This window comes from Cupressus sempervirens, chromosome 4 (assembly GCF_028749045.1).
Source record: "Cupressus sempervirens isolate cs-2001-9-10 chromosome 4, ASM2874904v1, whole genome shotgun sequence".
Lineage (NCBI taxonomy): Eukaryota > Viridiplantae > Streptophyta > Pinopsida > Cupressales > Cupressaceae > Cupressus > Cupressus sempervirens.
Genome location: NC_143121.1, coordinates 598,302,300 through 598,374,388, shown reverse-complemented (window position 1 = coordinate 598,374,388; position 72,089 = coordinate 598,302,300). Strand labels below are relative to the sequence as shown.

Here is a 72,089-nt window from a genome sequence, read left to right as displayed (position 1 = left end):
CACTTTTATTGATTGGTTATTTTGAGATTGTATGAGCAAAGCTTGTTCAATTTAATGCAACTGGGATAAATTGTATGTCAATTCACTATTTCTTTTGATTCAATGAATTAAGTTATTGCTTCAATGAATATGATTAGATCACCAAGTAGTAAGAAGGATTTATGTAAGAATCATTTTTAGGGAGAATTGTTGATAATATTGATTGTAATACAATCAATTAGGTCAAGAAATTGGATAGACTCTGAATCAAAATAGATGTGACACTGATCAATTATTTGAATTATTATATGAATATATCATGGATAGACATCAAGAAAAATCTTAAAATCAATATCAATTTTACTTTAAATGTATGAAGAATGTCATAGCTAGTCAATACTTGTTTACATTTAATCTATCTGTTTCAATTAGTTGCTATTACTCAGAATTACTTGTAGATTTGAGAAGAATTATGACCAATTTGTTATAGGGGACTAGTATTGTAATAGAATGTCATTGAATGGTGAAAGTAGTATCAAGTTTTAAATCTTGTATCCCTCAGGTGCACCCACCTTGGTTTTGTAGAGCCTAAAGAGTAGAAAATGTTTTATGATTTTTTTGAAGTTGGATCAAGATCTGAAGACCATCTAGCTGATCATGGGAAATAGCTAATCCTTAGGTTATTTTGATCTTTACCATCTTGATATCAAGTATTTTGTTTCTTGGTAGTGTAAAAACACCAACAGTCACAAGGACTCAAGTCATAATCAAAGGCTGCTAAGTTTCATCTAGTGCAACCTGAGTCTAAATCTGAAGGACTCAAGTCATAGATAGTGGGACCTGAGAATGATGTAGATGATCATGGTGAGGCAAGTGGAACAAGTTTTAAATCCAAAGTGCCTATATTAGCAAGATATTTCAAAAGGCACCATGCACCTGAGAAAATTATTAGAGACAAATCAGATGGTATAATGATAATGATCAATTGAAAAGTACATGTTCTCTTACTGAATTTGAACCTAAAAAAGTTAAAGATGCTTTGGATAATGAAAGTTGGATTGAAGCAATGAATGAAGAGATAGAATAGATAGAATGAAATAAGACCTAGACTCTTGTTCCTAGACCGAAGGATAAGAATTTAATCGGCACAAAGTGGGTCTTCAAAAATAAGTTGAATGAAGATGGAGAAGTTTCAAGAAACAAAACAAGGTTAGTATGCAAAGGTTATTCTCAAGAGGAAGGTATTGATTATGGTGAAACTATTGGTCTTGTTGCAAGATTAGAAAGTGTTAGGACTTTAATTTCTTATGATACATAGAAAGGATTAAAAAGTATATCAAATGGATGTTACATCTACATTCTTGAATGGAATTCTAGAACAAGAAGTTTATATAGACTAGCTTGAAGGTTTTGTAGATCCTAGAAAAATGGATATTGTTTATAAATTGTACAAAGCATTATATGGTCTCAAGAAAAATCTCAGAGCTTGGTATGAAAGAATTCATAATTATTTTATGAAGATTAGTTTTCAAAGGGGAAATGGTAATAATAGCCTATACATCATAGAAGGACCAAACAAGAAGATTGTGTTGGTAGAAATCTTTTTGGATGATACATTGTTTATTGGAAATGATGATTTGTGCAAATTTTTTTGAGAGGAAATGAGTAAGGAATTTGAGATGTCATTATTTGGAGAAATTAAATTCTTTGTTGGTGTAGATTCAAGAGAAGAAAGATTGTATCTACATTACTCAATCTAATTATATCAAGGAGATATTGAAGAAGTTTGGAATGGAGGATTCAAGACCAGTTGGAACACCTATGTCTACTAGACATAAGCTTCCAAAAATGATGATTCCATGGAGGTAGATTAGACCACATACAAATCAATGATTGGTAAACTTTAGTATGGTGTACACACTAGGCCCAATATTGCTCTTGCAGTTGGTATGGTGGCAAGATTTTTAGATAATCCTAAAGACAATCATAAGGTATCTAAAGGGTACTGAAGATTATGGATTATGGTACAAGAAAGGAGGCAACTTAGATATAAAATCCTAAACTGATGTAGATTGGGTAGAAAGTGTTGATGATGGGAAGAGCACCAATGGTGGAGCATTCTTTATTGGTAAAAGACATGTCTTGGACAAGTAAGAAGCAAAATTACATCTCTTAGTCTACAACAAAGGTAGAGTATGCTCAGTAGTAGTTAATTATTCCAATGTTGTTTCGTTCAAACAACTATTGGTAGGCATAAAAGTAAAAATCAAGGATCCAATGGTTATTTTCTGTGATAACACAAGTATAATTAATGTATCAAAAAATCTTGTGATGCATACCAACACCAAGCATATTGCAATAAAATAGGATTTTCTAAGAGAATTGGTGCAAGAAAAAGAGGTGAGATTTGAATATATGAATATTAATAAATGAATTGAAAACATATTCACCAAGTCATTACCTAAGGATGCATTTTTTTTTATCTAAGAGGTAATTTAGAGATTATTCCCCTATCTAAAGCTCACTAAATAAAGATTAGTGATGCATCAACTAGAGCATGTTGAAGATCAATCGAGTTGATGTAATAATGAAAGGTTAGACTGCGTATGAATATATACACCAAGTACATTGATATTCACTATATACTATCTTTTGCATAAGATGTGAAAAAGGGAGAGATTGTTGTGTCATATCATAGAAATTTTCTAAAGAGGGAGAATATACATATCACAAAAAACAAATTGAAGATGTCAAAGAAGGAATACTTGGTCTTATATCAAGGAAGGGGGTTTGTATCAGAAGAAGATGTTGAAGATAGAATAAACTTGGAGAGTTTTTTGATAGAGGGAGAAATTGAAGTTAGAGGGAGTTCACACTTATAGAGGGAGTTCTCATGGATGAGAGTCAAAATGAAACTAAGGATATTATCCTTACTTGATTTTTCTTTAAAAATTTATTGTATTATGACATGGTGTGTTTTCATCAATGCCAAAGAAAGAGATTATTGAAAATAATTGATCAATTGTATAGTATCTTTGATGTTACAAAAAAGTCATAGCTTTACTACTTAGTGTATGCCAAGTTCACTTGGGCATTGAAGACAAGTTCCCAGATGTTGAGTGTTAACTGAGCTCACTCTGTTAACAAAGGAAAGTTGGATGGAACCAGTGCTAACTGAACTCACTTGGTTACCAAAGGAAGTTTATGAAGATGCAATTTTAACTAAGTTCACTTGGTTAACACATGAAAAAAAAAATAGTTTTAGTTTCTACCGAGAAAGGTCAATTAACAAAGGATTTTCTTGTTTTGGCATATTGAGTTTAATGGATTCATTTATTGGTTCTAACCAATTGAGGAGATTAAGTATTATTGTTATAATTTGTATTCAAGCTGACTTGAAAATGTGTATGATATATGTATAAGATCAAGTTGAGGATTTAATATGTGGAAGATAAGAAGATGCTTAGAGGAAGTGAATTGGAAGGATAAAAAGAATATCCTTGTTAGGCTAGAAAGATTAGTTTGATTAGGAAGAATCAATTATTCAAGCCAGAATTGAGATCTAAAATTAGAAAAATAGTTACATTAGCAATCAGGTCATATCATTATTACTCTCTAACCATTGTAGCACTAAACTAAATCTCTTAATAGAGTTATCCTAACAACTATTTTCCAAATCCTCTAACAAAGTGACATTTCTAAATTGAAGTGACTAAAGACCTCTAACAAGGCCACTCCTAATATGGTGATTAAATCCTCTATCAAGTTCACACCTAATAGTTTATTTTTTAACCTTTAAAAGGGTTGGCTCCTAACATGGCTCACTTTAAAAGAGTGAAAAATAGTAACTAAATGTAATTGGTGGTTTTTCCCAAATTAGTTTTCCAAGTTAAATCTTGTTTCACTTGTGTTCATGCTATTTCTTTTATGTGTATGCAACTAAGTTAATTAAGGTTAATCATAGTTGATATCTTAAGATCTATATGTTTTGTATTTGTTGAGTTATAGTTGATATTAAAGTTCTTAATGAGTTACAACATGTTGTTAGTGTTAATCGAGTTCTTGTGTGTTAATCGAGTAACAACAATTTTAGAAAATTTTATGTTTTGTACTGACATCTAACTGATCTAGGATTTATTTTAGTGGTAACTGATTCACCCCTACCCTCTCAGTTACTCCTCTTATATTTCCAACAATAATATCATCAAGATACTGGTGAGAGTGATGGGTTCATTGACTATTATTTTATTAGTGCATGCACGAAAATAAGGGCATACAGATGGAAGTGATATAGTGTGTCTATTGGAGGTTGTATTTTCCACATTTTCTTTTCCTAGCTTTATGTAGATTTCTTAGATCCATTTAAAATTCTAAATGGTAGAATGATGCACTGCTAACCATTCAATATAATAGTATTACTAGTTAGCTCTATCACTTGCATCAACCTGTATGTGGCACAATGGACATCTACCAAAATAACTATGAGGTATTTTGTCTTGGAGGCTTTAAAAAAATTTGAAGTACCAATTCAAATGTGGATTTCGAAAGCAGATATGGGAATATTTTTTTAAGGATGTGAATGTGGGAGGAAACATATATGTATATATATGTATATATAAATGTGTGTATATGTATATATACATGTATATATGTATATATAAATATTTATGTATATATGCACATATATATGTTAGAAACAATAGCCCACCAAGATAACTGGGTGTTGGCATTATGTTATATTTTCCATTAGTGACAACACTTATTCGATTTTGTATGTTCACTGAGTTCATCACTCAGTCTATAATTTATACTGAGCATTCAGTAGTTGCCAAGTAAGTTCATCACTTAAGCAGTTCACACTGACCATTCCTCAAGCTACCAAATGAGTGTGCAGTCCAGCAGTGTTTACCAAGCTTGTAGTGTTCACCAAGAAAGTAGTGGTCATTGAGCTTCTCAGTTTCCACCAAGTCATCAGCTTGTGAAATGAGAAGTCAGTATCTACTGAGTGATGGATGTGTAGTGTTTACTAAGTGATAGCAAGGTAAATGAAGGATTCAGTATCTATCGAGTAACACTATATCTATCGAGTCTCTAATGGTTACCGAGTTCCAATTTGTGTGATTAGTATCGAATGATCTTCTACTTCTACTGAGTGCATGATGATGTCAAGTAATGAAGTGGATGCCAAGTATCATAAGTTCACCAAGTCAGCTTGAAGAACCTAAGTTTTCTACTATTTGGTCAGCTCAGTAATGTTTTTCTTACTTGTGTTTTAGTCGACCTTGTATTTGTAAATATTGGAATAGTATATATGTAATGTATTATATCATTTTTAATGTATGGATGAAATTATCAATGAATGATATGTAATTTTTTGAGAAGAGTGAATGCAAATCAGTAGCAAAACAGAGTATTCAGCAAGGTCTACAAGGAGCAATAAAGATATATTAGTCATAAGAGGTGATCTGTACTTCAAGGATCTAATTAGCAATCAAGTTGTAAGTCAAATCTACTATTTCATCCTAATAGGTAAATTAGTTTTCCAAATTCTTTAACAAGGTAGACTTAACAGTCTTTGTATAAATCTCTTAATAGAGTGCATACTTCATTGTGTGTTTGTAAAACCTCTAACAAGGTGGGTCTAGCAATCCAAATTGCTCTTAACAAGGTAGATCATCAGAAGTGGTCAATGTAAGTCCTAATAGGCCAAATTTATACTGCAGTAGTGAAGTTTTGTGGGTATCATCCCCACCCTAGTTTTACTTTCTATTTGGAAGGTTTCTGGGTCACCAAAATACTATGTTCATGTATTATGAATGTTTATCTTTCACATGCATTTAGTAGAATAGATGAATGAATAGTGAATGATTTATATTTTAAAGTGCTGAATTGATTTAAATTTTTTGAGGTTACTGATTCACCCCTCCCCTCATAGTAACCTAGCTAGTCTTGATTATTTCTAATAATTGGTATCAGAGCTTCGTGGTTCTTAGGATAAAGTTTGACAACTTGAGAAAAGATCAAGGATAATGGACATATTTAGACTTGATAAAGCTATTGAGAATGAAAAGTTGGATCTAGAAATGGCCATAGCTCAACTCAAGGAAGCAAAAGAGCATCTTTCCCAATCCCTGAAAAGAAGGAAGGAACTTGCAAGATAGATGAATGACCACCAGTATGTTGAAGAAAAGATTGAAGACCTTTTCCCCTCAAACATTTTAGATGAAGCAAATGAGGTAATCAAACAACTCCTAGAAAAGAATGGTTCTCTGCAAGAAGAGGTAAGAAAATTGAAGAGAGAACAAGAAATTCAATAAATAAGAATGTGTGAAATTTTGGAACAAAGGAATAAGGCAAGTGAAGACTTGGAGACAAGAAATAATGAAACTCAAAGTCAATCCCTTCAGCAAGAAAGTCTTATCAGTCAGCTCTCAAATGCAAATGAGGAAATCATGAATTTGAGATCTAAAAATGAAAGTTTAAGGAATGATTTAATCACTAAAAGACAGATCAATGAAAGATTGAAAGATGATCTAATTTTTGAAAAGAAACTCAATGAAAGGATGATGAAATCTCAAGCAAACATGAATCAATTGAATTAGCAAAGTGAGCATAATCTTTATAGGCAGAAAGGTAAAGCGGGACTTGGATACCAAGAAGAAGGTGAATCTTCCAAGCAAGGTGCCCAAAGGAATCAAAGACCTACTTGCAATCATTGTGTTAAGTTAGGTCACACATCAAACAATTGTTGGAGCAATGGAAAGGTGAAATTCAATGGAAAATGCTATAATTGTAGTAAACATGGTCATAAAGCTAATGAATGCTTGGAGAAATCAAAATTTGAAGGCAAATGTCACAAATGCAAGAAACAAGGTCACAAGGCATCTAAATGTATATCCAAACCATTCAGTCCAACTGAAAAAATTGTCAAAGAAATATTTGGTGGGGACTAAACTACTTGGTGTAGATGTCACTATTCTAGAGAATATGGACACATTGGCATAGACTATACAAGGCATCACTTGAGAAAGAGAGATTCAATAGTAAGTTGTTATGCATGCATTGAACTTGGTCATATAGCAAAGAACTGTATGAATATAGGAATAGTTGAAGATGAAAAGAAAACTAAAGTTGATAACATAAGGAAGTAGATGAGACAGCAGTGGGTTCCCAAATCTATCAAGAAAAATAGTTCAAATGATGGCCATGTCACTCAAGAAATGTGTGACTCCACCATTTCCAATTAGATTCTTAAAAGGAGGAATTGGGACTGCATCTTCAAGTTATATCTCGTGTAGTTCCAAATGGAAGAAAGTAGAAGATCCAAATCATTATTTCAGATATAAAGGGATCACATGAGATCAGGTCTTACTAAGAAAGGTTAGTCATAGACTCAACTGAGCTAGGTTGAGAGTAATGAAAGTTTTGTTTGATCACCGAGTCATAAGTTTCTACTAAGCTAGTGAGTGGATGATAGTCTATCATGCACTATGTCATCATGGTACCTTGCATTAATGAAGAAATTTTCATCAAAAGGGAAGAATTTGACTTCATTTTTCACAATGACTTCAGTATACACAGAGCTAAGTGATTCCAGGTACATCCAAACAATTTCGAGTGAATTTGCAGTGAAGAATTTATTTGAAAAACTTCTATCATTTACTGAGCAGCCATGGCATCTAGAAGTAGTAGTAGCAGCAAGGTGAAAAGAGGATCTAAAATGTTGGTTAAAGTCGTAGAGTGGGAAGTGCCTAACTTTAAGCTAGTTCCAATAGTTGTAGAGTCACTGGACCCTAATGGAGCTCAATCCCAAATTCCACCCAAGGTACTTCTAATTAACAACATTTGCTCTAATTTTAAGTTTTCTATTTAGGAAATTGGAACTCTAGAGATGGATAGTGCCCTAGAAGAGATGTGTGTCGATGGTTCGTTAAAACTTGAGCATAAGCACCTAGAAACCAAAGGGTTGATTCACATCACACACATGCCAAGGAGCTTTCAGATTAAGTGGATTAGGTAGATTCTTAGTCATGTGCATAATGGAAAATTTTGGTTAGAGTAGCCATTGTTAATCACCAAAAAAATGATTCATAAGATTACGGGTCTCCCCATGCTGAACAAAGCCAAAATGACAAAAACCCTAGTTTGGGATGAACTAGAAAAGAAAACCCTAGCCGAGTGGGATGGTAGAGGTTTAAAGATTAGCACTATTTCTAATGCTGAATTGAGATTTAGTATTCACATCATTGCTCACAAAATTTATAGCCCAGTCATTTAAAAAATGTGCCACGTGAGGTAGTGGATTTAGGATTTAAAGTTGTGAAGAAAAATAAGGAATTTGACTTGTCAGAGTTATTAATGAAATAATTGAACAAGAATATGGACAGTATTATGACATCAAAGAATAACCTTTACAAATTTGGTTCTTTGTTGACATGTCTTTTCTTTTATGTAAAAAAGTTTTTCCCATCTAAAGGTTCTGTAGTATGGAGAAAAGATGTTCCTATTTTGTATCAAATAAATGAATTTATTGCAGAAATGGGTATAAATTTTGATAGCATTATGGATAATTACTTCAAAGATTTCAAGGAAAGGATGAACAATAGGTTCAGGATTCCTCCTAAGCTTGTTGAGGATTACAAAGATGATGTATGTTTTATCATTGACTGTGATAGAGTATATGTTCAAGCAGTCAGGCCCCGAGTTGCATGGGTGAAACCTCTTCCTTATGAGGTAAACATTGATGAAACTAGAGATATTATTAAAGCACTAGTGAATGAGCCAGTAGATCCAAAGTTGTCAACTTTTAGTACATATGATGAGGCCAAAGCAAGAATTGAGCTTGAAATCAAGCTACCCCAAGAAATCAGCAAAGGAAAGAGGAAGATAGCCAAGATGAAAACTACCACTGGCCCTCTTTTGCTTATAGAAGGTAAAGGAGAGGATAAAGAAAATGAATAAGAAGAAGAAGGAAAAGAATAGGAATCTGAGAAGGAGGTAGAGCCAGCAAAGAAGAAAGGAAGGGTAATCATTACCAAACCTCCCAAGGCCTCAATAGTTGTTTTCACAAGAAGATCAAAAGGAAAAGGAAAAAGGTGAAGTTGTGCTTAGCAAGCCTTCACTTACCTTTTAGGAAAGACTAAAATAGATGGAAGAAGGAGCAGGCATCACAAACTTTAAGGCCCTAAAATTTGAGAATAGGACTGATGTTGAAAAGATGCAAATTGATGAGTTGGTACTCAATCAAATGGGAAAATGGAAATATTCCCTAGATCAAATTGCTCCACAAATTTCAAAAGAATTTTTAGCAAGATTGCAGCCAAGGTGGGAATTAGTTGTATAGACAGCTAAAGATATATATGAACAATCCTTGAGGAAGTTATTGCCTAGTCTTACTAATGTAGAAGTCAAGGCAGCCATGAAAGAAAATGAAGGTAAGATGATGATTAGATTCCATACACGTTTGATTTTGATCAAAGATATTAAGCATGTTGTTAGAGATGCAAAAAACATGTGGAAGAACATCTATCATCTGCATAAGCCTAGTGTTGACCCACTGGAAATCAAGGATGATGACAATGATAATGAAGAAGAAGACAACACACCATGTGTTACTTTTGATGTTGAAGATTATGAAGCACTGAAGATTGATGATGAAGAGAAAGAGGAAGAAGATGAAGAAGATGATCCAATGAAATAGCAATACAAGTCATATCTTCCCTTCCTCATTCTCCACCTAAAACTGCTACATCATCAGGGTTGGAGATAGCTTCAGTAGGTATGATTGTAACCACCTCAGATATATCATCTGCACAATCATTATTTGCTACCTCATAGCTTGAGGTATTTGCAATGGAAGTGTTTATCACTTCATCTACTAAGTTGTAGCCCTCTTCATCAGCTCCTGAGCCATCTTCAATTTCAATAGTGTGTGAAGCAGGTAGTTCTTCAATTGTGTCAACTTCTATAGCAGCATGTATAGTAAGTTTACTAGTATGTTCTATAGTTTTGTTTACTATAGCTTTGATACCACCAGCTTTTGTTTTAGTTAGCTCTCCATTTGTAAGTATTCTAGTTTGTGCTCCACCTATTGTTACTTCATTTTTGGATAGCACATCAATTTTGGATACAGTTAGCACTTCTTTTAGTTTTCCTTCAACTCGACCCATTCAAGTTTTTACTGCAAGTCCAGCCATTTCTACTATTTTTTCCATTTCTAAGTCCAAGGAAGTAAGCTCAGAAGTAAAACCAAGGACTCCTTTAAAACTTCTTCTTACTGATAAAGAAATTGATGAAGACATTGATTTGGACAAGGAAATTGTCATTCCCAAGTTGGATCTGGACACTGCCACAACTGATGAAATGATATTGCTTAGTCAACTTTTGGAACAAAATGCAAGATAGAAGCATCTTAGAGATGAAAGAGAAAGAGAGTTTATAATAATTGAGAATGCTAAAAATATAATAACTGAGGCTATAGGTGTTGATGTGGACTCATCACAGCACATTTTTTTTGCAGTTGGAAGAAGCCGTAAATAAGTTCAATGAAGATACTTATAGCCAAGAAAAGCTTATTGATAAGGCAAAGAAGAAGTTTGAAAATAAGGTGATTGAGCACATTGCTATAAACTACGTAGAGCTATCTTCGATTTTGAGCAAACTTAAACAATCTTTCACCAATGTAACATCACTTTTTGGCAAGCTTTGTGATTTTACCGAGTTTACTAAGGAGATAAAAGAAAAATTGAGCAAGATTGATGTAGCTATGAAGGCAAGTGCTCAAAGGCTACAGCTTTAGCCTAGTTCAAGCTCATCACATCACATGAAAATGAGATTTTTTTCAAATTTGTAGGTAGAATTGCTAAGAGAGGAAGCCAGGATCAGGTCCATACTAATTGATTTACAAAATATTATCCTTCTAGTTATGGACTTAATGTAGAAATACATTGAATGTTAAAAAACATTGGTCTAGGATAACAATTTTTTTTATAGCAAATCATATGATTGAACTTTCTGTAGAAGTTCAAGTGGCACTCTCCACTTGCAAAATTTTGCAAGCCAATTGGGATAAGACATTGGCTCTTATTCTCAAGGTACACTCTGAATTTCTCTCACATTTTGGTGTCTCTATTTGAATATTTTGCATATCTCTTTCGCATTATTGTCAAAAAGGGGGAGTAAAAGATAGTAAGAGACATGGGAGTCAGAGATTTGTGGAGAAAAATAAGGGAGAAAATAGATTGATTTTTGTACAGATTAAAAAGGATGAAAAGCTATGTATATATTATGCCATATGTATGGGGGAGATATGTAAGATATGTATATTTAGTAGCTTTACAAAGATCAATTTTGAAAAATCAAAACGTGGTATGTCAATGTACATAAGGCTCATAAGTGTTTTTGTCACTAATGCCAAAGGGGGAGATTGTTGGCATTATGTTATATTTTCCATTAGTGACAACACTTATTTGATTCTATATGTTCACCAAGTTCATCACTTAGTCTATAGTTTATACCAAGCATTCAGTGGTTTCCAAGTAAGTTTATCACTTAAGCAGTTCACATCAAGCATTCTTGAAGCTATCAAATGAGTGTGCAATCTAGTAGTATTTACCAAGCTTACAGTATTTACCAAGTAGGTAGTGTTCATCGAGCTTCTTAGTATCTATCAAGTCATTAGCTTATGAGATGAAAAGTCAGTATCTACTGAGTGATGGATGTGTAGTGTTTATTGAGTGATAGCAAGGTAAATGAAAGATTTAGTATCTACCAAGTAACATTATATCTATTGAGTCTCCAATGGTTACTAAGTTCCAAGCTACATTGTGTGATGAGTATGGATCAAGCTTCTACTTCTACCAAGTGCATGATGATGTCGAGTAATGTAGTGGATGTTGAGTATCAGAAGTTCACCAAGTCAGCTTGAAGAACCCAAGTTTTCTACTATTTGGCCGAGTTATTAATGTTTTGCTTACTTGTGTTTTAGCCGACCTTGTATTTGTAAATATTGGAATGATATATATGTAATGTATTGTATCATTTGAAATGTATGGATGAAAATATCAATGAATGATATGTAATTTTTTTTAGAAGAGTGAATGTAAATCAGTAGAAAAGGAAAGTATTTAGCAAGGTCTACAAGGAGCAATAAAGATATATCAATCACAAGAGGTGATCTGTACTACAAGGATCTAATCAACAATCAAGTTGCAAGTTAGATCTACTATTTCATCCTAATAGGTGAATCATTTTTCCAAATTCTTTAATAGGGTAGACTTAACAGTCTTTGTATAAATCTCTTAATAGAGTGCATACTTCATTGTATGTTTGTAAAACCTCTAACAAGGTGGATCTAGCAATCCAAATTGCTCTTAACATGATAGATCATCAGAAGTGATCAATGTAAGTCCTAACAAGCCAACTTTATACTACAATAGTGAAATTTTGTGGGTACCATCCCCACCCTAATTTTACTTTCTATTTGGAAGGTTTCTAGGTCACCAAAATACTATGTTCATGTGTTATGAATGTTTATCTTTCTCATGCATGCAGTAAAATAGATGAATGAATAGTGAATGATTTATATTGTGAAGTGTTGAATTGATTTAAATTTTTTGAGATTACTGATTCACCCCTCCCCTCTTAGTAACCTAGCTATTCTTGATTATTTCCAACACTAAGGGGGTGAATTAGTTATCCAAAAATTAAAATATTTATCTCCTTTAAAAAAACTTAACCATTCAACCGAATTAAATGGTTACCATAATAAAATGTACATAGACAATTACACTAGATATATTGACTAGGGAAACCTTTGATCAGAGGGAAAATGCTAATGGGAATGATGCCTACAAGATGATGTACTAATATAAATATTTTTTGTTAGAAGATGGACCTTGTTAGGAGTCTATTACAACATTTAGTGCAATGAGTCCCTATTAGGAGACTTTGAATCCCTGTTAGGGGATTCCAACCCTGTTAGGAGTTGTGCAAACCTTGTTATGAGTTGTGGTATAATGTATGCAAGAAGAGCCCACTACCCAAACATGAAATTCCAACTACAAAAAGAGCTCACTACTCAAACAACTAATTTACTGTTATCTTCTTCTTTCTTTTGTTCTTTTTTATGTCTAGTCAACTGGACCAATCTTTGTCAGACCTTATAGACTAGGTCATGAAGCTCAAATCCAAATACCAAACCTCAGATCACTCAACAAAATCTCTACAATGAAGTTTCCTTCACTTCCACTCTACTCTACTCAACTTTGCACTCCACACTCTCTACTTCTTATCATCAATTCACATTTCATTCATTTGATACCATGATAAAGGAAAATTTCCTTTATATCGAGTCCATAAAATAATTCCCTATATTAGTTGTTAGAACTTCTCAGTTAATTATTATTGGACTACATTAAGAACATGCTACACTTAGTGATAACCTTAATCTTTTTCCTTGCAACTTGAATAACTTTCCATACATGCAATATTACAATGAGTGGGCTTAGCCATGTCATCCTAAACATCTCTTCTTCATGTCCTCAACCTCAATTCTTATGATATCAAATTTGCTAAGAGATATAACAAGTTTACCAAAATATGCCTCTATAAACTCTATCTTAGAATAGACATCACCAAAACTTACATAAGTTCTTCTAGACTTATCCTTTCTACTTGTGACATTAGCCTCATATACCAAATACTTAGAATTATCTTCCATAACCTTGGGTGGTTATAATTCTCAACTAGCCATCCATACTAGTTTGATCATTCTATTGCTCTTCTGTGAGATGCCATAGAAAATTTTATATCTTGACATCAAACTTGCTATGTTGACATCAATGACAAACTCAGTCATGAATGTAACATATCATCATATTAGTACTCCCCCATAGGAATATCATTAGCATTCATGCTTCCAACCAATCTTCCAACAATATCCCCCTTTGGCATTGATGGAAACATAGATGAAAAACATATAGTTTCAATAATACCAACAAAATATTGTTCATCTTCAAATCCTCTTCATCAATCTTTCTCCCCCATTGATATACCTCAATGTGCTCTATACTAAACTAATATTCTACATACGTTGCTTCTCCCCTTTAGCATAATGTTATCCATGCCAAACTTCTCCCCCATTGACATCAATTTCAAATGTTTCTAGAGCCAACATCTTTGCATCAATCTCTACAACAACTGATACTTATTTAGCTAGAGTGTCAAAAGAGACTATTCAAAATAATATCCAACAAGAGTCCTAGATGACTCTATCCAACACAGATACTCCCCCATAGAGGAAGCATTAGCATCTAGTCTAGTCAAACATGGTGCTCTATTACCCTAGACTGATGCATTGTTGCATCTTCTTACTCTGATGTGCGACGGGGCATAACCCCAATAATACCTTGCAAATACTCAAAAGTCTCTTTGGGAAGATGCTTAGTGAATATATCTACAATTTCCTCTTTAGTGCTCACATAATCCAATCTAATTTCATTTTCTACAAATTTTTCTCTCAACATGTGATACTTAATAGAAATGTTCTTAGTACTCGAATGAAACACTAGATTCTTAGACATGTTTACCATGCTTGTGTTGTCACAATGTATTAAAAAATGTTCACTGATTTCTGTTGGGTGATGTGATGCACTCACCTACCCATAGGTGGTTAATTATGTGGTGTTCCATGTTCACTAACAGTCATGGCTTTTGGTGCAATGGAAAATGGGCCCTACAATTGGTATCAAAGCTTGGTTTTGGCCTAGTCATGGGTTCAAATCTCCTCGGTGCCTTCCCAACCAGCGTAAGCACCTGGTATGCACATCGAGGGGAAGATTTTTGGGTGATGTGACGTGCTCCCCTACCCACCGGTGGTTAGTTATGTGGTGTTCCATGTTCACTAACAGTCATGGCTTTTGGTGCAATGGCAAATGGGCCCTACAATTTCTATTCTAATATCCTTCAGCAACTGCTTCATCCAAATGACTTGATTGCAATTATTTGCTATTGTAACATACTCTATTTATGTCATACTTTGAGATGTACAATCATTCTTCTTTCTTAACCAAGAAACCAATCTTCCTCTAAGAAAGAAAGCTCCTCCACTAATGCTTTTCCTATCATGCATACTACCTTCCCAATCTACATCAGTATAAGCACATAGAGTAAAACAATTAGATCTATCATACCATAATCCAAACTTAGATGTTCCCTTTAGGTATCTAAATATCCTTTTCACTACTATATAATGTGTTTCTTTGGGATCAACTTGGAATCTTGCAATAATTCCAACTAAATTTGTTGTATTTGACCTTGTATGAGTTAGATATTACAAACCTCTAATCATAGATCTATACTTCTTCTGCTCAACAATAGTTATTTCATCCTTTGTAGATAACTTTTTTCCAGTTACCATAGGTGTTCCAATGGTTTACATGTTTCCAAACCAAAACTTTTAAATAAATCCTTTAAGTATGTAGTCTGAGAAATAAAAATTCCTCCTTTATTCTGTATAGTCTGCAATCTTAGGAAATATTTCATCTCTTCTATCATACTCATATCGAATTCTTTCTTCATATCTTTTGCAAACTTTTTACTTTCTTCATCATTTCCTCCAAATATAATGTCATTAACAAATATTACCAAAATCATCAAACCATCATCAGTTTCTTTCCAATATAGATTACTATCTACCATACTTTTTCTATATCCAAGCTTTGTTAAATACTTGTCCAACCTTACATACTAGGTTCTAGGTGCTTGCTTTAATCCATGCAATGCTTTCCTTAGTCTACATACTATGTTCTTATCATCTATTAAAGGACATCCTTTAGGCTTCTCAATGTATACCTCTTCTTCAAGTTCTCTATTCAAAAATGCTCACTTGACATCCATTTGATATACTTCAAATTTCTTCTATATTGCATAGGCTAAGAATAATCTTACTACTTCTATTCTAGCCACTGGAGCATAGTATCCTCATAATCTATTCCTTCTTGTTGTAAGTAACCTTTAAATACCAATCTTACTTTATTTCTTACAACTTCACCTTGCCCATTAATCTTAAATCTGAATACCCATTTAGTTTCTATCACATTCTTGTTTGCTAGTCTAGGGACTAATTCCCATGTCACATTCTTTCCTATTTGACCCAATTCCTCTTTCTTAGCTTGTTTCTAGTAATAATCTTTACATGCTTCATCTAGATTCTTAGGCTCAACTTTAGATATTAAGCATAGTTCTTCATTTACTCTACTTCTTGTCATCACACCTTTGTCTTTGCTTTCGACGATATGTTCAGATGGGTGATTCTTTATCATGCTCTTTCTTGAAGTAGGATTTTCTATTTCAACTCTTGGCTCTACAGAAGCTTTTGAGCTTTGTTCTTGCCTTGGCTCTCCTTCATTTTGCAAATTATTGTTAGTCTTTAGAAATACCTCATCATTCCTTGGCTTAGTAACAACATCATGATCATCTAAATTGTAATCAACTATTCTCTCTTGTATTCTGAATTTCTCATCAATTCTCACATTTGTATGTTCCATAATAGTCTCAGTTCTTTGATTAAAACATCTATAAGCCTGTCTTTTTAATGAATAACCAAGAGACATACCTTCATCACTTCTAGCATTAAACTTACCAATGTCATCATCTCTCTTTATGTAACACTTCCTCCCAAATATTCTGAAATACTTAACTATAGGTAAGTGACCAAACCATAGTTCATAAGGTGTCTTGTTTGTGTCCTTCCTAACTTGCACTCTGTTCATAGTGTAGACTATTGTATTCACAGCTTCTCTCCAAAATGTCTTGGCTACATCATTCTCTACTAACATAGCTCTTTTAGCTTTTGTAAATGACTTGTTTCTTCTCTCTACAATGTCATTTTGTTCAAGGGTTCTCAGAGCTAATAATTGTCTTTTAATTCCATTTTCTTCACAAAACATGTTAAACTCATTCGAAGTAAATTCTCCTCCTCTATCCAATCTTAAAAATTGAATCATTACAATAGATTCATTCTCAATTATATTCTTAAATATCTTGAACTTGTCAAATGCCTCAGATTTCTCTTTAAGAAATGCAACCCACATCATTCTAGAAAAATCATCAACTAGAATCATAAAATACCTCTCACCATAGAATCCTTTAGTCTTTATAGGACTGCTGAGATCTGTGTGTACAATATCCAACTTTGTTGTAGTAAAAAACTTCTTGTTGGGAAAAGAATTTATGTTATTCTTTTCCAAGACACACTCCTTGCAAATTGTGTTAGTAAGCTTTACTATCTTTAGCAAATTGCTAACTACAAACATTCTACTAGTCCTCAAAATATTGTCAAAGTTTATATGAAAAAATCTCTTATGTGATAACCAACTATCATCTACCTTTACAACCAGACATGTCATTTTAGTAGGATTCAACTGAAATAAATTACCTCTAGATCTGGTTGCTATTCCAATTATCTTTCCATATTTGTCTTTGATCATACATGTTTTTTCTATGAATTGCAACTAATAACCTTTTTCTACTAGTTGTCCAAAACTCAAAAGATTTTCCTTTAAAACATCAACAAGGTATACATCCTTAGTATTTTTGAGCTATCATTTTGTACTATGCTTAACAACAGGGATCCTTTTGAACTCATCTCTTGAAAAGTCAATATGGGATCAACTCCAAGGTTCTGGGTCATCTTGTGACCTACTAGAATCCACTCAATTAAAGATAAATGTGAGTGTTCGTGAGGAGCCCTTTGCTAGTTCATCTAACAATTTAGATAAGATGCAGAATCTATTTGCTATTTCAAAAGGGTAAAACACACAAAAAGAAATATATTTTTGTATTCTATGATGAATGCAATCTAACAATGCAACTATATGAATTCATAATTTAACCAAGGGGTTAGTAAAGAAAATAATAAAGATAGGGTAACAAGAAGTTTAAGAAAATAACATGAAAGTAAAATCCTAATGGACATAAACTATAGAAACAACACGTTTGTGAGATAATCTTTCAAAAATATCAGTGGGTAACCAATGAAAATAGGAGCAATGCTTCCTTAATTCTATTGATGCAATTGTTGATGGGAATTTAGTAATCATAAGTTGTTTCAATTTTCATCAAATCACAAGGCCATGGAAAGTGTGCTCATGTGAGATGAAAAGATATGTAGAAACACTATGGTGATCTCTTCTCAAACTAAGTACATTAGCAGAATTTGTAGACCCATAGCAAATACTAGAACTAAACTATTACACAACTAGAACAATGCAATAAAACAATTGTCTCAATTATACCTCATGAACGTACATCCACAAAATATAACATAATTAGGCAAGAATCACTAGACTCCAAATATGAGCACCAACAACATACATTATTGCATCCAAATAATGGTAGCCTAGAATACATATTACATTCCTAAATTTATAAGAAATATTCTCCTCAATTTATGTTGAGAGGGAGAGATTTTTTTATGCAATCATATGCTTCTAAACTAATAAAACAAATCTATTTATGTAAAAACTAACTCTCTAACTAGTGCTTAGTATGAATCCATCCATATTTATATCATTAATTGGAGGAATGAGACTTTGCATGTCTTAAAAAAAAGAAAATATAAGAAAATAAGAAAGAGAGAGCCTTCAATTGATGTAGGAATGTTTGGAAGTGCCAAAAATAGAAGTTCCATCTTCACTAGGCATCTATCAGAGTTAAACTCTTGTGAGAATGCATTTCTGATGAATGGAAAGCTCTAATTTTAGAGCTAGAATTTAACTATTGGTGCACCTCTAACTTCTTCAAAATCTTCTAGAACACTACTAAAAAAGCGCACCTATGCACTTGGTACACCTATATACTTGTTGCAGCAATGCACTAGCACACCTCGGAGGCAGGTTCCAAAATATGCAAAATTTCACTAAGTGTCAAAATTGAAATTGCTTCGTTCCCCTTTATACCAGAGCTATATCTAGGTATTTTCCCCTGAATTTCTCAATTATCTCAATGACTTGAGCCACATGTGGAAAATCTAAGGCCTCATATTTGTCTTTTACTTTCTACTTGTAGTTGCCAACCTCAATACGAGTCTTAGCAAAATCTCCTATTTTTACATCCAAGTCTAATAAAGCCTCTTCTGTCCTAAATGCTATCCTGATATCGTCATCATTAGTAGCCTTAAAAAAATTTCAAATTGTTCTACTACTACCTCTACCTTTGTTAATTTCTCCTGCACATCATCATCAAAAATGTCTAAGCACACATCACTATAATGCTTCTCAGCTTCCAAAATTTTCTCTTGGGTTTGATCCTTAAGCCTGTGAATCTCTGCATGTAATTTCTCCATTACTTTATTACCATCCATAATATTTTCAATCCAATCATCAATCTTGTCTAACTCCTTAGCAGTATATATCTCCATTAGCATTTGATACCTTTGGCCTTTGATTTCCTATAATGCCTGCAAATCATTGTTGGAGGTACGTACTTTATCCATTAGACCAAAATCTTGATTCAAAATGGCTATAGCCTATCCAATTCTCCTGCATAATGTGTAATAGTTTTAGATTTTCCTGAATGATCTATACACCCTTTTCCTCAAAATTTTCTCTCCACTACAGACAAGCTCTCAAAAATGGATCCAATTGGCTCATACCCCTATCTCTTCTCTTGATTGTCGCATTCAACATTTCCTTAGGGTTTGTGGGATCTAGGGGACCAACACATTTTCTTAGATATCCTTTTAGGATTCTCATTTTATCACTAAAGTGTTATTAATTCCACCCCATTCTATTCCAAGCTCTTGAATACTTCTTTAATCCCTGTTGTAACCATTAGTTTAGCAATATCCAAGGTTGGTTTCCCAAGCATAACCTTCCTGATCTGATAATCCCTTGGAGTCAGTTGTTTAATGTTTGAATGTAAAGGAGGGATAGCTACATGAAAAAACAAACCCTAGTTCTGATCTCTCATGATGAAGGCTAATGCTTGTGCATCTTTTGGGGGTGAATAAGGCTTCCTTAGGACTTCAATTAATTTCATACCATCTTCCTCCTTTGTAGTGAATTGTCATTTCTTATTTTGTATTACTTCTTTCCTCAACCACCTTGGGATTAGCTCCAATAGATATTTTCCTTTTAAGGATGAAGGAGTTTTTTCTACTACGCCTTTTCCCTTATCCCCCCTTGCTAGAGTCCTCCCTTTTTGCATGAGATTTGTATTGGGATTCTCTATGTTTGTAGAGTCCATAGTCCTTACCTCAGTGTCTTGGGAAGTTTCCTAAGGTCATTCACTTATTTTCCCTTCCTCTAACAATTCCTTGATAGATTCTTCTTGTGGCTCTTCCTCTTTCTCTACGTGAACCTATTCTACTTTGGTGCTTGGAGGAAGAGGGGTAGCCAATCCATTGTCTACATAGAATGTGACTTGTATTGGGGATTATCAAGCTACCTTAAGTCCTTGTGGTTCAGGTGCTAGCTAACTCCAATCCTCCTATTAAGGTTGATTGGTTGAAGTGTCTCTTATCTTATCTCCAACCAATTCAGTACCCATGGACATAAAATCAAAATCTCACATCTAAAAGACATCAGTGCCCTCCACATCCTTCTCATCTATCCATTGTTGTATTTCATCTTCTAATGTTGTAGTTCGAATTGGTTGTTCAAGGATATATAGAAGTGTAACTGTGGAGCTTCTTCTCCTTTTTGACTATGTAGCTCTTGTGAGACAAGTCCTCCTATTCAAAGGTAGATTTTCCTCTTCGTCCTCCTCATCTTCTTCTTTCACCTCTTTAGGGATTGGTTCAGGGATTGATGGGAAAGGAATCACTCTCCTAATGACCTTTTTCCTCCTCTTTACTAGAGTCTTGATATTTCTTCTTTTAGGCATGGAAGCAGAGGCTTCTTCTTCTTGTTGAGGTGGAGATACCTCTTGTACTTCAATTTTTTCTTCTCCTTGGCCTTGCTCAGCTGGCAACACTTGGGGATCCTCTTGGGCCTGTGTAGCTTCCACATTCCCTGACCATTTTACATTTTCTTCTCCCTATTGTGGAGGCTCTTGAGTCTCTTCCCCTTCTAGCTCCGTCCATTAAGGAGAAGTTCTCTTCCTCTTTCCTCTATCATTTTGTGCCTTGTAATATCCAACTAGTCTATCTATTTGGTGTACCATCTCAGGTATTAGTGGTGACTAGTCTATAAATGTAGGCATTGTGACCTTAGCTCCTTGACCTTTAGCTAGGCAGGTTTGAGCATGGAAGATTACTATTTGAGGAATTGGATCAAGTTTGAAAGGTCTCTTGATCCAAGATCCTTAATCAATTTGATGATGTGCCTTGCGCTATGATTTATGTATGAGTTCTCTTCTTTGTCAATATCACCAATCATAATAGGCTTGTCACCAATCTTGTCCCTATTGAACAATGGATCGAGAAGATCCTCCATATCTTGTTGCACAATCTTCAATGTAATCTTTATCTTCAAAGAACTTTCTGCCAGATACAGAGTCATCCTACAATAATCCCTTATGTGGACATCATAGTCATCTATTTCTTTCATCCAATGATCTTTAATTGCATCCTCATGCTAGAATGTCTTGCCAGCTAGATGTTGCACTCTTTTGATATAATCAAAGTAGGGTCATGGAGAATTATATTCTTCTAAGGGATATTGGTCCCATTCACACTCAAAAGATGGAATGTCTTGTCTTTGCACCACACTGAAAGGTCCTATAGTGATAGGCCATACCCAACATATTTTGTGTTGTTTTCTAACTTTGTCATATGCAGACAAGAGTTGCTGAGCAATCTCTAGTAGAATAAGTCTATCACTGGGATATCTAGGGAGATTTGTAGGGTTGATAGTTGCACCCACTAGCCTAAAATATGAGAATGTGTGGAACTGGATGTAGTAGGCTCCAACCTCTAATATATTAGCAACTGCCTCTTCTAACATCTTTTTTGCATATTCCCCTTCTATGAACTAGATTATTGAGAATATGAAAGCATCATTCACAATGCTATATTCCTTCCTTTTCTCTGAAATCTTATTCCTTACTAGCTTGGATATACTATGTAGGGTCATGTTTTTGCATCCTACATGCTACCCTTCTTGTAAAGCCTAGGATAATCTCTCGCTCTCGTGTTAGCAAGTATACCAAATATGATGTCATATAAAATTCATGGTTATTCCTAGCCACGACCATCTTCTCACCCAAGTTCTTGGTAAGAATAGAAACCCAGTCAATTGGAATCTTTTTCATCTTAATAGTCTCAATGAAGTTGACCATCCATATGTTCAAATGTCTAGAAGTAGGCAAACCTACATGACTCTACTCAAGAGTATGATTGAATCCAATATTTTCCTTCATATATCCTCTTGCCATGTTGACGTTGCCTACTTTTTGCCCTATAGGATTCTTCTCTATGAGGTGTGATGATTGGATTATTTCAAAAGCTTCATCGATATGTTCCCTATACCATCTCTTAACTTGGTGATAGGTCAATCTAATAAATTGATCTACCTTTGGAAGATGGAACACCTTCTCTATATTGTTGGGTCTAAGATCTAGGATGATCTCTCCAGTTATGCTCTTTATGACTCTTTCTTTGGGAACATATCTCTCCACTAGTGTCGTGACCAATTCTGAGGACTACACTAAAATTGTATGTAATGCTACATTAACTAACTGAAAGTGAATCAGAGTAGATATCATTTGTGATCTTTTTGTTGGTTTTTTGCATAGTGTTAGGAATGTTCCCAAATATATGTGACCCAATTTAGTGTCCTAGATTTTTGAATAGTCATTGTGAAACTGTGACTTGGTCAAAACACCTTGAAACTTGAATAAAATGGGCTTTGGTACCATCTTTGTAGCTAGGGAGGATGGTGAAGATGCCATTGAATCTACATAATAATGATGCTCATTAGTACAAAATTGAAATAAATGATTAAATCAAACCCTAGAACTAACACAAACAAAACTTAAAAACCAAGTTGCTTAAAAACCTAATTTATACCCCTTGAATGCAAAAAATGGTGCACCAGCATACCTGATAGGTGCAACTGGTGCACTCTTTTTTGAGAAAATTTCATTATATGGGGTGTGTTGATGCACACCTCATATTTGTACTTGGGCCAATGTTTTATGCTTAAAGTGTGCATAGTAGCACACCTCTTTAGGTGCACTAGTGCACACCTTAATTATAAGCTTTTGCACTATTTTAAGGTTTTAAGGTTTCGAGAGGAAAAATAAGGTGCAAAGTAGCACACCTAATTAGGTGTGTTACTATGCACCTTAATTTGAAGTCCAACATTGTTGTGTCTAAGTGTAGTTGTAGGTGTAGGAAGCGGAGGAGGTACACCTAATTAGGTGTTGTGGTGTGCTCTATGCTCTGTTGAGATGGAAAATAAAAAAAAGCAAAGAGTTTGGGGGGAGGGGTCCCTTGGTTGTATAGCCTGGGGTCCCTATGGTGTGCATTTTCTTTTTGAATTTGGCATATGAGTGCACCTAATTAGGTGTGCTAGTGTGCCTTTTTTCCTTTGTAAAGAAAACTTAATCTCTCAAAAATTTGATTTTCGAGATCTGGGTTTTCAAGTTGGGATCCAGTCTCAACCAAAAATAATACATAAAACCCTAAAAAGATCCAAACCCAGGACTATGGTTCTAGCAAATCAAAAAAATTAACTAGGGGGTCTCCATTTCTAATCGAAATGGGGTGTGCATTGTAAAAGACAAAAGTATTAGTTGTACCATCAAGAGTTATAGATTCGATACCTTTTACTTGATATGTTGCATTGTTTCCAATTCTAACAATTCCTTCACCCTGACTTTTGAAGTCAACAAACTTATTCATGTCACCATTCATATAATGTCAACAACCACTATCAATTATCCAATTAGATTTCTTCTCAACCTGTGATACCAAAGCTACCTTCTTTGGACTTTCTTCTTTAATTGCCACAAATCCAATTTCATCATCACTAGTCTTTAATGTTTGTTCATCAAAATCATCATCTTCATTTGCACACAAACATTCTCTATCTTTTCTAGGCTTATGACTTCGCTTATAGTGTTTCTATCTTTTAAGACACTTAGATGTATAATGACCATATTCATCACAAGCCCAACATTTAAATATTTTATTACCTCCTTTTTCTCTTCTTAGCAGAAGGACTACTCCTTCTTCAATCTTTCTATATTCCTTAGATTTTCTAATACTAGTAAAATTTCCTCTAGCACTTGTGCTTCTTGAAAATTTAGGTTGAATATTCAAGGCACTAAAGGCTATCTCTATTCTAGTCAAGTCTTCGGACTGTCTAAGTTCATTCTCAACTACTTCAAATCTTCCAAGCAATGTATCCTTTGTGAAATATTTGGTACATGATATCAAAAACTATATCATCTAAACTAATGACTTGAATAGTGGTATTAGAGTTTTTAATATCTTCCATATAACCTCATCATCTTCTTTGGTTCCTCCCTGAGCTTTAATACCTATGTAATTTCTACTATCCTACCTATATATGTTCTTGTAGATTCATCTTCCATCATTTTAGCATCTTGAAATACACAAATCCAACTTTATAGCCTCAACTTCTTAGAATATCCATCACTTTCAAAACTATTTTCAAAACCTTTCCAAATCAAATGCGAAGTACCAAGTGATTTTACTTGATTCTACTTAATTTCAAGAAGTACACTCAATAGTGCTTCTCTAGCTCTCATGTCACACATGAACATATCTCTTTCTACCTTAGTGAAAATTTCCAAATCCTTTTCTTCAATGATTGTCTTCACTAATTTTGTCAAGATCCAATATCCTAGACCCATACATAACAAATGTGTCTTCATATTTTCCTTCCAGTTATCATAATTTGTTCAATCAAACTTTGAACTATCTTTTTTGAACATGTTCGCCATGGATCTCCCAAATTTGTTAAACTTTTTCTTCAAGGACCTGATGCTCTGATATCAATTATTAGAAATATTAGTCCACCAAGATAACTTTAGGGGGGGGGGGGGGGGGGGGGGGGGGGTTGTGGGCGGTAATTAGTTATCTAGCAATTAAAACATTTATCTCCTTTAAAAAAACTTAACCATTTAACCAAACTTAACCATTTAACCAAATTAAACAACAAGTATAATAAAATGCACATAGACAATTACACTAGATATGTTGACTAGGAAAACCCTAGTGGTAATGATGCCCACAAGATGATGTACTAATATAAATATTCCTTGTTAGAGGATGGACCCTGTTAGGAGTCTATTGCAACATTTAGTACAATAAGTCCCTATTAGGATACTTTGAATCCTTGTTAGGAGATTCCAACCCTATTAGGAGTTGTCCCAACCCTCTTAGGAGTTGTTGTATAATATATGCAAGAAGAGCCCATTATCCAAGCATGCAATTTCTGTTGGGCCCACTTGTCGTTGCATCAAAAGCCATGATTGTTAGTGAACATGGAACACCACATAATTAACCACCTGTGGGCAGGGCTAAACCAAGGAATATGCCCAATATAAAACCATCTGCCAAACTCAACCAGCATAACAACATATGCACATGGAGATAACCAATGCTTAACCATCTCTCAAATGAACCCTCCAGAACTAACTCATGTACCATAGCTCAAGATCCATATCCATGAAAGACAAGCATAAATATAATGCAACTGAGAGAAAATAATGGGCTATACCTCTCAAGTAGCAAACCGCTGAGTAGACCAAGAGTGGGGAATGAGAATGCTCATCAAGATACCCAAGTCTCCAACCAAGACTCATCTAAGAACAATCTCCTCTCAAGTCCATATCAGGTGACTGCCCCTCAGACTTCCTGCTAAAACCATCAACCGTCCCAACAAATACTTCTCTAATCCAAGAGAAATCAGCGTCACCACCGTCTCTAAGTATCCATAAGAACCTATAACCAATCAATCCATGCCAAATCCAAATGCAACATAGCAATATCATAAAGTATCCAACTTATGATCAATGTACTCAATACCAAGAAACTAAACCAAGATCAATGTCAAAGTTCCAACCATGGCCTCAGGAACATAAACATGACAACATGATCTTACCATCTCAACTAAAGAGATAACATGCTCCACATGAACACACCATAACATGTCACAACTCTAAACGTGTATCAAGAGTATACCATGACATAATAATGAAACCATCCTCACACCAAGGATAACATGCCAAATAGAAGCATAAACCACACCTTTGCCAAGAACCCTGTGAGTCCTCAAGATGCAACCATCTCCATACACCATGAAGAAAACCATCTCCACATACCATGAAGATAACCAAGAACTCCATGAATCCTCAAGATCTAACCATCTTCAAACACCATGAAGATAACAAGTGCACCATGCAAATGTCAAAGACGCTTCTACAGCAACAGGATCTAAGACAAACCTCCAACATCTGCAAACACTCAATAAATATATCAATGCCAACAACCCCCACTCAACCGTGGTACCAAGTCACCTATGGCATCATAAAATGCATCATCTCCAAACCAAGAAGATATAAACCAAACTAGGAACTAATCCTGCACTATCACCCCATCATTGTCACAAGCTCCCACTAAACCGTGTATCCAAGCTATCCATGACATCATGATGAAAACCCATCCTCTAACCATGAGAATCAACCAAGGCATCAAACCATCAAAGAACTGAAAGTGCACATCATGAGCTCCTCAAAAGAAAACCAAATAACGATGATCCTCAACCAAGAAGATATACCACCATAACCAAATCAGAAAATCCAAGCTAATGAATATCAAGGATGTACCTGTATAACCAATTATGTCATGCCAAAATCCATGGCACCATGATCACATCCATGAACCGAGCATCTGGCTCTCAAAGTGTCCAACCTGTCAGCATAGTCAACTACAATCCTCCACCATGACTGTACCTGGTAACAACATCGCATCCCTTCTACATGAAGAAAATAATAAATCATGTGACTTAGGGCATAGACAACTCAAATCCAAGCCACCAATCTGAATATGCATCAATAATGAAAGATCAATGGGCAAAGACAACCCATAACCTAGCTATAAATGCAACCTGTAAGTATAGACCGCTTACAACACTGCACAACTTGTAGACCCAACAAGTCATCATGCATATCCAAACTAAACACTAATAACCATATCATCATGAGACCAATCTGAAATATGAACTGAGTATACAATGACATCAAATCTTAAATTTCCAATGCCATAAACTCACAAGTTACCATAGTCAAAATATACCTATAAACTGTTCAGATAAATATATCACCAAATAAATCATGCCAAACCTACACCAAATCTGAACCATTGTGTAGAGCTCTCCAAGAGCTTTCCGTTGACTACTCGAAGTCCAAAATTCAACTCTGTATGCCCAAGTTATGCCCTAATCTGTGCTCAAAATAAATAACATCTAACTTTAGGGCTCTTAAAACTTGAAAAAATATCAAAATCATAGAACCAAACCTATACCATCTTGTCGTGCTCTGAATTAGCTTTCCAACGCCTATAAGAACTCTGAAATCCGATATTCTGAGAGAAAGTTATGGTCATTTTACTACGACAGTCTTTTTACCATTTTCAGTACGATTTTTCATTTTTAATTTTTTCAATGACAAAAATTCCGACGGGATTAAATTTGACGGCCATCATGGGCTGAAACCAAAAAACTCTTTCATTTCCTCTAAACATGGCCAAACTAGGGCATATTATATATCAAAATTTATGGAAATGTCGACCCGGATCCAATGGTGAGGTCTATTTTTACCCAAGAGCTCATTTCTGCAAGCTACCCCCCAAAACCCTCATTTAAATGAAACATCCGAAAAACTCTTTTGTCCAACAATTTCACATGCCCAAATATTTTAACATCCCATCATAATAGCAAACCCAAAACCTTTAGATCTGCAATAAATCATTCATATATCTTGCCCTTTCTTTTATCCTCTCATGCATTCCCACGGATTCAATCTAGGGTTACAATAATGAAACCATAGCTCTGATACCAATTGTAGGGCCCATTTTCCGTTGCACCAAAAGCCATGACTGTTAGTGAACATGGAACACCACATAATTAACCACCTGTGGGTAGGGGAGCGCGTCGCATCACCCAAAAATCTCCCCCTCGACGTGCATACCAGGTGCTTACGTGGGTCGGGATGGCACCGGGGAGATTTGAACCCATGACCAGGCCAAAACTAGGCTCTGATACCAATTGTTGGGCCCACTTGCCGTTGCACCAAAAGCCATGACTGTTAGTGAACATGGAACACCACATAATTAACCACCTGTGGGCAGGGGAGCACGTCGCATCACCCAACAATTTCAACTACAAGAAGAGCTCACTTCTCAAACAAGTAATTTATTGTTATCTTCTTCTTTCCTTTGTTCTTTCCTCTAGCCTATCAACTGGACAAATCACTTTCAAAACTTTTAGACCAGACCATGAACCTCAGATCCAAATACAAAACCTTAGATCACTTAGCAAAACATCAGCAATGAAGTTTCCTTCACTTCTACATTGCTCTACTCGACTTTGGTTTCTACACTCTCTACTACTTATCATCAATTCACATTTCATTCATTTGATACCATGATAAAGGAAAATGTTCTTTATACCAAGTCCATAAAACAATTCCCTAAGTTGGTCGTTAGACCTTATCAATTAATTATTATAGGAATACATTAAGAACATGCTACACTTAGCGATAACATGAATCTTCCACCTTCCAATTTGAAAAACTTTCCATACACACAATATTATGATGAGTGAGTTTAGCTATATCATCCTCAACATGTCTTCTTCATCTCCTCAACCTTGATCCTTAAGATATCAACTCTGCTAAGAGATATAACAAGTTTACCAAAACATGCCTCTATAAACTCTATCTTAGAATAAACATCACCAAAAATTACATAAGTTCTTCTAGACTTATCCTTTATGCTTCTGATGTTAACTGCATATACCAGATACTTAGAAGTATCTTCAATAGCCTCAGGTGGTTATAATGCTCAATTAGTCATCTATACCAACTATATCTTTCCACTATTCTTCTATCAGATACCACAAAAATCCTGCTATGTTGACATCAATGACAAACTCAGTCATGAATGTAATATATCATCATATTATTATTCTCCCATAGGAATATCATCAGCATTTATGCTTCCAACCAAAATTACAACAACACACACACACACACACACACACACACACACACACACACACACACACACACACACACACACACACACTTAAATGCAAGAAATATACAAATACAAATCATTTAATAGTATGACTATGATACTTCGCCCTTTATCAAAATTCAAGATATTTTAAAGTCCATATGATATGTCAATATGTGCTTTTCCAACATTCGAGTTTATTCTTAGACAATAAGTTCCAATAGGCCATGATAAAGATTCCAACAAAATAAAAACTTAGTTAATGATTGAAGATTCAATCAACTAATATGCAACAAAGTATTAATCATAAGGATCTACAAGAAAATCCACATTCTCATCATCATCTCTCCAACTGTTGAAAGATCATTTGAACCAAACATGATTACATTTATGCATGATACACCATGTGCCATGCTATCATCATCACCATCTCTAACAATAGTAAGATCATGAAGTGTTGCATCCAAATATGCACACTTAGGGGGTACATCCCAAATCTTTGTTGTACCTTTCTTGTAATGATCATTCTTACATGACAAAAGATGCAAGTTGGTGTAGAAAAAGACCAAGTCCTCATCTTTCTTGGATCCTAGCTTCACTAAATGGATAAAGGAGTATGTACTCCAATTCCTTTCAGCAACAAAAGAACTAGCAACCTAGATAGTGGTCACAAAACATACAAATGAAAAGTAAATTAATTTTAAAGGATGTGTGAAACACTATAATGAAAGTGTAAACATAAAATAAAAAAAAATAAAAAACCCTACTTGTGATAGGACCTTGATTTTCAGAGGTTGAAGATTCTTGAAAGGTTGATCATACATGTACTGCCCTCTACTAGCTCCCATTCTATTTTGGTCCTTTACTGCAAATGGAGAATACTTTAATCTCGAAGCAAACAACCCAAATTCTAGCCTCACTTTTTCATGCATTTCTTCTAATGGGAAGAGCCTTGTAAGAGCTTTGTGGCACCCCTAAGCAACCTCCTCATTCACAAATAAAGAAACTATACCTAGCATACCAAGTACCTCCTCAATATAGTAGCTAGGAGATCAAGCATATGCAAGGAGGTGCAATGGGGTAGTCATCTTAGTAGATAATGATGGTGGATGAATGATTCAACTTGATTACACAAGACTTCTCCTTGTGTGGGGTCACTCTCATGTGCTTCTATAGAATGTTTTACCTTCTCAAGAATGGTGTCCATGCCATCATACACTTCCCTCAAGAAAGGTGTATTTGTATCACAAAAGTGGAGCATAGTCATGATGGGTTTAGTGAAATCCAATACATATGCCACACGAGCCCACTAACTCTCATTTAAGACCAAATCCTAGACTCTTTGTGCTCTTTTTAAATTTGAGGCCTTCCATATGCCCCATTGATTACCAATGACCATTTGGCTCAATGCATATTTTACCTTGAGGAGCTATCTCATAGAAATTGTATGAGATGCATAATGGGTCTGAACAACCTAAGAAAGTTAACAAGATTTCAATTGAAAATAAAATTATAATTTTTAATTTTTAACTAAATTAAAAATCCATGGGACTTAGAAATTTCAAAAAAATAGCTTGCCTTCAGCAAATCCAATTTGGAGTATGTTCTAAAACTGGATTTTGACATGTGGTGGTTAGTCACAAACATTTGTTTGTCCTCCCCATCCTAGTATATTTTCCTCACCCAATCTATTTGAGTGCCAAAATTTTTCATAACCAAGATAAAGGTGTGTATGGTGCATGGGTCCAAAAAATATGGTCAAACTAGTTGTCAACCGAAGCACTCGTACCTTGCAATTTTTGGCATTATCTATGACCACCTGTACCAAATTATCACTGCCCCACCATCTTGATGGCCTCGATGAGAATTCTAGAAATTAATTTGGAATCCTTCACTTGCCCCTCACAATAAACATCCTTCAAAAAAATTGCCCCTTTCAGGGACACTGCAATCACATTAATCAGTTGTTGGTTTATTTTGTCCTTCCAACCATTTGATGCAATATTTAGACCTAAAGTTTTCCAATATTTTTTGATTGGTTGAGGGTCTTTCTCTATATGTGTCTTATCTTGTTGCAATAGAGTCATACACACCTTTTCATACCCTAGTCTTATGTAATCAACTAGTGATTCTTTGATTTCAACCACCATTTCCTTCCAATATGGTGATCTCACCAAGTTGAAAGGAAGCCTATTAGCATAGAGACAACATGCAATAGCTTCATCAACACAGTCTCTTGCCAATATTTTAAATATGATGTGCAATGGGCCTCTTTTGCGGGTTGAAATTCTCACTTCTTCCCCATCCTCTACTAGCACAAGTACTTGCAGGAATGGGTGTTCAGAGGATACAATTAGTTTAGTGGGTGCATGCATCTTGCTATTTAAGGATGGACCTTGATACTAGATTTTTTTGTATCTATCGACCAATGCATCAGAAACTTTTTGTTCTCTTACAAATGAAACTATTTTTACACTAGTCATCCTAGTACCATTTTTTCCTTTGCACATTCCAAATCCTTTGCCAATAGGGCCCATAAAATGAAGCTTCACCTAGGACTATGAGAAATTGAAAGGTTTTCCTTTTTATTTTGATAATAATTGCACTTCCAATAGTATGAGCCACCTCCTACAACCTGTGATATTTGCATTGTATGTCTCCACAAAGGAGAACCTATATCAATTTTGAAATTATCACTCCTTTTCCCTCCTTGGCCCCTCACTGAACTTTGACTAGCACTACCATTTTCATCCTTTCTTGCCTAGTTCTTTGCAACCTATTCTAAAAGAAAATAACTAAATTTTGACTAGGTTCTAAAAACTATGAAAAATCATGCATACAAGTCGAAAGAAATGAATAAAAACTATTAAAATACCCAAACTTACCTCTTTATATCTTTTAAACAGTTTTTAAAAAAAAAATCATGAACATTTTCATCAAGAACTTGAAAAAATCATCAAAAACTCAAAAAAAATCATCAAAATAATCAAGAATTGGATTGATCACTTACCTTGAATGCTTTAAAATCCTTTGAGAAAGCTATCTCTCACCCTTCAATCGATCCTCTTAGGAAATGTTGAATTTGGCTTCAGAATGGCAATGCAAACTAGAGACCAAATGAGAAGTGGTTGTAGGTGCAAAAAAAAGTTCCAAAATGAGTTGTGAATGCTTCAACATTCACCTTTAGGGAAATTTTAGGGTTTCATGGTGAAAAAGACCTTACAAAAAGAAATTACCACCATGCATATTAAGCAGCTTAAGTGTTTTTTTGGATTTGTTAATTGTTTATGCTAGTTGTGCCCACAAATGCCTCTAGAAGCCCTGTGGAGGCTTCTCAAAAGCTAGCCATAGGCTTCTAGATGCATTTGGAAGCTATTGGTTGGCTTCCAGGAAGCTTCCCTAAGGCTTCCGGATGCATTTGACATCTATCCAAATCAAAATCTGCATATGGAGCCCCTACAGAAGAATTAGTAAATTAGAAAAAAAAAAATGAATTCTTTGACTAAATTTTGTTTGTGTTGTTTACTAGAGTAATTGCCTTGTTTTTAGTCAAATTGCTACAATATATTTGGTAGAAATTTAATTATTGTTTCTTTTTTGAAATCTCAATATGAATCTTGTTGAACTTGGGAATGTTTACACCTTTTAATCATTTCATGAAAAAGGGTATGAACATCTTCCAAATGATAGAAATATACATCAAAAAATGTACTTGCATGATATACATCAAAAAAATGTACTTGCATATATGACTTTATAGACTATTTCTCAATCAATGTTTAGTTATATGTTTTGCCTACCTATTTTTGTTTTTTGGCATATATTTTTTGTTCAAAATTGTTGCTTCTAGTGTAACTAGTTTGCAACTACAAACTAGGACAATAATACCTTTTTAATAAAAATGATACCTAAAAAAATGTTTTCCCAATGCCATTTTTATCTCAAAAATATATAAATGAAACATGAATATAGTAGGTTAGACCTATGATTCCCTGCAATCTAGAAGAATTGTGCCAAAGGATGTCAAGAACAAGTAAATGTAGTAGTCTCAAGGACTTGCTACAAGGTCAAGGAAAGTTTGTTGAGAAGTGAAGCATAAGCCTTGTTGCCATGCACATTGTTTAGTTGTTCAATTTTTTACCATGTGCATCTACATTTTCAAATAGTCAATCTTCATTAATTAAAATTATTTTGTCAAATTGTTGATATGATATTGTTTAGTAGTGAAGAAACTGTAATGGAACAATCATTATTTTATCAATGATGTCAACATGCTACCTACTAGTGAGACAATTTCTTTTTGGTCTAAAAGCTCTCATTTAGTCGATTGATGAAGAGGATTTGAAAAGAGGAGATAACAATAGTACCTAGAGAAAGGTTGAGTTATTTGGTATGTAAGAGAAGCACTAAGACCACATAAGACATTGATACTATAGTGTATTATTTATCTACTTAAAGTATGAAATGAACAATTACTCAAGTTAAGGATGGAAGGAGATTAAGTAAGAAAAAGTATCTACCAAACCTTGCCAAGTAGTAAGTGTAAGCCAAGCAGAAATCAGTAGAAGCCAAGTGAAAAAAAAAGAGATGTCAAACAAAGATGAAAATTAGTGCAAGCCAAATGATTGTTAATATATGCTGAGTAAAGTTTAGTTGGTTCTGAACATCAGTAAACTTTAGTGTTTGATGAGTGAACTAGTGTTGGCCAAGTGACATAATAGTATAGATGTCGAGTGATAGAAAATAGTGTTAAATTAGAGATTTAACAAATCTAAGCTGGCTATTTTTTTTTTCTTCAATTATGTGAAGTGTGTGAAAAATAACTATTATGAGTTAGAGGCACAAAATTCAAAGTATACCATTTTGTGGTGAATACAAGGAAGATTCTAGAGGAACCAAATAAAAAAGTGAGTAGATTCATTGAATCCTACCTAATCCTACCTAACCCTAAAATGGATGATTGTGATTAAGTGGCAAAATATCTAAATTCTCTATTTATAGAGATAGTTGGTCAGAAGCAAAGGTTATCATGTGTGAGAACCTAAGGAAGACAAGGAGTCCAGGGTATTGCATCATTCAGTGGCCAAATGGAGGTGACTATAGTTGGCATGCAAAGCAAGAAGGCTTAAGAGTATGAATTTTTGAAGGGTGAACAAGCTATCAGAGATGAAGAATATGAATGCCAAGGAAAATGGAGGACTGAAACAAAGATCTCTAATCTACAAGTGAATTGTGAATTTTTATCAGATCAAGCTTTATTGTTACTTTCTAGTCTTTGTATTAGTCTAGGGTAAATCCTTTGGATTAAGGTTGACCTAACATTCATTTGTAAATCCTTTAACTAGATGGCATTCTAATGGAATGGTCTAGAGTCCTCTAACAAGGCTCACTCCTAAAGGGGTTATTGAAATCCTTTAACTGAGTCACATTTAATAGTGTGTATTGTAACCTTTAACAGGGTTGGTCTTTCACAAGGTATCAGTTCAGAAGAGTGAGAATTGGTAGCATCTTACTAGTGGTTTTTCCTAAAGTGGATTTCCACATAAAATCATCGTGCCAAATTGTGTGAATGTTCTTATGTTGTTTCAGGCTTACATTTCTGCAAAGTTATTTTGACCTAGGATAGTAGCCTACAAAGTTTAAGTATTGTATGATCTAATGGATTTATGCATATTAAATTTTTATTGATATGGGTCTATAAGCATTGAAATGTTTTATTTTTATATCCAGACCTTAGATAATTGATTCACCCCCCTTCTCAGTTATTCTAAAGAACTCCAAAAGTTTATCTGTCATTTTTCATGCTACAAGAATAATCAATGCATGTAATACACACATTTTTTTTCTTTTAGATGCTAAGATCCATTTCAAAGATGTCGACCTCTATAAAATACTACCTATGTTATTGGTTGAAACATTCTCTACAAAAGGTAATTGATCTATTATGAGAAGTTGAATGAAAAATTTCTATTTCCTTTTATGTGTTTGTGTTTATGTTAAAAGATTGTCGTCATAGTTTTTTGTTTATTCTCTACATTTTCAAAATTTATTATTGTTGTTGTAGTAGGTCAATTAGATTTACAGAGTTGAAGAAAGGTTGTGTGCGTATAGTTGAATAAGTTATATAGCTTATTGGAGTACACCATGAGCCACACATCCAATAGAAGATTGATTTCTAGCTGCTTCTGAAGATATAAGTATTGTTACTTAAAGAACAAACCATATCACAATGTGTTGTAGCAGCTGGTAGGAAAACACCTCAAATAAATATGGTTCATGGGTTGTAATGGTTCTAAGATTTAGAACAGGGTATGAACACCCATTAAAGCATAAAGAATAGAGGAATGCCATGAAATGTTGTAGTGGTAATTTCCCTAAGCAGACATGTATACAAAACATAGAGATACAGTAAGATGTACACAAAAATATTTGACATTTGTCAGCATACAATCTAAATAGGAATTTGAAATAGGAGGAGAATTGGGTGCACATAAAGAGTTATTTGGGTTTGGAAGACCCATAATAGACTAGTAGATTGTCAAGCTGCAAAAAATGTTTTCTTCCCAAAAGAAAGTCAAGCCACAATCCTGTTATCGATTACAAGTGATTACATATCTGTGTCTTCTGTATACAAAATTCAAATTCTGAACTCTAGGTTATATTATTGAAATATATAATGTTTTAAAATTAAAATGCTATGTGAGGAGGAAAACATCAGGTGTATTATGAGATGCAGAGTTTTGGTTTTTTTTTTGTCTATTTTGTAGGTTTGATATCAGTAATGTAAAATTAGAGCATTTTGCTGAGGCAAAACTAGTTGAATAAATGGTAGGATTCTATGTGAATCCTAAAGAACACATTTCCTTGAATTCTTCGGATGTGGGTATCCTCAATTCAAATTGTACAATTCGCCAATTTTTAAAAAATTGAAAATATCATAAATTTTTCTAAAAACTTCAGCGTTTTGATCTTCATGATCTGTATAGTTTGTAGTCCAAAACAACAATCACTATGTTTTCATGAATCTGAAAAAAAAAATTACTTTTTTTTGTCTTTAGTGCATTTTGGATGGAGATTAGCCTACTATAGTTCAGTTCACTGCCTTGTCATGCATCCACATTTTGCGTACATGTCTACTCAACTATTTCCAACTATAATAGGTAACAAAAACCCTTATTCTTTTGTACTTGACTGATGTCCATATCCTATTCCAATGCATCCATTTTGGCATAAAAATAGAGAATTTTGTAAAAAGTTACTAAAAAAAACTTTGTCAATAGATCCATTTTGTGCTAGTCCCCCTACCCAAACTTAAGTCTCAAATGATTAAATTGGTATTCATCTTCATCCCAAATTGTTCAACTCAATCAGCCTTTACAGTGTGTACTACACATTGGTTGTATAAACTTTGTGGGTAAAAACTTTAATGGTAGAAGATATTGTTAGATTCTTCTCTAAGATCTTGATTAGTTGAACTCAAATTGGTGTAAACAAACTCTCATTTTCTTCCACACTATTTTTTAGAAACCATGGACATTTAGTGATCTAGTAACTATTTTAGTATACACATATATTTTAGTTGATAGGCTTATTTGTATGAGACTTACCACTAGGTTAATATGACAATCCAATAGTGTTAGATGCTATAAAAATAGGAAAGAGATAAAATTCTCAATTTTTTAGTGAATGTCTTATGTCGTAAAAAGTTGAAACCATGGTGCAAACTTTAAAAAAATTGGATGTCACAGGTAAAACACAAAGGTGAATGCATTGTATTTAATTTAGTCACTCCAAAATTCTATGGTGAATGCACAACAATGCCTTTTGTTAGATCATCATTGCTTGCGCACATACCACTTGGCTTTGATGCCCTTCTTTCCCAATGTTTGATTTTTTTCTTATATAATTTAGATAAAATTGTATATTTGATGTAGGAATTTTTAAACAAATGTATGGTAGGACATTGAGTGACACTTTGGTTGTAGGAATACAGAGGTATGTCCTAAAAAATATCCACTAAAGTGTATGCTTAGATGAGTAAGGTCGCCCTCCTAAGTTCTATTTTTATATTTATTTTTTCAACCTACATTGTAGTAGTTGGAGCTGCCATTTTGGTAATTAGTTGCGCAGTTAGCCCTAATTTTGATGAGGGAAAATGATATGCTCACTGAAATATTGAGATGATCATAGTTCAATATGCTTGAGTGCTACAATATAACCCTTTTTCTTTACAATTCAGTTTTTTTTGGTTTCTCATTTTAAAAGTACCATTGATGGAAAAAAAAAATTTAAAATGAAAATATCATGAATTTTTCTAAATTTTTAGCATTTGATCTTCATGATCTGCATAGTATGTAGTCCAAAAAAAAAAAACAAAATTGAAAAAAATCTCTGTGTTTTAATACGTTTTGTTTTGAGATTAGGCAATGCCATTATCATGCATGTGTTTTGCAGTGAAAATTATTTTTCAGTGTCAAGGAGGAGATTTAGAAACCTTCTACTAGAAGAGCTTAATTAATTGTGTGCAAACTACAAAATCATCAATCTAGATTAAGATTAACATGAATACATCTTGTTGATCTTGATTGACAATCATGTATTAAAATAATTGAATGAGGCAAGTAACTTAAATTTACAATATAACTATTGTATATGGTTGCTTGTAATATGTGAAATTTACAATGAAATGGAAGTTCAAAATATCTTTTAAAAAAAATAAAAATTAATACTTAAATTCTTTTAATCCAATACTCTTTTTTTTTTTTTTTTGAGGAAATGCAATTTTTTCCTCTAGATTTCATAATTTCATATTTACTTTGCATTAAAAACTAGTCATAAAATAACTATGATGATCATATATTCAAGTTGGTATGGAATGGTTTTGGGATGCCAATGAAGGTTAGATTTCATGGAGGACTTATACCAAAATGTTGGTTAGGTGATAGATTAGTTGAAGATTTTATGTAGATTTACCTCATTACTAGTGAATTTTGTGTTTGAAAAATAAAAAATAAATCTAAAAGGTTTCCCTTGAATCTTCATTTCACTCATGCCAAAATACCAAGAGAAATCATAGATTATTTGTTGTCGATAGCCCAAGTTTTTTGCTTGTATGATTGAAATAGATATAGGAATTGAGAAAATAATGTGTGCATGTGTGTGTGTGTGTGTGTGTGTGTGTGTGTGTGTGTGTGTGTGTGCATGCATGCATGTGTGTGTGTGTGCGTGCATGCATGTGTGTGTGAGAGAGAGTTATAAAAAGTATAGAGGTAGATAGGAAGAATGTGTGAATTAGAGAGAGACATTAATATAAAAGCATAGATATATAAATATAGAGTAAGATGGAGAGGAGCAGATAAACATGTTGAGATAGAGAAAATTTTAAATTATTGATTTTAAATATCTAGGTTGTCCATTTCATATAGTTATATGGATAAATAATTATAATGAGAGATAATGAGAGAGTGGGGTTTGAGGGCAGAGTGGGAAAGATTAATAATATAAAGAAAAAAGATGGGTAGAGAGGGGAAAAGATTGATAATGATAAAAATAGATAGGAAAACATAGGTGGTCACAGTATATAGATAGGTGGATTAGATCCAATATCAGGGTAGAAGCAAGAAGTTGAGTCTAAATTCCATGAAAGTCCATTGAGATTGTGGTCTTTTAGAAACGATATTGTGGTCTTTTAGAAACGAGTACCCATTTTTTAAAAATGGGTGCCCATTTTAGGCTTGAGTACCTGATCCAAAATTTAAAAAATGGGCACCCATTATTTTAAAAAATCGGGTACCCATTTTTGAAAGAAAAAATTTATATTTTTAGAAACAAATACCCATTTTTGAAAAAAAAAATTAAAATGGGTATCTATTTCTAAAAATTCATTTTATTTTTTTTTGGGGGGGAGGGGGGAGATTTTAAATGTATATTTTACTTTTCCAAAATGGGTACCCATTTTTTGAATTTCAAATAATGGGTGCCCATTTCTTACAACATTGTTACAAGCTAGAGTTGTCATTGCACCAAAAGATCAACCTATTAATGCCTTATACAACCACTAGACTTATAGAACACAGGAGGTGGTTAAGATATGTCATGAATTCCGAAGGGGAACGTTGGCTGCTAGTCCAACAATCCTCCCCTTAGTATTACCCAAGGAGATTTGAACCTGTGACCAAGCTCTAATACCACTTGTTATAAGCTAGAGTTGTTGTTACACCAAAAGATCGACCTGTCAATGCCCGATACAACCATTATACATATAGAACACAAGAGATGGTTAAGACATGTCACGAATCCTGAAGGGGAACATTGGCAGTTAGTCCAACAAACATGGGGTAGGATTTTTTTCTCCTACCTTAGATTTTTGGTTCAAGATAGGCTTGGTGAGACCAAGCATATGCCTTGACCTCTCAAGATTTGGCTAAGGCATTGAACTAACAAATTCACACCTTGCTATAATTTTTAGAGGGTCTTTCTGATCAATTTTTTTACGAAATAAAAACCCATTAGAGCTCTCATTGTCCTAATTTTAGAAATATAAATTTTATAGTGCTATGATTTTATTTACTATTTTTCATTATTTTTTAATCAAAGGTGGTACCTAAATGTAAAATAGCAAAGTCCACTAAAATTTTAATTTTTTTATTTTATAATTTTTCTTAAATTAATTTATATTTTATCAATCTACATACAATTCTTTGGAGGTTAAAAAAAGAATTTTTGAAAAAAGTGAAATTTTGATCAACTTACGATGTTCATACAAGAGAGTTTTTAAAATTTACCTTTATAGCCAATTAATAATTAATAAAAAATAATTCAATAAAAAATTTTAAAAAAATATTATCATCAATCTTTGGTGTATTACATAACTCTCTTATAAAGGATTTATGAAAATTCATTTATTTGTGTCAAATTATGGTGTCTGTACACGAGTGTGGTATGGTCCTACAACAAACATTTTGAAACAATGGTTTTTAAAGATCCATACGAAAAGAAAAATCTATCATATAGATACACAAATAAATTACATATTCAAAAAGTAGATTTTGAACAGTAGAATTTTTATTTCTAAAGTTTTCTTATATTCAATCTCTTAATGCCCCAAACTTTAACATTAATTGACAAGAAATTTCAAAAATGGGAAAAACACTTCCCCTTTTTGCCCAAAACTGAGACCCAACTTCTTGCACTTACCCATCAAAGTGGATGATAGTTATGAAGGGAGAGACACAAAGGAGATAATGTATAGATAGATGGATCATATTGAATATAAAAGTGAAGGATAATTGTGAAGGGAGAGAAATATGCAAGGCAAGTTGCAGGGAGAGAAATAAGAATAGAATAAAGAGAAAAAATGGTAACGATATATAAAGTGATAGATGGATAGTGGATGGAGATACACACACACACACACATAAATGTATATGTGTACACACACACACACACACACACAATAGAAATAAGAGTGAAGAAATGAGTGTCTATGTTTGTGAATAAAAGAGACATAAAGATTCAAGAATATCATCAAAAGTATAGAAGACTATTGGCTTAACCCTTGTGCCCTTTAAAGGTGCAAGTGCTAGCAAATAATACTAAGTTTAGGTCTAAAGAATACATTTTCTAGTAAACTAATTCTTTTGGAAAATGTCACTTATACCATAATCTAGCCTTAACATAGTTGTATTGTTATTTTGACAACTTCTCAAGATATCTAATACACATATATTAAATAATACTAAGTTCAAGTCTAAAGAATACATTTTCTAGTAATCTAATTCTTTTGGAAAATGTCACTTACAACATAATCTAGTCTTAACACAGCTATAATGTTATTTTGACAACTTCTTAAGATATTTGATACACATATATTAAATCATACCAAGTTCAAGTCTAAATAATACATTTTCTAACTTAATCTAATTCTTTTGGAAAATGTTAGTGATACCATAATCTAGCCTTAATATAGTTGTAATGCTATTTTGACAATTTCTCAAGATATATGATAACTAAGATACTTAGAAGATGAGCGAGCACAAATATACACAAAAGATCTATTATATATCCATAAAACTCAAGAATAACACAATACTTTTACACGTACTAAGAATAACACATAGGACAAATTCATCCAATGTTGCATTATGGATTTTAACACAACCACTATTGAGCGATAACAAAACACATTTGTGTCTTTATGATGGTATACATTTGAAAATAATTGACACTTAAAGCCATTATTACCTTACGACATAGAAGACCTAAAACATGTCACAATCTTATACCAAAAAGTAATTAGATCCACCTAGTGTTGGGCCTAATTGGACATATCGTGCAATGATATCATCGAATGTTGCAAAATTATACTTTTGTGGATGCTCTTCATTTATGAGCTCTTTAGGAGCCTTAATTTCTGCCCTCCCTTGAAAGGTATAAAAGAAAGCCATGGACAACCGATCCTCCTTTTGTTTCAACCCTCCATACACCACACGATGTTCCGCACTACGGTATATACAATTACTCCACATCTATCATAGAAGAAATTGAACTTCAATTTATAAGTTAGACTAAAAAGACAAATTAATGAGGATGATATATGTTTTGCAAATAAAGTTTACCATAATAAAAACCTTTATACTTCCCCATATTTGAAAACAAAAATGTTCTTTGAAAAAAAACTCATACAAGGCACTTCATTACAAGAAAAATGAAATTTTTAATAAGAGTAGAAATTTCTCTACAAATACAACAAAATGAGTCATTTTATGCTAATTTAAGGCAATATATTGCACATGAAAAATGAAGTTTTAAGCATGATTAATTTTTTTCCTAGAAGCATAAAGTATGGAATGACTTGATATAAACAAGATTTAAAAAAATGTTATTTGAAAGAGGCTATATAATGCAACCCATTACTTGAAATTAACGTTTAATATAATTAGAATTTTGTCTAGAGACATAAAGCAAGAAGTAACTTACTCATAACAACCTATGAAAGCTACACATGATTAGAAACAAATAATAAACATTTGAACTAAAACAGATTTTTGCTCACTTTTACCTGTAAACAATCACCAAGGTTAACAACAAATGATCCCTTCAAAGGTTTAACATCAATCCAACTTTCTTCTTTTGTTCGGATTTGAAGGCCACCAACTTCATCCTGCCACAAAATTGTAAGAAAGCCAAGATCTGTATGACCTATAGTGGTCTTGTGAGAGCTTTGAGGCTCTTCTTCACTCTTCTTACCAAGATAGAAGTTCATACGAAGATATCCTTCTATAAAACTTGTAAAAAGGTCTGAGTTATGGTGTTTGTACATATCCAACCCCAAGCTAAGCATGATGAGTTGTGTGATCCTCTGAGCAAGTCTCAACATATTAGAATTATATGCATGAGTTATCTCTCTGCATAGTATACCAACAATTATCAATAAGGGTTCAAGAAATAATAAAAATAACAATGGTAAAAAGAATGATAAAATGAATTGTAATAATAAGCTTATTTCATTGTAATAACAAGTTCATTTTGCAACTTCTTGAATTCTCTAGCCCAGGAACACCTGAGCAAACTGGTGATCTGTACCACCCAACAAAAGAAAAATTATTTTCTGTTTCATTTTTGGTTTGTCTTTGTTTGTTTAGCATCTCTTGGATCAACTTGCAGAAGCTCAACTAACACTATAGGGGTCAAAGGGAGAGTCTAGAATACAGATTTGTCTCCTTCAGACAAATTAAATTGACAGGTAAAAAGACCAAATTCCAAAATCATTGTCAGCTTACTTCCAACATGTACAAATATACATTGAATCATAAAGGAGAAGCAGTAAGAATACAATGTAGTAGCTTGTAGAAATGAAAGGCTTTAGAAACCTTAAGTCAAATGGAAGTGATAGGTGTTCTGCATGTTAATCAATTAGGTAAGACCCAAGAAAAATGCTGCAGAAATTAGAAGGGCAGTTATAGAAAGAAAAAGTTAAAAAAGACAAAAGCCAATGCTGATGGCAAGAAAAGAAGAAGAAAAGGGATCGATAGGGCAGCTACACAAAAAGCCAGCAGAGTATGAGGCAAGGAGAGGAATCAATCAAGGAAGAGATTATTTTATAAAGGAATTGTCTTTTCAGCTTTCCCCACAAGGCATGTAGAACAGAATGAAGGGGTATGACAATATAAAAGAGGAAGAGGAAGCAGTGCCGGTATCAAATCGGACAGTTTAAACATCACATAATAAGTTTCATTTCTAGCCTAAAAGTATTAAATAGTCAAAATTGACTTATTTTTTACAATCTTAATTTCTTTCTTAGTGTGTGATGTTTAAGGGTGGCCATAGGAAACATTAGATTAGAGGTGACCCAACAAGGACTGGGACTGTGTGGGGAAGATAGTTATGGCTGTCTAGTGAGAAGTGAGGCTGCGTGGCGAGAGAGACAGCCAGGTTAGTGTGTGAAGACCTGCCTTGAAGAACTGAAGCAAAGTTTCTATGTTGGGATTGCACAAAAGTCAGTCTGGCCAGCATTAAAAGAAGTTACAGAGGATTGTGTGGACATGAGAAAGAAAGCAATCTCAACTGGCTGGTTGGCATTGGAAGACTAGAGGAAAATTTAGAGATAGGAATTTTAGTTTGGACTAAAATTTTATTTCATATTTTCTTAAATTGTGAGTTCTTGTAGCTGCAATTTATTCTGATAAGGAACTGTTGATGTGTGTTGAAAAGAAGAGGGAATGCAGTTGAGAATAATCAGAGAGGCCTTTGCTTGACCATTACTATTTGAATCTAGTGTTTCATTGCAACATTCTTTGCACAATTCTGAAAACATACTCTGATAATAACCAGCTATTTCGTTGCAATGTTCTTTGTGCTCAAAGTAGCAGTATTGAAAGGTGGTGAACGAAAATGCACATACCTGAAATGGGGGTTTCCATGAGGCCATAGCTTGGTGGAAACCTGATCAATTGAATTGGGAAGAACACTGTCGCCAGGGAAATGCATGCTCTCAGGCATTGAATCTTTTCCATCTGGTCCTAAAGTGGGTGGGTAATAACCAGTAACAGGTATGGAATACATTGCACTTCTTTTCACCTCCTCTGGCAAAGAAAACATATCTCTGGAAGCACACTCCATTTTCTCAATAAGATCTTTGTCCACTCCATGATTTACTACATGGAAGAAACCAAATTCCTCACAAGCCTCTCTCAGCTTTTTCAACTCATTACTTCCTTCCAGATCAGAGATATTTTCTTTATCTGCAAAGAGAGAAAGATCAATGACTGGAAGATCAGAAGCCATGATCACTGTTTTCTGATCTGAATACTACAATTTTCACAAGGAATGATGAATTTGCATGTTCAGCAGCAGGATAGATGTGTTGTTATATAGCAAAAACAATAATTCATGTCTGCCTGTCTTCTCAATTATTTAATGTTCTTCTACTCTTTACTTAATTGTCAACTTGTATATTGTTTATTTATTTCATATTAGTGTTGACAACTGAGCCAATTTTTTCAGTGGGGGTGGTATAAGTGATTATTTTTCTGCTTGTAGTTTTAATAATGTTTTGTTTTTATTAAGACAATTTGTGAGATATATTATTTTGATATTAAATGGGCTCTAATATTGACTTTTGAGAGAATCGAATCTTATGGGTAAGTGACCTGCTAATGACTAAGTCAAAACGAATAAGTGAACATTGGGAGGTTGTTGCTAAACAATGCAATGATTGAATGAAATTTTACATCGGATTCACGTGGTGTTAGAATAAAAGAAATTAGTGAGATGTATTAATAGTAATAATTTAAATGTGCTTTGATGAGAAATTTAGATTGATGAAATATGCTTTAATATTGTAAATTTTAAATATTTTTAGTTCTTACCTACAGCAGCAGGAATACTTATGCATCGGGTTCAGATGCAACTAATTTGCTTAAAGATTTGATGAATCAACCAGCGAATCAGAGAATTTTATTAAATTTAATTAAACATAAATATTTTAATGCTCATGGGGCCTTGACCTTGTCTATACTACCACATTTTCATACATAATATGGGGCTTAAATTTCTATAAAAAAAGTTTTTTTGGGCCAATGTATTTTGGGACATTATTTTTCTGCAGTCAGTGTATTCCTCTGTCAAAGATTCTCTGTGCCCTGTCACTGCTTCCATGTTTTGCAGAAATTGCATAGTGCAAAGAGAGTATTGACACCTTTACCTTAAGTTTGCTTCCTATGTATTGATTATAATATTTAATTAGCCATCCCACATTAAAATTGTTTGAGAACAAAAAACATACTGCCCTTCCAGTAAGACCAACAAAATTCAGAGTTGTCTTACCAATTGTTTATCCTTTTCATGATTCAAGTAGTAGCTGTCATGTAATGGTGTTTGGTGAAATTACAACTAAGTCCGATGATCCAGCTTCCACTTGAATCCATCATGGAGGTTTGTACTTGGAGAAGACATTTTGAATAAAACTAAGGAATATGCCTCTGGTTGGTATATATCAATTAAATATACAAAAAGGTTTGGGTGTGGTACAAGGAAGTTATTTTTCATTTCTACATCTAGGTCTATTGTCGGGTACTTGTTTCAGCATCAACATTCTGGAATGTTTAAAGGGTCAAGTTAGACTTAATGTACAGGGAGACTTTATATGGATGTTTTATAAAGTTTTATTAGTGTTCCAATATATGGTTAGAGTTTGAATATCTAGAAGATATAAGAGGAGCTTTTAATTTGAGGATCGCATTTTGTACATTTTGTATATAAGGAGTGATGAATGAGAGTTTTCTTTTTCATATTTTCCCTTCAGGAACTCTTTTAAACCCATTTATTTATTAATATATATAGTGGTATTCCACTTTTGCCAAAAAAAAAAAATGATCACAAATAAATTAACAATAAATATTTTAATAAAAATGTGTAAAGTTTACATGCACAGCTTTCTATATAGACACATTTATAACCTTCATGTGGTAAACCATAAAATCATGAGGTGTTGCGTAAAATAATAATAATAATAAACAATCAAACTTCTCAATAATAATAAAATGTCATTATTTTAGTTAGATTTTAATAATATTTTTTCAAATATTAATGAATTTCTTTTGTGTTCAGCCCAAGCACTTGGGTTGTTGTATTTGCCTCCATATTTAAGCAAGTTTACAAACTTTAGCTTTGTGGAAGTTTTGTTATCTACCTCTACAATTAAGCAATTTCACAAGCTTTAGCTATGTGGAAATTTTATTGATGTCGAAGCTATACCTTTGCATATCTCATTCTTTGCAAAGAAAAAAAACAATTGTGTTCTCAAACAAAAGGTCTGAGAGAATTTTGCAACATTAATATAGTGAAATAAATATCATTAGTGGAGTATGTGTTAGTGTAGGTTTTTTTCCTTATGTTAGGGGGTATTTATTTTCCTACACATTATTTAAGCTTGTTTAGGTTTATTTTATGTGGTTACTATGAGGACACATGGTGAAATACATAAGCCACATGTGTAACTCTTTCCCACACATGGGTAGTTGAGTTACACATCCTCTTTTGGCTTTTTGTGCAACATCTCATAACCACTTTTTTGACCTTACCTAGGTAGGTCATGGGGTAGTTAGATTTCTCACATGTTTTGATATTTTACCGAGTAGGTACAACCTCCCACCTTTTATGGGATATGAGAGTTAATGCACCTCTTGGATGTATATGCCCCTTTTTTCTATATAAACAACCCTCTCCTCTCACCTTCATCAGTTGAGTGATAGCTCGGTGAGAGTATTGAGAGTCTTCTCAAAATTCTCTTTCTTTGTCTCTATTTTTCTCTCATTTCAAATATCTCTTCATTCTTCTATTTTGATCTTCGATCATCTGTTGAGTGGAGGTGCATATGATCTACAACCGACATCAGATCTTGGCTTGGTTCTCGCTTCTTGCAGAATCTAACATGTTATCAGAGCAAGGTTGTTTGGTATAGCTCATTGTTTTTCTGATTTATTTTAGAAATTTGAGATTATTAGATAGCTAATATTTTTTTTTAAAAACCAAGTATGCTCATCTTCTGCATCCTTGAATGAACTGGAGAATCAGAACAATTTAAAGGAAAATAGTCATCTGGTTAATCTAGTTTACATATATGTGTTCCTGTGAGATCTGGGTGATTGCAGCATTGTGGTAATATTGGGGGCATCTTTAAGTACTTCCAGAGTGTCCAGAAGGCTTGAGAAAGTTAAAAGTGACTTTTACTTCACCAAAATCAGAGATTGGAGGAGACGGTAACAAATCAAAATTATTTTTTAAAAAAAATTTACTGGAGCCGTTTTCAAATGTGCTTTGAATTTCCAGCTTTGGCTCATTTTTAGGAAAAAACATTTCTACGTTTTGTTCCCAAGGTCGAAAAACTATTTGGGTATCTGTCACTTTTTTCAATTAGTTGATCAATTTTGTGAAAATCGTGTCTGAATCAGGCATATGCCATTTTTGACGGGCAGATTCAACAACTTTTCTTAAAATTTTAATAACTTTTTCCTTGGGTGTCGATTTTTCGCAAACAAATACTTGACGGAAAGCTGGAAATGAGACCTTTCCATCCATGTAGGTCTTATTAAAAAAGTATGTCATTTTTCATCAGATATTGCAGGTCGAATCTGTTGTATATGTTTATTTTCAATATGCCATAACTTTCATCTCAAATCTTCATTTTTCAAAAAGGAATAGTTGTTGGAAAGGCATTGAAGTTTAATACATAGCTACAAGATTATTTTTTTCAGATTTTCTATCAGATTTAAATTGTACCAAAAATTATAATTTTGGCCATTATCGGCCTAGAAAGCATTGTAAGATGGTAAAAGCCTTGTAAACGCACTAATTATAAAGTGCCAACATTGTAATATCTAGAGGGAGGTGATTTTTTATTAGTGAAAAGGGGGGGTGTCTCGTGTGTCTTCTTTCTTGCACTTTTCTTATTCCTTGCAATCTACTTTTTTGCACTCATGGATGCATCTATAGTTCCTATTTTAACACCATATAACTATTTTGAATGGAAATCAAAGATGATAATCTATCTCAAAAGACGTGGATATCATAGGGTTACAATGGGACTCGAGATAGAACCTCAAGATGCTATAGAAAAGATAAAATGGTTTAATAAATGTGATGAAGCCTTTGGTACTCTGTGTATGTCAGTCTCTCCTAACCTTTTTCACATTGAATTTGCCACTACACCAAATGAAGTATGGACCAAATTGGAAATACTCTTTGGTAAGCAGGATGAGTTAAGAGGTCATCAATTGGAGAATGAACTCATAGGGTTGAGTCCTACCACTTTTGACACCATACAAGACTTCTTCACAAAGTTGAAATACATCAAATTGCAGTTGAAACAATGTGGAATAGAAAAAGAGGACAAACAACTAATCTTAAGCATTCTTTCTAAACTTGGTCCAAATTATTTAGTCTTTGTTTCTACCTTTTATGCTACAAAAAGTTCCCTAGGTTCGAACTATAAAATGCCTTCTCTGGATGAGTTTTCTATAGAACTCACCCAGGAGCAGGATAAACTAGCTCACATGGGTACAATTAAACCCTCAAAGTCACATGCCTTGGTTGCAAATCAAGGCACAAAAGAACAGAAAGGGTCTGCCAAACAGGAAAAGAAACAAAAGAATCAAGGAGAAAAGAAGAAAGATCAGAAGCATGTTGCTCCAAATGCAGATAATCAGACTTCTTCATCAAAAGGTGATCAACCTAAGAAGGAGAAGGTCAAGTGTTCTTATTGTAAAAGACTAGGACATGATGAGCACAAGTGTTTGAAGAAGCAGATTGATCACCTATCACATCTGCTTGAGAAAAACAACATCAAAGTGCTTGACTCTATCAAGCAAAGTTCATTAGAAGGGTCTTCAAAGGACACATAAAAGAATAAGGGGAAAGGAAAGGGCAAGGCCCTAGTTGTAGTTGCTTCACAACATAATACCTGGATAATTGACTTAGGTGCCTCGCACCACATGGCTTCTTCATAGGAAATTTTTGCTTCCTTAGAGCCATGTACTATGCCTGCCATACTAATGGGTGATGACACTCCTATTGAAGTGCATGGGAGAGGGTCTGTTGATGTGGAAAAAGGAACATTTCAAGATGTTCTTTGTGTTCCATCTTTGTCAACTAATCTCTTATATGTTTATCAGATCACTCACACTGGCTCTGGCAAGTGAGTTGAGTTCACACCAAATAATGTGGCAATCAGTGAATTGCATGATGGGTCTACAGTTGCTGTGGGAAAAGTAGATCATCAATCCAGATTGTATCAGTTTTCTCACTTTGTTCCAGACTCTCCTTCAACAGTTTTACTCACTCATTCAGATGAGGTGAGTCATTTGTGGCATCAGCAGTTTGGTCACTTGAATATTTGCAGCAACTCAGTCAACAGGACATGGTTGCAGGGTTGCCTTCAATTCACTTTTCTGATGGAGTATGCCAAGGATGCATTCTTGGTAAGCATCCAGAAGAGAAGTATGACAAAGGCAAAGCATGGAGGGCTACACAGCTTCTAGAGTTGGTACATAGTGACTTGGCAGGCCCATTTCCACATCCATCTTTTAGTAGGGCTAGATATGTTTTGACATTCATTGATGATCTTTCTAAATATACTTGGGTATATTTTCTCAAACATAAGTCTAAGGTCTTTGATTCTTTTTAGGACTTCAAAGATTTTGTAGAGAAACAATCTGGGAAGGCCATCAAAATTTTGCGTACAGATAATGGGGGGGAATATGTCAACCATAGGTTTGAACATTTTTGTGCCTCTGAGGGCATTGATCTTCAGCACACTATTCCCTATAGTCCATAGCATAATGGTGTTGCAGAACGCAAAACTAGGTCCTTGAAAGAGATGGCCAATTGTATGATTCACTCCAGGTCTATGGCACCTCAATACTAGGCAGAGGCCATCAATTGTGCGTGTTACATTCAGAATCATGTTCCTCATAAAGCTATAAAGGGGGTAACTCCCTTTCCAAGCCTGGACTGGTCAGAAACCCACAGTTAAGCACTTTCGAGTGGTTGGTTCTCCTGCATGGGCCCACATTCCAGCAGAGAAACGCAAGGCTATGGATCCACAGAGCAAGCCTTGCATATTTGTTGGGTACCCAGATGGTGTCAAGGGCTAGAGGCTTCTCCACCCTACAACTCATGAACTGTTCATTGAGAGGAGTGTTCGTTTTGAGGAGGAATCTCCAGTTCTTCTCCTATCACTTCTCCATCCACTAGTACATTGGAGACATTGCGGCATGATGATAGTTCTTCAGAGAATCTTAATCTTCCTTATCTACATGAGGAGACTTCTTCCTCCACTTCAAATGATGAAAGTGATGATGAGGATCTATCTTCTTCTCCAAGTCATCATTCGAGGTTGATGATTCTCCTCTAGATTCTTCTACCACAAGGCCTCTTTGGGCTCACCAGACTTTACAGTCAGCAAGTGATTGGGATGGTGATCCTTTAGATGCAAGAAGAATAAGGTCACAATTTTAGCCGGCTCCACACCTCTATGTTTCTTTAGCTTCTGATCCACAAACTTTTTGAGAAGCTTCTGGTGTCCTTGAGTGGGATACAGCAATGAAGGAAGAGATCGATTCCTTAGAAAGGAATCATACCTGGGATTTAGTCCCTCTTCCTAAGGGAAGAAAACTTGTTCGATGCAAATGGATCTATCAAACAAAATTTGTAGCAGATGGGTCAATTGACAAGCATAAGGCTTGCTTGGTCATCAAAGGATTCTCCCAAGTGCCTGGGATTGACTACTCTGAGACTTTTGCACTAGTAGCCAAGATGAATTCCATCCGACTTGTACTTGCTATAGCTGTAGCCCATCATTGGGAAGTTCATCAAATGGATGTGAAGAGTGCTTTTCTTCATGGTGACCTTTAGGAGGAAATCTACATGGAGCAACTACAGGGGTTCATCCAGGATCCTTCATTGTATTGTCATCTTTGAAAGTCTCTTTATGGCCTTAAACAGGCTCCTCAAGCTTGGTATGCCAAGATGGACACCTTCCTTCTCTCAGTTGGGTTCACTAGATGCTATTCTAATCTGAACGTTTACTTTCTATAACAAAATGATACTCTGACATTTTTGGTTCTCTATTTCGATGACTTGTTGATCAGAGGGAGTCACTCATCCACCATCAAAGCAATGAAAGCTCCTCTTCATGATCAATTTCTGATGTCAGACTTGGGTCTTTTGCACTATTTTTTGGGGATTGAGATCACTCAGTCTTTGTCAGGTATCTTCATGGCACAACCCAAGTATGCACTTAATATGCTCTCTAGATTTCGCATGGCTGATTGTAAGCCTACACCGACTCCATTTCTATTAGGGGTCAAACTTGAGGCTAAGTGTTCTTCACCCTTGGTTGATGGCACTTTATATCGACAACTTGTTGGGAGTCTCATCTATTTGACTCACACGAGGCCTGACATTTCATATGTCATGGGCATAATCTCTTGATTTATGCAGGAGCCACATGAGTTGCATTGGAAAGCATTTAAGCGAATTCTCCACTATGTTCAGGGAACTCACAGTTATGGCATTCACTATGCAGTGGGTGTGGATTTTGACTTGGTGAGATACACAGATTCAGATTGGGCAGGCGATTCTTAGGATCACAAATCTACTTCAGGGTATTGCTTTTCACTTGGTTCTGGTCTAGTTTCTTGGTCAAGCAAGAAGCAATCTACAATTTCTCTTTCATCTACTAAGGCTGAGTATTGAGGGGTAGTTAATGCCACCACTGCGGCCATCTAGCTTCATAATATTCTCACTGAGTTTGACATTTCATTCAGAAAGCCCACAGTCATCTTTTGTGATAATTAGAGTGCAATACAGATCTCAAAGAATTCAGTCCATCACCAGAGGACCAAACACATTGAGATACATATGCACTACATTCGGGAGCTGATTCATGCCAACATCATTGATCTCAAGTACATCCCAACATCGAAGCAGATTGCAAACATCTTCACCAAATCCTTCACTGAGAGCAAGTTCCTTCATCTGCGAGCTTTGCTAGGGGTGCGACCAGTGTCTACTTTTGAAGGCACTTCTTAGTCCTTCATCTCACTCTCTCAACTTTGGGGTGGTGTTTTCTTTTCTCTCTTTTGGGGTGGAGTTTTTCCCACTAGGTTTTCTCCTTTTCTCTATTTGTGAGAGATTTTTTGTACATGGGTACCTCACCAGGCTTCACTTGCTAGGACCCATATCTTTTCACCCACCTAAGCTACACTTAAGGGGGGGGTGTTAGTGTAGGTTTTTTTCCTTATGTTAGGGGGTATTTATTTTCCTAAACATATTATTTAAGCTTTCTTAGGTTTATTTTATGTGGTTACTATGAGAACACATGGTGAAATACATAAGCCACATGTGTAACTCTTTCCCACACATGGGTAGTTGAGTTACACATCCTCTTTTGGCTTTTTGTGCCACCTCTCATAACCACTTTTTTTTACCATACCTAGGTAGGTCATGGGGTAGTTAGATTTCTCACATGTTTTGACATTTTAACAAGTAGGTACAACCTCTCACCTTTTATGGGATATGGGAGTTAATGCACCTCTTGGATGTATATGCCCCTTTTTTCTATATAAACGACCCTTTCCTCTCACCTTCATCAGTTGAGTGATAGCTCGGTGAGACTATTGAGAGTCTTCTCAAAATTCCCTTTCTTTGTCTCTATTTTTCTCTCATTTCAAATATCTCTTCATTCTTCTATTTTGATCTTCGATCATCTGTTGAGTGGAGGTGCATATGATCTATGACCGACATCAGATCTTGGTTGGGTTCTCGCTTCTTACAGAATCTAACAGTATGAAAATAATTATTTTAAAATGAATTATTTATGGTACTATGATGCTATGTTGGTCTAAGCATAATTTAAAACAAGTTTCTGAAACTTCTACATTTCTAATTAAGGTTCCAATGCTATACCTAACATTGACAACTATGGCATGAACAAAACTAGTGCAAACTAGCTAGATGACATGAATGACACTAGACCAAAGTGTCCTTAAGGGTCACTAAGAAACATTGGGTTGTCATCTTTCTTTGGACATATCTTAGATATTCTATGAGATATCAATGAATATCAAGTACAACAAGATTGTGTTATGGAGGCATAAATTAACATATCTTAGTTTTGTGATATTTCACTTTGTTTAAATTTGGTATCCCTATCTCGTTTAAAGTGTCAAAAGTTGCAATGTTACTCAGTTGAGATTATCAACATTAGATGTCTTTCAAACCATTTTTGTGTGCTCGAATCATCTTCTCCATTAGTTCTGATTGATTTAGTAAATCCTAGTTCCAACTTTATTTCGCCCACATAGTCTCTCAAACATTTAAGGGCATACTGGATTGATGTGTCCCTAAGTGTCATTAAGGAACATTGGGTTCTAAAAAATCTATGGGCATATCTCTGATTTTGTGTGACACATTGATAGATTATCGGAGCTATAGGATCATGTTATGGAGGCCTACAAAAACCTATCTTAGTTTTGTGAGATTCTCATTAATCTTAATTTAGCATCCCTATATCAATTAATGCCAAAAGATGAAATGTTGCTCAATTAAAATGAGCAAGATTAGATATATTTAAAATTGTTAATCATAGGATTAAATCATCTTCATTAGCTTTGATGGTTTAGTAAATGCTAGTTCCAACCTGTTTTCACCCATGGAGTCTCATGAATGCTCACAAGCACATAGGATTAGAGTGTTCCTAAGGGTCACTAAGCAACAATGAGTTTTGATCTTTCTTTAGACATATCTCAAAGCTTGTGTGAGATATCGATGAATAGTCATATGCTATAGAAGTGTAGTATGAAGGCCTATAATTATATATCTCAATTTTGTGAGATTCGTCTTCATTTTAATCTGGCATCCATATCTTGGTTAATGTTAAAATTTGTAATATTGCTCAATTAAAATAAGAAACATTTGATATCTTTCAAACTATTCAATGTGTGATCAAATAATCTTCTCTGTTAGCTCTAATTAGTTTGGTAAATGGTAGTGCCAACAACATTTCGCCCATGGAGTCCTTCGAAGGGTCACTAAGGAACACTAGGCTATGATCTCTCTTGGGGCATATCTCTAAGCTCGTATGAGGTATTGACAAATGGTCAAGTGTTAAAGGATCATGTTATGCAGGCCTATAATAACATATCTCAGTTTTGTAAGGTTCTCAAGCCTCATTTTGATTTCGCATCCATATTTTGATTGATGTCAAAAGTTGTAATGTTTCTCAATTGAAATGAGCAACATTGGATATCTTTCAAACCATTTGTTGTGGGATTAAATCATCTTTTCCATTTTATCTACTTGGATGGTTAAATACTATTGTGAACCTCATTTCACCCACAAAGTTCCTTGAACATTCTTGAGCACACCAAATTAAAGTGTCTCTAAGGGTCAATTTGGTCATTTTGTTCAATCTTTACAATTTTGTGTCTTGTTACTTCAAAATAAGTGACATGTGACTTTGATTACATTATCCATGCCACAATGACTTTGATAAACTAGTTACAATTTTATTATATTAAATAAGAAACAATCATGTTTGATTTATTGCAAAAAATTAAGTTGTAAAGGACATCTTGGTATGCACACAATGAATAAATTAGATTGAATTTCAAGTTTATAATTACCAAAATGAAAAATATCATATACATTTAATAAAAAACATCATGACAAATTAATAATAGAGTTACAAAACGATGGTATCTCATAGCTTAACATTGATATATATGATAAAAATGTTGAATATACACAAATATCATTTAATTAGCACAACTATGTCTACATATCTCATTAATAGTTATGACTATATTGGATCATAAAAATAGAGCATCTTTGAAGGAGTACATGGCTCATTGGGTGTTTGCATAACAATAATTCAAATGCTAAATCAAATATCTCATCTAAACTTTATATCAAAATAGATAAATATTGGATTGTAATTTTTTGGTAATTAAATTGTTGATTACCTAACCTTTCTTCTATATTTTGGTTGTATGGTAAAGGCAATGGGCTTTGTCATGGGCAAGAAGGACTCCCAAAAAAATAGAGAGGTGGAGGAACAATGGGCAGTCATGAAGGTGTGTATTAGAGGAAATACAAAAGATGTAATAGTAAACATATACTAATACAAGCCACACAAAAAAACATATACTAATAAATAAAAAATGCATCGACTAAAAATTGAATGCATACTAAAGCCTCGACTAGATGTCTTGTGCTATTAGAAGGCACAACTACTGATGAATCAATTATTTTATTTTCTTGTATGCTGAAATGCAAAATATGTTATAATAAATATTAGTATTAGACAAAAAATGCATGGACCAAAAATTGAATGTGTACCAAAGCCTCAACTAGATATCTTTTACTACTAAAAGGCACAACTACTAGCAAAACAATTATGTTCTTTTTCAGTTTGGTAATATGCAAAAGATATTGTAATCGAGATTTATATTAGACATAAAAAATGCAGGCACTAAAAAATAAATGGCTATTGGAGCCTTACCTAGATCTCTTGTTCTAGTAGGAGGCACAACCAATGATGAATCAATCCTGATACTTATTTTTGCATCGTAAGTGATGTAAAATACTAGCATTGTAGATATAGGTATTAGGGATTTCTAACAAACACAGAATCAATCCAAAATAAGAATAGAAGAGGATTTCAACTGAGAAAACATGTATACCTTTGGCTTTTTTTGTGTTTGACCATATATTTGATGATTAGGACTCCAAATAAAATAGAACGGTAGTTATGATCTATAGGAAGTCGCAAAGGGAGATAAAATACAGAAATAATAATTGAAACACAAGTCAAAAATATAATTGAAACACAAGTCAATACCCAAAGTTCTTGGCAATCACCAAAACATTGAAAATTGCATGTACTCATTTCTAAATGTGTATGGTTAACATGTATATAGAAAAAATGCATACCATAACCTCAAATGGCTCTCCTATACTCTTAGGAGGCATCATCATTAATGAGGCATCTATGACCCTTTCTTGTAAGAAAAATCATAACATGTTATGGCATAGTGATAGAATGCAACTAAAAGTAAATATGAAGATACTACCTCTTCTCACTCCTTGACATCAATGGCATTAGGCATATTATTCAATTCTATAAAATTTAATTATTTCTTCTTGTATACAATGAATAAGTTGGGTATATTCATCAATATTGAATAAATGTATTTGTTAATTCATAATGCATTTCAAAATATAAACCTTACTTGTACTCAATACATATTTACATTTGGGTGTGCTTGTTGATTTATTTATCTTTTCCAGTACCATTGAGCTAGATCCAGTACCCTTATAGTAACAAAATTAACATAAGAGAAATGAAAATGATACACCATGAGTTAAATTAAAATTGTAAACAAGAGGTGTGTGAAATATGATACCACAAAGCTCTCAAAGCCAAAGTCAATGGAAAAAAGTATGATATCGCCAATTTGGGAAATCTAAGCCCCTAAAAATTCCTATAAAATAGTTAAGGTCATTATTATATTTTTTTATGCAATGCAAGTCATTTCTATGGATGTATGACATGTCTTATACTTTCCACTATTATGATTACTGCAGGAAACAAGCTCTAAGATGTTGGTGATGGCCATAGATGAAGTCAACTACAAATTGAAGGGTTAAAGTGCACGACACAACTACTGGATCTAGGGTTTTTACTTAATGCAAGTGATATTTCTTGTATAACATGTTTATGTGTGTTTGTTACATGGTGAAACAACTTGGGTTAAGCCATGTGTAAAGAGAGCCAAAAAGGATAATATCCCTCATGTATCTATCCTACTAGCATGAAAGCATCAAACAAAGAGAGAGAAAGGGAGGGAGGGAGGCAGAGAGAGAGAGAGAGAGAGAGAGAGAGAGAGAGAGAGAGAGAGAGAGAGAGAGAGAGAGAGAGAGAGAGATGTGCCCAATAAGGTTTGTGCACTTTACTATGATTCACAAATTTAAAGAATAACAAAGGAAGAATCACATAGTATAGCAATTTTTTTGTTCTTGATAGTCAATCTTATGCACCCATCAACAAATTTTACATGTATATATGTATATGTGTATGTGTGTGTACCCATGGATCAATTCTTTAGTATCACCACAGAGTGTGAATATGTTTGTTTTCTATGTGTATGGACAAGGGTCCATTATCCATAAAAAATAAATTTTGTAGATACAATTCCCTTAGATGGAGAAGTATCAGTAATACACATCAGGGAGTGGCATGTTGTAATGTAAAATTAAAAGTGCATAAAAATAAGTGTAAATGGTCCTAGAAAGTTGTGTTATGATAGTTTAAAAATATGGAAATAAGGGGACCATATTGTATGTCCCCCTTATGATAGGAAAATAAGTACTTATTCTAGAATCCTAAGGAAGTGATGAAGAAGGATAAAGTCATTTCAATTTCAAGATAGTATCAATAGGAAACACCCAAGCCAAACCAAAGATGTCAAAGTGTCTATGAGAAAATGGAGAAAAAGAAAATCCTTGTAAAGGATAAAATACTATTATGAGGCTCCAAGGTAAGTGATTTATCTACCATGGAGATTCAATTGCAAATAATGTAGGATCAGGTGTCATGTGATAAATAATTAACATACAACCAAAGGGATAGTGAATCATTGAGAGAATGAGAAAGATGTGTATGAATTTTTTTATCCCCCAAGAGTAGGAAATGGGGAAAAGAGGACTGATTATGCTGCTCACAAATCACACAGTACATGAAAATGAGCTTCAAGAGATTGGCTAACAATATTACACATCATGGAGCAACACAATAGGGACTTAGATGTTATTTAAAGAATTCAATGTTGAAATAGAGCTCATTATGACAAGATATGTGAATAATCTCATTATTGATGAGTTATTGAATCTTGTAATGTAAAGCTTGACAATGATTCATAAAGTGATCATGATAGTAGTGATATATGCAAATGGAAGATTCATAAACTTTATTTTTATGTTTATTTTTACCTTTAGGTCTAGAAATTACCTTAGCTTGAACAAGTTTAGATAAAATGGCTTCTTGATTGAGAAGAGAATGTATGTTAGGTTATGGAGGGGATGTGGAAAAATCTAATGATATTGAAAGCTTTGTTGCACAGATCCTAAATTATGATTGATAACAATGTTGATATCTTGTGGCTTATAAGAATAATCAAGCCCACATTACCAAAGAGAACTTGGTTTCTTTTTTCTTGTTTACCACATCCATTTCTTATTGAATCCATGTTGTTCTAATAAATAATAACTAAGACCATAACAAAAGGCCATAATAGAAGGAAATAGCAAAGATTCCTTGGTCACTACATCATCACAACTAGGTTTTTTACATTCATCATGAGTAGAGGTGAAAATAATGTTAGTAGAAGATGATTTGTTTTAGATTTCGTGAGTGAAATATCATAAACTCTATACTCTCGAATAAAAGTTTGTGTGAATCATAGGGATCCCCCATCATCTTCTAAAAGGAAAGTTGTAGAAGGGGAATCATTGTGATCTTGTTTTCCCCCAGCATTCAAATAACTATTTGACTTAGTATCCACATAAAGAGTGTACATAGATTTTTTGTAAACAAACTTGACTTGTTTATGAAGATTTGAAAGAATAGCATGCATAGTTGATGCAAGAGCATCCTAGTGTAGTTTTCGATCCACATGGTGAAGTAGTTGGACCTTGGAATTGGAGAGCTTGACTACAGAACTAATAGTGCATAGTCATTATTAGGAAGTTCTTGGGTGTAGTGTTGGTCAAGGAGCTCAGTCGCTAAATATTTTTTTGGAATTTACACTATTTCAAGACATATGCTCTATTTCTCGGCACTCAAATGAGCTAAACAATACTTGGCTGGTGGTTATTGACACTCGATAGTTTGGGCTTGTCAAACAAATTTCTTGTGGATTTAATCAATTGCCTTGGAGAATTTAATGCATGTGGCTTGAGATTGTGATGTGGAGTGACCATCAAAGTTTGTGTGGACATATATGGGTCTTCACAATTTGTCTTAGATGTACTCAATGGGTGGTGTAAGCCTATAAGGAATTTGGTATTTAATATCTATTGCAAGACAACTTGTCACTTAAATATACATTTAATGTAAGGTTTATTTAATTTGTAACTTTCTAGGATGACTTGTGGCTTATATAGGTATAAGTAGAGGGTCGTGTTGAGTCTAGAGTCATAATTCATTCAGCAAGGAGTAGCTAAGAGGAGTGAAATTGAGCAAAGCTAGTAGCTCAGTGTGGGCTTGCAAAACAAGATGATGGCTTAGTGGCTTGTGTATATAAGTTTAAATTCTTCTTGAATTTTCTATCAAATTGCGGTTCTCGACTAGCTAGGAGTTGGATTTTATGAGATCTTGTAGAATTAGTATTGTAATTATTATTATTTTGTAACTTGAAAGGCCTTATAGTCAGGAATGTTGGATGAAAATCGTATGATTCTATTATGAGAATTGGCATTGTTGTGAATATTTATCTATGTTATTCTTTATATTACATTGTGTGGTTTATTTTTTGGGGGCTAGGACATCTCCTTTGGGGATTCTCCTACCTTGTACTGCATCAAAGCTAGTTTTCCTAAGTGTGTAAATAGATCAAATGTCAAAGTTGAGGCAGATTACACTAGGACCTAGCATGAATATTATTAGAGTGAAGATCAGATCTGGTTGATCTTTTGGAATTATTGTAGAGTGTTTGCAAATATCTTGGAAGATTCCTTTGAGAAGATTGGACCCTAGGGTGATTCAAGATCAATGTGATGTTGTGGAAGCAAGGATCTCAAAGAAGGTTAAAAAAAATTTTAGATTTGAGATGGAGTTGATGAAGAATGAGATCATGAGGGTCATAGATGGTGTACCTCAATGGGTGGGTATTGAAGATGGTTATGAGGAATTCATTGATGACTTTGAGGTTTCTAAATTGAGTGGTGAGGATATAACTTATTGTGTAGAGAGATCTATGGAAGACATATTTGGTAAGCTAGATAGACTTGACACTTGGTTGAAGCTAAAGCACAAAAGGGATATTTCTAATTTCTCAAGTACTTTGAATCCTAAAGACTTGATTGATTGGATTGGTGAATTAGAAGACTACTTTGAGTTAGAGGATATTATAGATCCACTCAGAGTGAGGTTGGCACAAACCAAGCTAAAAGGACATTCTTTGTGGTAGAAAGAATAACAAAGAGATAGAGAAGAGGAATGTGAAATGAAGATCACTAGATGGAGATAGATGGTGAATAAGGTGAAGGCTATGTTCATTCCTTTGCATTATGAAATTGAATTGTTTAAGAGGTTGCATAATCAGAAATAGCAGTATTTATTTGTGAAGGATTATACCAAGGAAACATAGAGAACTTTCTAAGGAAAAGGTAGCTCAGTACATTATTGACTTAAGATTCAAAATTTAGGATGAGATTGGTATGTTGAATATGTTGGAAATCTTAATTAAAAACCAAGATACTAAGAGGTGGGAGTGAATTAGGATTTGTAATACTTTTAACCTTTTAACAATTTGTAATTCAGTCACCACATTTACCATCTCATATTTAATGCATGCATAACTTGTAAAATAAAATTGTAATAACATATAGATCTACTCTTTCAATCACATGCATAAAAAGTAATCACATGACACAAAAAAATTTGTTATCTAGAAACCCTCCAAGGTGAAGGTAAAACTAGGATGGGGATGACATCCACAAATCTTCACTATTGTAGTAATAGAGTCAACCTATTAGAGTTACAATGTGTGACCATATCTAATGATCTACCCTATGAGGGGTCTTCCTTGTTAAAGGTATTTGAGACTGTTAAGTCTCACCCTATGAAAGGATTTTACACTTACAACAAATAAGGAATTGGTTAAGAGATTTACAAAGATTTGTTAAGACTACACTCTTAAGAGAATATCATTGGCTCAATCTATTAAAACTAATTTAGTACCTGATTCTCAATTTGATTTGATAAGATGTTTTTGGATCTTCTCTCTTCAGTCTGATCTAGTCTTTTATCTTATAAAACATTATTGTCCTTCACTTCTTGATTACATAATTTCTCTTACTTTGCAATAACTGGGCCTCTTTGTCTCTTCTACAATGCTCACACTAATACAAAACAAACAATGATAACTAGTACCATAAAGAAGCCAATATGTATCATTTAGGGACAAAACTACCACATCATGAAAATCAAACACATAAAGGGCTTAGTGTAAATCTTGTTAAAGGTAGAATGAAATAGATTTTTGCTATGATGAAAGCATAGGGGTTTGATAAAGTAACCCACAAATTTATACAACTTTTCAAAAATAAGAGAAATAATATTTCATGCTATCATTTTAAACTAGGTTTCTACAAAATCATACCAAATATAAATAGTTGGAACTGAAGCAAATGACAATTTTTTTATTTATTTTTACAAAGAAAAAGGTCATTATGGAGGAGATGATAAAAGATATTTCTCATTAGGGTAAGGATCGATTGAATTATACATAATTGGTTTGTCCTATTTCTTTTTTTGCCCCATCTAATTTGACCCAAATTTACTATGATGTAAAATAGTACTCAAATATATTTTCATCATACTCGTCTCTCAATAGGTCTTGATATGTTATCATTTGCACAATATTTTTTTCCTCTTTAGATTTTATTTTTGGGCTTGATGAGATCAATGGATTTTTTGGAGGTTCTCTATGAGTTAAAGGTACAATACATACAACTAGCATAGATTCATCAATCCGCACAAAGTTGTAACATGCCAAGGATAATGTGTGTAATTATTATTCTTTAACACAATTAACTAGCTAGTGATATGATCGCGGATAATTTTTTTTAATAAGTTGACTCATGCTTCTTTAAAGAAGACTTACTTCACAAAAATGGCATTTATCTTAAATTTGGTTCTTCTAGTTAAAGGGATGACTTAGACAATATCTACATTTGCATACCAAACGCTCAAGAAACTTCTTTTACTATCCTCCTTCAAATACATTCATATGTTAAGATAAAATCTCATAAAATGCATTAATAGGTAAATAGAAGTGTAAAGGAAAGATGAAAGTGCATAATCTTGGAAATGGCAATATTTTCAACCTTATCAAACCCAATACTAAAAGATAGATGTTTATGTTGGCAAGTGTATACCAGGCGACCAGAAAGGTGTTCATATTGATAGAAACAAATCCTTCAAGTATGGCCCCTAGTGTTGATGAGAAGTTTTGGATGGTCAATTAAGTGAAAAATGTCTAGGTTCAAGAAGGGTACATAGAGTATAGTTGGACAATTTTGGATGGCAATGATAGAGGATATATTAGATAGGTACAAAAATTTAGGAATATATTATATGGGCTGGAAATAATTCTTCAATTGTATGTTTTCATTATTGTTATACAAAGTTTTGTATTAACCGAGTGGTCAAGAAATGAAGGATATCTAGCTTCTAGTATTAATTTAGTGGTTAGGTATCAAAGGACTTCTAGTGTTAACCAAGTGATCAATCATAGTATTGATTGAGTGTCAGAAGATTACACTTTTCTATTAGTTAACTAATTGAGGCCGGCTATTTGGATGTTTAATTGTTATTTGAAAAGGTATTCAAGCCAACTTGACAAATCTTATGATATATAAGAAAGGTCAAGTATTAAGGAGAAAAAAAGTGGATAATGTGGAATAAGATGGAGATGTGATTGAAAGGAAAGGAAGAGAAGGAAAGTGTGGAAGATAAGAGTAGCAGAGAATATTATAATTAGTAAGGATCCAGAGGTCAAGCTAGAATAGAGATATGAATCTAGAAAACAAGTTTCTTCATAAATTAGGTCAAACTATTGTTACCTTCTAACCATTGTAGGAGTGCAAAAATCTCTTACTAGAGTTGACTTAATAGTCAGATAGCAAATCCTTTAACAAGATGACATTTCAAGATTGAAGTGCTTGAAGAACTCTAACCAAGCCACTCCTATTGGAAATATAAGAAGAGTAACTAAGAGGGGAGGGGTGAATCAGTTACCACTAAAATAAATCCCAAATCCCTTAGATGTCATCCCAAAACATAAACACTACTGAAAATACTGATACTCGGTAAACACATAGGCACTTGGTTTATGTTGTAACTCGGTAAGCACTAAAAAAACAACTATAACTTAGCAAATGCTTAACATGAAAATCTTAATATGTTTTCTTTGATTAAGCAGAATAAACTTAGTTTCATACAAATTAAAGAAATAGCATGAACACAAGTGACACCAAGATTTAACGTGGAAACCCAATTTAGGAAAAACTACTAATTACAACTAGTTACTATTTTTCACTCTTCTAAAGTGAGCCCTATTAGGAGCCAACCCTATTAAAGGCTACAAAAAAATTGTTAGGTATGACCCTGTTAGGAGTGGCCCTATTAGAGGTCTTTAGACACTTCAATCTAGAAATGCCACCTTATTAGAAGATTTAAAAATAGTTGTTCAACTAGCTATGTTAAGAGATTTAGATCACTGCTACAATGGTTAGAGAGTAATAATGAGATGACCTGATTTGTGATGCAACTTAATTGTTGATTACAGGTCTAAATTTTGGCTTGTATACTTGATCCTTTTTTATTGAATGTATCTTTGTAGCTCCATAAGGATATTCTATTTATCCTTCTAATTCGCTTCATCTAAGCATCTGCTATTCTTCCATTCAATTCCACACATTCAATCCTCAACTTGACCTTATATTTATACCATATACATTATCAAGTCATCTTGAATACAACTTAGAATAATTAATATTCATCTCCTCAGTCAACTAGAACCAACAAACAAATCTATTGAACTCAATATGTCAAAACAAAAATATCCTCTATTAGTCGACCTTTCTCGATGGACACTAACTTAGAAATGATTTTTCTATGTTAGCCAAGTGAGCTCAGTTAACACTACATCTTCACAAAGATCCTTTAGTAACCGAGTGAGTTCAGTTAACATTGGTTCCAACCCACTTTTTCTTCATTAATCGAGTGAGCTCGGTTAACACTCAACTTTTGCTAACTTTTCTTTGTCACTTAAGTGAACTAGGTAGACACTATCTTTTAAACTTGGAAAACTCTAGAATGCTTGATAGACATAGGAAACTATCTTCATGACATGAATGAGCTAGGTATACACTGACTAGAACAAATATGACATTTTGTGTAACATCAAAGACAATATGCAATTAACAAATTGTTTTCAACAAATCTCCCTCTTTAGCTTTGATGGAAATACATGTCATAATACAATGGAATTTTAGAGAAAAATAAAGTAAGGAACATATCCTTAGTTTCATTTTGATTCTCATCCATGAGAACTCCATCTATTAGTGTGAACTCTCTCTATCTTTAGTTTTTCCCTCTGTCAACAAAATTTGTTTTCAACATCCTCTTCTGATAGAAATTTTCTATGATATGACAACAAATAGTAAACTCTCCCTCTTTGACATCTTATGCCATAGACAATATTCAATGAATATTAATGTACCTTATGTACTAATTCATATGCATTTTTCCCTTTTCAATGCTACATCAACTGACTAATCTTCAAAATGCTCTGGTTGATGCATCACTAAACTTCATTTTAGTGAGCCTTAGATAGGGGAATAATCCCTAACTTACCTCTTAGATACAAAAATCTATCCTTAGGTAATGGCTTAGTAAATACGTCTACCTTTTATTCTTTAGTACTCACATTTCAATCTTACCTCTTTATCTTGCACCAATTCTCTCAAAAAATGATATTTTATAGCAATGTTCTTGGTCTTGGTATGCATCATAGGATTCTTTGATATATTAATTGTATTGGTGTTATCACAGAAGATAACCACTGGATCCTTGATTTCTATCTTCATACCTAGCAACAGTTTCTTGAACCAAACAACATTGTAACAATTAAGGGTGAATGCACAAAGTTGGGTTGCGATTCCACGGAAGTCAAATCTGTGAAATGAGACCTCTTAGAAACGATTACCCGATTTTTAAAAATGGGCACCCGTTTTCAACTTGGGTGCCCAACCCTAAATTTAAAAAATGGGCACTCGTTATTTTTAAAAATTGGGTACCCATTTTTTATTTTCAAAAAATGGGTACTCGTTTCTCAAAAAATTAAAAATTTGAATTTTTAAGAAACGGCCACTTGTTTTTAAAAAATATAAAATAGGTACCTGTTTTTTAAAAATCAGGTACCCATTTTTTAAAAGTAAAACATGGGTACCCGTTTCTTAAAAATTCATTTTTTAAAGTTTTTGGCAGATTTTACATGTCGCTTTTAGCTTTTCAAAACGAGTACCCATTTTTTGAAATTCAAATAATGGGTGTTGGTTTCTTACAACATGAGGTGGGATTTTTTTTCCCTGTCTTAGATTTTGGTTTGGGACAGGCTTGGTGAGACCAAGCCTATGCCTTGGCCTCTTAAGATTTGGCTAAGGCATTGAACTGACAAATTCATGCCTTGCCATAATTTTTAGAGGGTCTTCCTGATCAAATTTTTTTACGAAACAAAAACCCATTAGAGCTCTCACTGTCTTGATTTGATAAATATAGATTTTATAGAGTTATGATTTTATTTACTATTTTTTAATTATTTTTTAATCAAAGGCGGTACCTAAATATAAAATAGCAACGTTCACTAAAACTTTAATAACTTTTATATTTTATATTTTTTCTTAAATTAATTTATATATCATCAATCTACATTCAATTCTTTTGAAGTTAAAAAAAAATTGAAAAAAGTGAAATTTTGATCAAATTATGGTGTCTGTACATGAGAGGTTTTAAAATTTTCCTTTATAGCCAATTAAAAATTAATAATAATAAAAATATTCATTAAAAAATTCAAGAAAAATATTCTCATCAATCTTTGGTGTGTTAAGTAACTCCATTTAAAAGGATTCACAAAAATTCATTCGTTTGTGTCAAATTATGGTGTCCGTACATGAGTGTGGTATGGTCTTGAAACAGGCATTTTGAAAAAGTGGTTTTTAAAGATCCATACCAAAAAAATAATCTATCATATGGGTATATAAATAAATTACATTTCAAAAAGAAGATTCCAAGCACTACAATTTTTATTTTTGAATTTTTTTAATTTTTAATCTCTCAATGGCTCAAATTTTAGCATCAATTGACAAAATATTTCAAAAACAGGAAAAACACTTCCACTTTTTGGCCAAAAGTGAGACCCAACTCCTTGCACTCACCCTTAACTATTGTTGCAACATACTCTGTCTCTGTTGTAGACTAAGAAATACAATTCTACCTCTTACTTGTCCAAGACACTAGTCTTCTACCAAGAAAGAATGCTCCCCCACTTGTGCTCTTCTTGTCATCAACACTTCCTACCTAATCATCATCTATGAAGGCTTTCAAATCTAGTTTCTTTCTTTCTTGTATCATAATCCATAGTCTTTAGAACCATTCAGATATATCATGATTCTCTTGATTTTAATCATATGATTTTCTTTAGGATTTTCTGAGAATCTTGCCACCATACCAACTACTAGTGCTACATCAACCCTTGTATGTACTACATATTGCAATTTACCAATCATTGATCTATATGTGGTTTGATCTACCTCTTTGGAATCATCATTTTTGGAAAGCTTATGTCCAATAGACATAGGTGTTCCAACTAGTCTTGAATTTTCTATTCCAAATTTCTTTAGTATCTCCTTGGTATACTTGGATTGGGTAATATAGATACCATCTTTCTTCTACTGGATCTACAATGCAACAAAGAATTTTATCTCTCCAAACATGGACATCTCAAATTCTTTACTCATCTCTTCTAAAAATGTTTTACATAAGCCATTATTTCTTGTGAAAAATGTGTAATCTACAAAGAATTATACTAATACGATCTTCTTGCTTGGTCCTTCTTTGATGTATAGGTTGTTGTTATCATTTGTTCATTTGAAAACCAATCTTATCAAGTAGTTATGAAGTCTTTCATACCAATCTTTGGGAGCTTTCTTGAGTCCATACAATGCCTTGGGCATTTTACAAACCATATCCTTTTTTCTAGGATCTACAAAACCTTCTAGTTGTTCTATGTAAACTTCCTCTTCAAGAATTCCACTCTAGAATGCAAATTTCAATTTGTTTCTTGTCATTATTCCATCTGAATTGTCTCCAATGATCTGATCAGGTGCATGGTGTCTTCTGACATATCTTTATAACATAGGTACTTTATATTTAGAACTTTTTCCACTCACCTTGCCATGATCCTCTATATTAATTTTAGGTCCCTCTACCTATAACTTGAGTCCTCCAAACTTAGTTTTCTTTAGCAACAACTCACTATCTTCTAACAGTGACTCAGGTCCTTCAGACTATGACTTGAGTTGTACTGGTTGAAACTCAGTAGCTTTTGGATATTTTGGGGATTTAGGAGGTGAAGTCCACTAACTTCCAATTCGATTTTGTAATGCTTTAGGTTCATATAGATAAACTTTGTCTAATCCTGAGGTTCTTTTCTACTCTCTTCTTCACTCTTTTTTGCAAACTCATCAATTCTCGCATGTGCACCTTCTATGACCTTATGAGTTGACAAATTCAAATATTTATATGTTTTACTTCTATAGGAATACCCTAGGAATATCCCTTCATCACCTTTGACATCAAATTTACCTTTCCTAGATTCTTGTAAGATATAACATTTGCCACCAAATACTTTCAGGTAACTTACAAATTAGGTTTTTAGCCATACCATAGTTGATAAGGACTTTGATTTGAGTCTTTCTTCAGCTATACTTTGTTCAAGGTATACACTACAGTACTAATTACTTCCTTCTAGTATTTCATTGCAACATTCTTTTCTATCATCAAAGTTCTTACACAATCCATGATGGATTTGTTCTTCTTCTAGCAATACCATTTTGTTAAGGTGTACTATGGGCTAATACTTATATTTTAATTCCTCTTTCAATGCAAAATTTTTTGAATTCATTGAAAATAAATTCACCACCTCTATTTGATCTCAAACACTTTAGCTTTCTTTTAGTTTTCTTCTTCATTCTTTTGAGATACCATTTAAACATTTGAAATGCTTCAAACTTATCTTTTAGATACATTACAGTCATCATTCTAGAATAATCATTAAAAAAAAAAAAAAATACTTATCTCCAATGTAGGTCTCAATTGCAATAGGTCCACATAAGTCTATATGAACCAATTCCAAGACTTCTTCATAATTATATTATTTTCTTTTAAAACATGTCTTTTCCATCTTACCAATATGAAATTTTTTTACATAGGCCCATATCAGGTTTCCTTAGACTAGGAATACCTCTCACTCTTTTGTTCTTGCTTATCTTGATTAGGTTATCAAAGTTCACATGACAAAAAAAATTTCCGTAATCAACTTTCTTCTACTTGTGCAATGAAACATGAACTTTTACAAGATCTAGGTAGAATAAGTTACCTTTTTTTGGTTATTCCCATTCATCAATTCTACCTTAGATCCAATGTTATTCAACTGTGTCATTCTTAGTAGATTATGCTTTATTCTTTTAACCCAATAAGCATTATCACATCTAAGTTCATTGGTTAGTGAGATACAACATTTTCCCTTTATGCAACATGGTTCATTGTTTCCAAATCTCGCACTTCCACCATCACAGTGTTTCATATGTTCAAAAAAAAAATTTTCACCATTCATATGATGTGAGAAACCACTATCAATAATCCATGTATCAATTTTGCTAACATGAGAGATAAGTGTCATTTTATCTCCTTCATCATCAGATTCATCTTTTATAGCAATATAGAAAATTTCAACATGACCACTGCTATCTGAACCATAAAAAAGGATTTCTTACCTTTATTCATGTAGTCCTTGAAGTTCTTGAAATCCTTTTTGCCTTTGTACTTTTTGTGCTTCTTTTCATCTTTGTCTTCTCTATTTGGATACCTTCTAGCAATATGTCCAACTTCTTCACAAGAAAAATAGATCAAAGGAATTTAACCTTTGTACTTATTGCAAGTAATGCTTCAATGGCTTCAAGATCACTATCAAAAATATCTTCTTCTTTAGTTTTAGATTGTTTGGCTTTTAACTTTTTAGCTTTCTTCTTGAGTGACAATTTGGCTTCAAATGTAGACTCAAGATTTCTAGAACTAGGAACATAATTATCATAGTTATCTAGCTCAAATGTTGTCAATTTTCCAACTACTACATCCAATTTCATATCAATCTTTGGATTGCATCTCATTTCTTGAATTTTCGATAATCTAATTGCATATATAGGAAGAAGTGTTCTTAGAAACTTACTTATCATTGTCTCATCTTCAATCTTTCCTTCTAAAGCATTGATTGCATAGACACCAGCTTTGATTCTGTCATTATACTTTGCAATGTTCTCATGTTCTCTCATCTTTATTTGATCATATTGTCCTCTAAGACTTTTAGCTTTAGCTCTTCTTACATTATTATCTCCTCCATAGATTACTTTTAGCTTGATCCACATCTCATGAGTAGTTCCATAGTTTTTGAATTCATCAAATTTGACATAGTTGAGAGATGAAGCAATATCAATCATAATGTTTTAGATTACGATAAAAATAGGTTTTGAAGGGACCCCGAAACCCTTTCACATCCTCAAAAAAGGAAAAAAAAAAAAAAAGCCATCCAATAGGAAAGAGTCCTTAAACCTACTAAAAAGTAGAAACAAAATTAGGTTTTACAGGGACCTAAAACCACTAACAAAGTCCAAATAAAGTACCCAAGTTTTACAAGGACCTAGAACCGTCAGTACAGATTAAAAACTAAAAGCCAGAAAATAGGACCAAACGTAGGAACTAGAAGTAACAACCAGCTAACAGGACTGAACAAGAGCCCATCCAGAAAAGAAGACCCAGGAAGCTATTACAGTTTCATAATCATCTTAACTGCCTCCTTACCAATCTTAGCCATGCCTTGGATGGAGTTAATAGCCAAAGAAGTAGCAGCAATCAAAGCTTTATTCCTTGAACTTTTTCTAGTCCTCTTTCTTGGGCCCTCCAAAGATATGGTTCATTCATTAACTCTTTTACCCAATTTCGTCGCAGCTGTACAGATGCTTGAGGTAACTTGCTCCATTTTTGTTCCACTTTCCTTGATGAGCACTCTAAGATTTTGCTCATAATCCTTTAGTTTTTTTGGGATTTCTCCCATTTACACCTCCATGTGTTGAATAATAGCCTAGTTAGCCTCCTGGTTATGTTGCAAGATATCCACTTTCTTCTTTAGCCCCATAATTTCATTATATAACCAAGAGTCAACCTGAAGGAAAGAGTCAGCATTTTGTTTAGCAGAGTGAAGGAAGGAAAGTTTGGTTTCCCTCGCCAGGGATTCACCTGCATCATTAGCACTGGTGTGTGGTAAGGGGCCAACTTTATCAATATGAATCGCCCCATCCAATGGCTCCTCCTCACCAGAATCTGCATGAATATGATAGCTCTGGCCCTCCTTATCTTGTCCCTCAATCTCCTTAACAGGAGTGGAAGCTTTCCCCATGTTTTCCTCCTCAATCAAAATGGATGGATCATCAATTAAATTGTCTTTCTCTTTATCACATCCCCCAAACACAACATGAGTATCCTCATTATCAGACTTGCTCTATTCTAAATTCTCCTCAGTAGTGTCTTCCTCTCTCCCTTCCTCATTATTGTCTTTCAAATTCGGGTAACCATCCAGGTTAGAGCTAAACTCCCCAACATCTATCATAATGTTATAACTCTTCCTTTCTACAATTTCTTCAATAGTCATAGTTCTAGAAGGTGTCATATATTTGGTGTCTAGGTACTTTATCATTGAATCTCCAATGCTTGCCAAGTGTAGCCTCATGAGTTCCTATATTTCCTTGAAGTTATCTTTGTTCATCTTGGGGATCTCCCTTCTATAAGACATCCTGATCTTTAGTTTCTAGGTCCTTGAACCCTTTTCTGTAAGCAAAAAATACCCTAATACCAATTGTTGAAAATATAAGAGGAGTAATTGAGGGGGGAGGGTTGAATCAGTTACCACTAAAATCAATCCCATTTCCCTTATATGTCATCCCAAAACATAAACATTACTAAAAATACTAAAACTCGGTAAGCACTAAAATAACAACTGTAATTCGGCAAATTCTTAACATGAAAACCTTAAGATTTTTTTTGTGATTAACCTTCATAAAACTAGTTGCATACACATGAAAGAAATAGCATAAACACAAGTGACACCAAGATTTAATGTGGAAACCCAATTTGGGAAAAACTACCAACTGCAACTAGTTACTATTTTTCACTCTTTTGAAGAAGCCATGTTAGGAGCCAACATTGTTAAATGTTACAAAACACATTATTAGGTGTGACCTTGTTAGAGTATTTAATCAACCTATTAAGAGTGACCTTGTTAGAGGTCTTTAGACACTTCAATATAAAAATTCCACCTTGTTGGAGGATTTACAAATAGTTGTTAAGCCAACTCTATTGAGAGATTTAGATCACTACTACAATGGTTAGAGAGTAACAATGAGATGATTTGATTTCTGGTGTAACTAAATTACTGATTACAGACCTCAATTCTAGCTTGCATACTTGATTCTTTCTGATTGAATGTATCTTTGTAGCTCCACAAGGATATTTTTCTTATCCTTCCAATTTTCTTCCTCTAAGCATCTTCTATTCTTCCATTCACTTCCACACATTCAATCCTCAACTTGACCTTATATTTATACCTTATGTATTGTCAAGTCAACTTGAATATAACTTAGAATAATTAATATTCATCTCCTCAGTTGGATAGAACCAATAAACAAAACTCAATATGTGAAAATAAGAAAATCCTTTGTT

At 33.8% G+C, this 72,089-nt stretch overlaps 1 protein-coding gene across 1 annotated transcript; it reads right to left on the bottom strand.

Moving 5' to 3' along the window:
* Nucleotides 1–41,228: 41,228 nt before the first annotated feature.
* On the bottom strand, nt 41,229–44,498 carry LOC149562635 (C4-beta,C20-epoxidase-like). The gene is made up of 3 exons (XM_089823903.1): nt 44,094–44,498; nt 42,252–42,597; nt 41,229–41,718 (listed from the first exon to the last, which is right to left on the bottom strand). The coding sequence occupies exons 1-3, from the start codon at nt 44,474–44,476 to the stop codon at nt 41,470–41,472; spliced, it is 978 nt and encodes a 325-aa protein (XP_089680029.1). The 5' UTR covers nt 44,477–44,498; the 3' UTR covers nt 41,229–41,469.
* Between the last annotated feature and the right edge of the window lie 27,591 nt (nt 44,499–72,089).

Coding starts and splice junctions, on each gene's coding strand:
- LOC149562635 (XM_089823903.1), bottom strand. CDS start 44,476: ATGGCTTCTGATCTTCCAGTCATTGATCTTTCTCTCTTTGCAGATAAA. Junction 42,598..44,093: donor CATGGAAACCCCCATTTCAG/GTATGTGCATTT, acceptor TATACTATGCAG/AGAGATAACTCATGCATATA. Junction 41,719..42,251: donor ACCTTGGTGATTGTTTACAG/GTAAAAGTGAGC, acceptor CTTCTATGATAG/ATGTGGAGTAATTGTATATA.